General features: G+C 36.9%; 1 protein-coding gene across 1 annotated transcript; it reads right to left on the reverse strand.

Annotated features, from left to right (window-relative positions):
- Positions 1–10791: 10791 nt before the first annotated feature.
- On the reverse strand, positions 10792–38404 carry LOC114355515 (uncharacterized). The gene is made up of 6 exons (XM_028308399.1): positions 38312–38404; positions 35635–35987; positions 26653–26872; positions 25986–26160; positions 18845–18981; positions 10792–11045 (listed from the first exon to the last, which is right to left on the reverse strand). The coding sequence occupies exons 1-6, from the start codon at positions 38367–38369 to the stop codon at positions 10846–10848; spliced, it is 1143 nt and encodes a 380-aa protein (XP_028164200.1). The 5' UTR covers positions 38370–38404; the 3' UTR covers positions 10792–10845.
- Between the last annotated feature and the right edge of the window lie 16816 nt (positions 38405–55220).

Below are 55220 nucleotides of genomic sequence, written 5' to 3' on the forward strand. Positions count from 1 at the left end.
TGCCTTGCTATAACGCGCGAAGTTCTAGCAATAAATCCCCGTAATCTATGTACATTTGTAGTACATTAGGAAAGTGGTGCAAAAAATAATATTGCCACGAAATACGCAGCAGTTTCGAAAGTTTCAGACGTAATATACTAACAGGGTAATATGATATAACTCTGCTAGTAGATTGCCTACTTATTTTGCCACTTTGGATGTAACTTTAACCACAGAATAAGTACTAGTACCTACTTCTTCAATTAAATTCATATTAGGATGTGTTCTGTAGTTGAACTAAACTATTCCAGCCTCTCGTTTGTACCTACATGGTATTAGTATGTAGCCTGAGAAGGCATTTTTTGTATTATCTTGCCTTGCACTTTAAGAAGCTAACATTTTTTATTTGTTAATAAGACATCTGTTGTAATTTTGATTTGATTGCTGCAAAATTATGTTTATTCTTAAATTCTTTGGATCTCATGGAGCGCAGACGACTTTTTTTATAACATAAATAATTAAAATTGTCTCTGAAACTAGATAAAGCAACGCAGAGAAGAATGAAGCTCGTACCCTCATCTTTCAGTATGCAATAAAATTCCAACTCGCACTTGAATTGTTTTTTTTTTCTTTCAGGTAAGTCCCACCGATCCCCGTTCCGATGTCACAGAAACCCATTATCATCGCACCTGTACGTGTCAAACGAGGCGTGGGAAACAAAATTGTGTCCAAATTCAATTTGTGGGCAGATGTGGATCCATTTTATGCTTCGACGCTTTAAAGCGGTAGGTGCAAATTTTTAAGGGACGCGGCACGCTTTCTGAAAGCGATGCCCGTTTTATTGGCCAATGACTGTAAAGAAGCAAATCTTGTGGAAGCAAACTGGATTATGACTTACTTAGCAGCGAAAGCGTTGGACTTGAACTGCAAGTTCTAGGTTCTAAGTACAACTTTGTATACCTTAATAGTAACATTAAACTCAAGGTTACTTTGCAGGTCATTTTAAGAGTTGAACTATGACATCCAATGTATTTACGAGTAGTTGATAAACAGAATGAGAGTATGTACTACGTCAGCATTCGTAGAACTATTTCGATTTCTCTAGTTAGTTTTCTAGATCCTAAATCCGTATTTTGACAGATTCGGGCTAAACAATATTTTGTTAATATCACGTTGTTTTCAGCTTTGTATACAGGAAGCGATCATTTCAGTATCAAAACTTTTAAGATAGGTCAATAACGCTCAAACTTTGTTGACTTTTAAACCGTTATCTCAAACTTTTAATCCTAATCTTAACTCCGAAACACAGAAAAAGTCGGCCTTTAACTGTCAAATAAATATAAACCAAAATGAGTCTTTTCCCCAAGTATTAACTGTAAGAGGCTATTCCAAACCTTGTAAATCTAGATCTAACGGGTATGGGACCGTTTGCTGACGTCAGCATGGTCCTTTTTGTGTAATCCTGGAGAACACCTGACTGAGGACATAGGCGTTACATTGATCTCATTTTATTAGATGCCTTTAGTACACCGAGAGGGGCTGTGGGAACCAATATAAATAGTTTTTATTAGTTCTGGTGAAGGTATTTGTTTAATAAATTACTTCTAATTATTTAAATAACTTCCTATTTTTTTAAATAATTATTATAGAGATTTTTGTCTTAAAATGTAAACCTTTATGTAACCTACAGCATCATTACAATACCCATTTAGGCTGAGTTGCACCACCTAACTTTGTCCGTAACTATAACTATAATCGGTCGCGGGAAGAGCCTGGATGCGGGCAGCGCAGGACCGTTCATTGTGGAAAACCTTGGGGGAGGCCTTTGTCCAGCAGTGGACGTCATTTGGCTGAAAAGAAAGAAGAAAGAATAACTATAACCGGTGCTTTTTGTATGGAGTTTGACAGATTTTTGGCGTTTGTCAAAGTTAAAGTATGATGGTGCAACCTAGCCTTAGTCTACAATAAAGAATTTGAATCTGAAAAAGAGTGCTAATCATATAATTTATTTATTAATGAATAGAACAATTACACTATTCAAATAATTTCAGAATAACATTTAAATAACAATTCACTGTTGTTGATTGAACCTACCTATTTTAGTTTGGTTTCTATTCTTATTACCTAAGTAATCAAAAAACAAACTTAATAAAAAAATTTGCACATAAAACCAACTGTTTCGATATAAGCGTCTCTCTCACCCATATCACAGCTCCCAGTTGAGTGAGAGAGACGTAATAGTCTGTTGTTAGTCTTGTTGGTCGTGCTGAATAGGTACATCTCACTTCAATAAAGTAAGAGGTAAGAGGCACAGAGGTTCCGCTCCACGAAACATACGTAAGTCGGTTATGTATTTGAACGTGAAGTTAAATTTATTTCGTATCAAAATATCGTTTCTTGCAATCTCTTATAGAATTAAAATTCAAAATGATTAAAAAGTGAGTTCTAAATGAAAGAAATTTTAAGGACAGATTGCATGGATTTTAGCTGTTCATAATATTGTAGTGTCATTGTAGTGGAATCGTAAATTGCTTCAGTAACTAATTTGTTACTTATCGTTTAATTTTGTTAGTCAGTACTCATAGAGGTAGCACCAGATGTGTTAACTCGGAATGGTGGAAGAGAGCAAGCTATATTTGGGACGTTTTAAAGTGTCGAAAAGACCCTAACTATTGCACAGAAAAATTAAACTTTCAGTATGTTTCTAGGTTCTTTTTTACAGTTTACGATCATTGCAAACACTTGTGAACCCAACTCATTCAACTTATGCTTCAACCACACCAACGCGTGCAGATCGCCATCGCTGGCGCGATCACGACGCGATCATAGGGAAATGACAGGTCGCGTGAACTGTCATGGGTCGCGCGACCTGTCATTGTCTTTTGATCGCGCCGGCGATGGCGATCTGTACGCGTTGGTGTGGTTGCAGCTTTACAACATTAATTTATAAACCTCGCGCTTTATTAACCGCCGCCTATCGGTGCAGTATTTCATCCCGTATGTCCACAAGCGTGCAAGAGAAAGGAATCCAGCAGCGTAAACTTCAGTGGTCTTTTGTGTACCAGCTTTTGTACATGCGTGTGGCATGTCGTGAAATTTGCGAGAATATTCATTATGTTTACCGGCAAGAGCTAAACAGTTATATTTAGAGTTTGCATGATTAAGTTCGGTGCTTTTGTCTAACGAGTGTTTTTTGGAGCTGTGCCTGACAGTGTCGTTTCAAGACTTACTTGTATTCGTGCCTAAATGTGGTGAACTTTTCAGTTTGAAATGGGTTTTCGTCACATTATATTCGTACGAGTAGGTACGTCTTTCATAGTACATTGTTACTTTAAATTTCTTTCACGATACAGTATATTTTATAAGCTGGGCTCGAAAGACTCATAAATTAGATATTTGTATTAGTAATGTAGGGCTGTAGGCCCCTGTACTACGTCCTAAATATATCCTATAGTTCTCATCGTTGTGGATCTGATACTCGTAGTTTTAAAATTAATTTAATTATTTAAAGGTCTTATTATTTAGCCAGAGTTAGATACAGTATAAATAAATACAGCTTCTTCCTCTTGAATTCGGAAATCACTAGATATTTACGCATCTGTTTCAGAAAATTGTACATACACCTTTACCATTCACGAGGTTTCAATAGCAGTGGATTGTACTCATGCAATCAGAGTGAGAGGGTGTCACTAGATAACGAATCCAGTGGTCATACGAGGCGTTATGAGCCCGTACGTGCCCCCGCATCCGATGGCTGGATCCAGTGATTACTCCACTCGTACCGTTTTACTGATTGCTAATGGACAGATGAATCGATCGGGAAGCGTTTCAGTGGGTTAACTGTAAAAAAATAGTCACAGAGAGTCGAAAAAAATGTCACAAAGGCTAGAATGGAATGGGATAAAAAATGTCTCAAAGGCTAGACTGAAATGGGATTCAAAATACTATATCGTTTGTTTATGGCACACTTGTTTATGTTTTCTTCGTGTGTGCTGAGGGGGAATATTATGATGTCAGAATTTAAAGCCGTAGGGGTCAGATACAGCAGATTCACCGTGACATATTGATCGATTGCCCTAAGCGAATTTAAAAAAATCGTCTCCTCAAAAAGTTGGGGACAAATTTGTTAATTAGTAACATAGCACAATAATTTAGTCAAGACTTTCAGTATATGTATACCCAAACTGGTAATCAAACTGGTTTTTTAGCATTTTTACCACTCAGAGAATTGAATCAAGGTCATCATCATTTCAGCCATAGGACGTCCACTGCTGAACATATGCCTCCCCCAATGCTTTCCATGTTGATCGATTGGTAGCGGCCTGCGTCCAGCGCTTCCCTGCTACCTTTACGATGTCGTCGTGTCCCACGCTGCGTTTTCCGGTACGCGGCCTCCATTTTAGAACCTTTCTGCCCCATCGGCCGTCAGTTCTGCGTACTATGTGCCCTGCCCATTGCCACTTCATCCGTCGGGCTATGTCAGCGACTTTGGTTCGTTTACGGATCTCCTCATTTCTGATTCGATCTCGCAAAGAAACACCAAGCATAGCCCTCTCCATAGCACGCTGTGCAACTTTGAGCTTCTGTATAAGGCCCATAGTGAGAGGCCACGTTTCCGAGCCATAAGTTATCACTGGTAACACACATTGGTTGTGGAAGTGGTTGAATCAAGGTATCTAAATTGAAAGAGTTCTTAAAACAATTCAAAGGAAAAAAGAATTTCTGTTACACCACAGAAACTTAAGGTTTTATAGCACAGTACTTAATAATATTTCTATACCTACTAAGAGCCGCGCGACGTTCTTCCTTACGTATTATTTTCGCTAAATATTATTTCAAGAAACCATTAAAATTAGGAATTTTAGATCCACTCCCGCTGGGAGTATTGATGCCCTTAATTTGGCAAGGGACTTCTATCTGTAAGTGTAATTGAATCGACGTTAAAACCCTTAAGGATTCATGTTAATTGAGATATAATTTCACTCTGCATATTTTCTGGTGATCAGATCAAATTCTCACACTGCCGCGCTCCGCCGCGGTCCGCGTGATTTCATATAAAAATACCCGCGCGCAAACGCGTTGTCAGTGTGTTGTGCCACGCGTGTTTTCTATACAAACTGAGGTATGTACTTGCATACAATGATTAAATCTGTCGTCCCGTGTACCGCGGCGGAGCGCGGCGCAGTGTGATAATCGTCTAAGTAAGGGACAACCTCATAAAAAGGTAGCTGGAAGGCGCTGGATGCAGGCCGCTACCAACCGGCCATTGTGGAAATCATTGGGGGAGGCCTATGTTTAGCAGTGGACGTCCTATGACTTAAATAATGATGATGATGATGATGAGAACAAATTTTAAAAGTGTAGGCTACAAGTTTCTTGTTATTTTTTAAAATTGGTAATTCCATGGGCAAACTCATCAATTCATTAATTTTAATTCCAAATTAAAAGTATTCTAATGAAAAAGGACAGTTAAATAAGAAGATACTTATCTATGATTTTTTTTTATAATACAGACAATAGTTCGACTCTAATAAAACCAGTGTGAGCCGCAAGTAAACATCCGCACAGTGGGCCGGAAATTTTTTACCCCATCCAAAATTTAAATTAATTGGAAAAACGTTTCTTCCGTTGAAAACGGCCGGACTGAAATATAAAATGGGACCGTTTGAAAAGCGATTTATTAATACAAATTTTATTTAAACCCTTTGAGGGTTTACTAATTAAATGAGGCTTAATTAACCAGAGCGTATTAACTGTTTTATTGGCGTAAACAGAGTTAGGATTCGTTTAATGGGATACATTATTTACGTATGCGGTCGCCCTTTGTTACACAGGCCATTGCAGCAAAATAACGGTATCTAATTACAAAATAACATAACGTTATCGTTATGAGATTAGACTTTGTTGTTTTAACGTGTAACGGTATTTCAAAGTTATGTTTGAGGAGGTTTATGGATGAAAATATTTTGTTACTTTCAACATGTTTATACCTATGTTACGGAGCCCTAATGTATGGATATCGCACAAGCAGCATTGCCCCCATTCACGGATTGCAACAGCCAGTAACCGAAAACGCTGACATCGCGCCTCGTGCCTCCATTGACGTCAATCACTGCATTGTGTTATTTTAATTAATATATTTTACATTCATTCTTGTACCTAGCATCTGTCGAGTCTCACTATTGTAATATTGTAACTCTGTAATAATTAAATTTATTAAATAAAATCATTTTTTTTACATCCTCCGTTGTGACCATATATCTTTCCTAACTCTCGAACAGTAATAAAGTAATTTGCAACAAAAATTTACCTACGTACTCTACTTTTGCTTTTAACAGAATATTTTTTACCATTGGCAACTCAATATCACTGTGAACTATGCTATCGAATATGAAAATTCCTATGCGTTAGAATATTTGATTGTACGAGTAGATTGAAATGCACGAAAGAACATTTGAAAAATATTTTTGAATTAATTCCAAACCAAAACAATGGCCTGGGCTATGCACGGCAATCATTGAGAACTAATAATTCTAGAATGTTTTTTTTTATTAACCAGAAAAATTTTTTTTGATTGACATTATAATTTTTTACGCCAGTACACGATGAGACTTTCTTTTGTTTCATTACGCTGAGCTACACCTCCAAACTTTGACCGTAACTCTAACGATAACCGGTGATTTTTGTATGGAGTTTGACATATTTTTGACATTAATTTGTTACAGTCAAAGTGAGATGGTAACCCAGCCTTATTGTTAAGCAAATCTCAATCGGTCATCTTTAAAAATAATAATTTTCCTTACAAACCTACATTCATGCTTAAAACGTGCAATATTTTTATCTTTTTTCTATTTAAATTAACATCCTTTCAATGTTTGAAGTTGGTTCCCAATAATTCGTCAAGTAACATTAGTGTGGTGGAAGTAGTTTGTACAAGCATTCCATTTGTATTGCAAATAGCAACGTATCGCACGGTGTAGTTAGTGATTCACGACGTCGTGTATTAGTTGTGTATTAAACTTGGCTTTAAGCTACTTGTGGGCCAAGTTACGGAGGAATACGTTTTTAAACGATTAAAAATAACGGTTAAAAAAAACTTCAATTTATAAATTTATATTAGTTTATTTGGGCTGTTGTTTGCTTTTGGATGGATATTTTTAATATCTTGTTAAAATGCAAAACATCTTACGAAACTGTTTTGATAACTTTTTAAATAATTACAGCAAATTCTTTTTGTAGAGATTGGGCCTAAATCTTTTGCCAAAACGTGCCAATGTGTAATTTCAATGTGACACTAAGGCTAAGTTGCACCATCTGACCTTAACTTTAACAAACGACAAAAATCTGTCAAACTCCATAGAAAAACACCGGTTATTGTTATAGTTAGGTACGGTAAAAAGTAAGCTGGTGCAACTCAGCTTAAAAAAATTCGCTTTGTGTGACGTTACGTTTTATTATTATCAAGAAATCGCTACCATTTTGTGGTTCACAGCACAGTTCTATCAAGAAAGTAAAGCTGCTTATTTAACCCATTCACTGTCGTCAAAAGGGATACAATAGAGCGTGATTTCTAGTTTAAGGACTGTCAAACTGTGTGACGTCATAATGTAATTAATAATGTCAAAATCGCTCCTAACTCGTACTTCACACCACAGCAGCATCAAGGCAAAGCTGCATCTTAGTGCAGCTGTTTGCCTTTCAAACAACCGCATTCAATACACCGTGCATTGGTAAAAGTATCAACTACACGCTTTCTATTAAGGCGACTTACATGTTTAACATGTTTGTTAATATATCAGACGGTTTGCTTGCATAAACTCTTTTACGAATTACTTCTGTAAAAGGAGGATGTTAATACGGTTTGTACCATGTTTATGTGTTCAGGATTTTGTAACCTAAAAGGAAATAGGATTTTATAGGATCACACTCCGACGTTCGGCTGTCAGTAGTCAGTCTTTAAAATCCCTTACTGCCACATAACAAGATGGAAAAGACTCTGGAGTGTAAATAATGAAGACCTTTTGGACATGGTCTTTTTCCAACTAGTTCAGAGCAAGAATAGTCTCTTTTCTATCTCAAATCGCCTGTTCATTGGACCTGTTAGTATTTATTTTTAAATAAGTTACTAAGACTGAGTTGCCACCACCACCACCTTATTTTAAACGTTACAATAACTGGTGATTTTTGTATTGAGTTGGACTTTTTGTCGTTTGTCAAAGTTAAAGTAAGAGGGTGCAACTCAGCCTAATTGTTCCGTTAACCCCTCGTGGTAGGCTAACATGCTTGTGTGATAGTGGCGCGGTGCGGCTCAAACCCGCGTTCCTTGGATCTCTGATCTCTTTGTAGTATTTTAAAGAGCTTTGATTTTCTGAATAAAGAAAAATAAAATAAATCTCGATTTGGACAGCGCCGACACCATAGGGCTATTGTCGCATCACAGGTTAACATTTAGGTTGGGTTGCACCATCTTACTTTAACTTTGACAAACGTCAAAAATTTGTCAATCTCCATACAAAACGCACCGGTTATTGTCATAGTTACCGTTATAGTTAGGTGGTGCAACTCAGCCTTAAAGTAGTACAAACTGTACGCTTCGTTCCAACAATCCGCTTGCTTGTAACTTTTACTCATCGGATTTATTAGATTAGCGATGATATTTGTTTTATTACCTAACTCGCTTCAATTCTGCTAATGGAATGATAACATACCTTCAGTTCAGTTTTCATTTAAATCTAAATATCTCGAAAAAAGAAAAATATTACACGTGTTTGTCTGCGAATGGAGCACGTGTAATTTAGAACAAAAATAATTGTAAAGCTTTGTTGTTTTACTTTGAACTCAATATTTTAGTGGGTTTATATAGGATAGCATTGAATTCGAAATACAGTTGCTAAGTCTGTAATTATTAGACATTTTTGAGTAAATTATTTACACTTTGCTGGCAAAGGTAATAATTTAAGGAATAGTAGTTATTTTCAAGAGGTCACGAAAAAGTACCAACTGTCATTTTAAATTGTAATTAAAGTAGTAGATATTTTTTGTTGTTCTTTAATTAATAACACTAATAAGGTGTGGTTTTGTTTGATACTTCCATATTTTTATGAAGAAAATAATAATTTTCATTACTGCATGAATGAAGGTGCTGTAAATAATTAAACAAACTCTACCTTAGTCGAAATATATGGCGTGGGCTTGGCCGTTTCGTTACTAAGAGAACTATCTATCAGAAAAGTAATGAATAGTGAATAATTTTTTCACCGTACCTACGGCCTTGTACTAATGTTGACTAAAGTGTGGAGTTTTTTTTGTAAGGGCTTGTAGAGTCAGGGCGTGTAGTGGAAATATTGGCTCTACATAAGATCTGATAATTTTTTAAGAAAGCGAGTGGCAACATTTCACATGAAATGATTTTGAATTGTAGAATTCATAGATTGCAATAGAAATTAGAAATGCTTCAAAAAATCACGAGCTTTGCTCGTACCAACAGGTGCGGGCGTAATAGCAATGTAGCTTTTATTCTAGGTTACTATGAAAAGTTTTGTACACACCTAATTCTTTCACTTGTTTATTATTCCAATTATTCCGATAATTCCAGATACTGCTTAACTTATCACGGCAAAACTTTTGCCTGATAAATTATTTAGGAGTTCTTCTTAAGCGAAACTTTTGTATTGTATTTATCAGAAGAGTAAAGAAGTATTTACTCATGAAGAAACTAATTAGGTGGATAAAAGCTTGTAGTTACTTTTGGTGTTTTCTTTCAAACTTGGTTAATCAAAATTTAAATTAGCTACTACTATTAATTCAATTTAATTTATACCAATTCAATTTAATTTTATATCAATTTTATTTTATTTACATCAACTCAATTTAATTTATATTATTTCAATTTTGTTTAATATTTCAATTCAATTTAATTTATATCTGATAATACAATTTAAATTAATATAATTTTGAATATAGAATTTTGGTTAGATTATCGTTTCTCTTGTATAAATTGTTTAATCTATTAGTATTTTAAAATGTTCTCGCCTTTGCTAGCTATACTTGCTCAAATCCGTGGTGGTGGGGGCCCGGTGACCTGTAACACTACCTGTGTTCATTTACCTAGCTCAGGCTCCGGTCTCACACAATCATTAATGAGTTTTCTTTAAATATTGTATATTTTTCCTGTATTTTTGTGTGAGAAATAAATAAATCTTATTATTATTATTATTAAATCTTATTACTATTTTAGTTAGTGCTGTTTGTACAATTTCTCAATAGCAAAATATAATTTTTTTTTGACGCACTTGCTAACGAGCACATCTACGTAAATTCATGGTAAGCTCTAGGTATAGAAGATTTACATTTAAATAATGCATTAGCATTATTATTAAGGTATTGGTTGGAAGGTTATATCCGTGAAACTTCATTCTTGTATTATATCTTATAACTATTTAGGTTAATTCCAATCAAGTTCTTCTTTTTCTTTTCTCATTTTTATTTTTTATCCTTTTTGTGTGTAAAATCTTTCTGAGTGGAAAATCCTTGAAATATTAATCTTCATAATTCATCTTTACTAGGTCATTGTCCTTTTGTAAAATTGGACGACTCTCCTAAACCTACAAAAACATCGCGTCTAGGTCAGTGAACTAATAACTTTGCTTTTTTTATTGTAACAAAGTAGATGTCAGAAAAATACTTACCAAGTATTTACATTATTCTTTATCCGAAACTCGCTTGTAAACTATTGTTGTTTTCAGCCAGTAGGAACAAGAAAAAAAAAACACCAAAATATGTAATGAAATTTTATTTTACAGTAACATTAATAGTTTATTTTATCATCTTTACATCGAACTTATTTACACAATCTAAACTTTTATATCACGTGGGTAACAACACAATGAAGTGATCGCGCGGGCCTTTGGCCAGTACCGTTACTTCGAAACAAAATAGTGCTGCTAGCAACATCACAGTGGGGAATAACGGTTTTTCCGTTATAACGATTAACAATAATAACGTTACTATCGTTATTGGCGACGACGGAATCTGATTCCCGCCGGCGTGGAGTTCCGCGAGGCTCTCTGGAACAAAAAGCGCTTGTTAGTGATGAACGAATTGAAATTTTTAAATGGGATTACGTGCTCCGTTTTGTTTTTAATTTCGTAGCTTTAACGTGGAAATAAAACATCACAATATTCGACGAAACGACATTCAGTTCTCAGGAATTAAAATAGTGTGCTTTTAAAATAATATTTGTTTAAAACTAATTACCTACTTTTAAATTAATAATAATTGATACACAACGGCTGACAATGATTTGCATGAAAGAGAATAAGGGAATATTAAGGATGTTCAATTTTCAACGGGCATCCCGCTGATAACAACATTGTTTTCATCATTATTATTATGAATGTCCTGATGAAAACTGTCTGTTTGTGCTCTCTCTCTCTGTGTGTATCAGTGTGTGGGCTCTATCATATTATTGTTTAGTTCTTATGTTCATTTTTTGTATGTTTCCTACTGATCATATTGTCTTTAAAACTCTTTTAAGAATTTAAGTTCACACACTTCAATTTGAAGTTGCTCGATCTTTTTATTTACCTATTGTTTTTGGAAAATAAAAGAACTCCAGGAATACAAGACAAACCTAAATATGAATCCAAGAAGAAATGAAAACTTATACATAAATTTCAGGCACTGTTCCAAAAAGTATCTTAAGACAGCAGTTAAAAAACTTGGCAAGCATTCTTCGTGATAATGATATTTGTGACTTTAGCGTTTCCTTCTAGAAATAATTACGATGAATTCTTTTTAGATATTCAATTGGACGAAAGCAAGTTAGATAGCGAAAAGTTTATTGTCCGTTAACTCATAAAAGACCAGAATGGAGCACCATTTCTAAATGTAGGTTCAATAACGTAGTGGGTGGAAGCAATTCTGAAAATTATTTTAGGAAAAATAATTCCATTTCAATTGAATGGCGAAACGTTTGCTGATAAACAGACTTCACAAATTGATAAAAAATATAATAGCTCTATATCGATAGTGGAAATATCAATTACTGTAAGGGACAAAACACGACTTTTCAGGAGAGCCAAAAAACGATTTTTTTTTTCTTTATACCTCAATATCTTTTTATGTGATGTTACGATTTAAATAGTTTCTATGGCAAAGTTTCTTAGAATTTTCTGTTCTTTCATAATATAAACGCCAAATTTTCGAAAAATGGGTAGTTTAAAAGATAGCATGTCCCTTACATTAAAAAAACGAGCTTGACTGTACCTTACAATGTTGAAATTTCACAGTATGGAATGTCATGTATGTTGTAAGGTACATTTAAGAATAAACACGACAGTAATATTATTGTAACTTGACAATTTTAACATTGAAACCTGATGTAAGTAGAGGTTGCATTCGAGTATTCATTAACAAAACGAAGAGAAGAGATAGAAACAAGACAACTTAGTGTTCACAAATGCAGTTGGAGGCATCAAATACACATCACCAACAAAACATTTAGTCACTGATGATGCCTACATCTGCATTTGTGAACAAGTTGTCTTGTTTCTATCTTTTTCTGTTCATTTTTACGCAGATAGGTTTTTTTTTCAATCATCGTTCGTTCGTTTTAGCCGAATGACGTCCACTGCTGGACAAAGGTCTTCCCCCAAGGATTTCCACAACAACCGGTCCTGCGCCGCCCGCATCCAGGCACCTCCTACAACCTTCACCAGATCGTCGGTCGACCTAGTGGGGGTCTGCAGCACATTACGTCTTCCAGCTCGTGGTCGCCACTCAAGAATTTTTCTGCCCCAGCGGCCATCAGCTTTGCAAGCTACGAGCTCCATCCACTGCCACTTGATTTTAGCGATTCTGCGGACTATGTCAGTCACTTTGGTTCTCCTGCGGATCACGTCATTTCTGGTTCAATCACTACGAGCATAGCACGCTCCATCGCCTTTGACCTTGAGTCTTCTTATGAGGCCCACAGTAAGCGACCACGTCTCAGATCCATAAGTTATCAAAGACTTTTGTCTTGAGACAGTGCGATATTTCAGACGTGAGAATATCACGAAGCTTCCTGAACGTTGCCAGCCGAGTTGGATTCGACGATTGACCTCTTCCTCGAAGTTAGACCTACCTAAGGCTGGTTTTAGTGTCACGCAGACCGTCAGTGCGGATCGCTCCGCACAGCCAATCTGTATGAACTGATAGGGAGCGAGCGATTCCTGCGGACCGCATTACTCTAAAACGCTTCCTCGAAGTTTACAGATCGGCTGTGTGAAGCGGATCCGCACTGGACGGTCCGCGTGACACTATAACCAGCCTAACTGGACTGTTTGTACTAGGTACATATAAGTGTCAACAACTGCCGAGTGTAGAGTATCCAACCTTTAGAGGAGTGGGTGCAACACGGACATTTGACATGATTTTGTCTTGTCCATGTTTCATTTTAAGACCCCCTTGTTGAGAGGCTCGACTCAGGCCATTGTGCATTGTGCCTAGATCTTCCACGGTCTCAGCCATGGCTATGATATCGTTTGCGAATCGAAGGTGGGTTATTTACTCACCGTTGATATTTATGCCGAATCCGTTCCAGTCCAGAAACAGTTTCGGAGTTTTCAGTTCCCCCTGTCTGCTGCTGCAACTGGTTTCGAGTCTTGATCCTGGAGACGGAACGACATTGTGGCGTTTTCGTACAAGCCTTTCAACATTTCGATGTATCGATATAGGTAGTCAATTTGACACCGTTGGAGAAACTGTAGTAGGTACTGCCCAGGTCTCGATCGAAGCTTTCTCATAGTCCACAAACGCCAGGCAAAGTGACTGACTATACTCCTCGGTCTTCTGTATAATCTGCCGTGGCGTATGTATGTGGTGTACTAAAGCGATTGAGAGATTGAGAGGCTGGAAGTCATCGAGCTTACGAGCGAGACGATTCGTAATGACTCTCGAAAACAGCTTGTAGACATGGCTCGGAAGTGAGATGGGTCTATAATTCTTCAACAAGGTTTTGTCGCCTTTTTTGAAGAAGAGTGTCACCACACTTCTGTGCCATACCGTAGGCGTTTTTCCTTCGAGGATGACGGAATTGAACAGCTTCTGAAGAGCCTTCAGCCCCTCGGTCAAAAACCCAACTGCGTAAAAATGAACAGAAAAAAGATAGAAACAAGACAACTTAGTGTTCATAAGTGTATTAGGAGTGGGAGGCATTAAATGCATATCACCACCAAAAAAAGTAATTGATATCCTATATGCATAATATTAACGTAAGGGCCTAATTATGATAAATCAATAAGTTTTAAATGAAGTAAGGTTCAATGAGTTCAAAAGTTAAAACCAACAGTTTAGGGTAAGGGCTGAATTGTATTATTAAAAGGAATTTACGTCCTTTAAATCATTTGTTTCCCCAAAAGTCGTATTCAGCCAACTAAAAATGTTTAAGGTAAGGGACATTTTTTTAAAGATATCAACATTTCAAGTATACCAATCGATAGAGCCGAAAATTCTGAATGCGTTGGTATATATAACTCATTTTGGCCAAAATGTCCCTTACATTAATTGATACTTCCACTATCGATATACTCTTCATACGAAAAGGCAAATTCATGGGTAAAATACCCATGGGAGAAAATATGCTGTACAGTTTTACGTTTTTACGTGACAGTCGCACGGACCATGGCGCATAAAGTTTGCAACAAAAAAAAGTGTGCTGTATTAATTAAATTAATGGAAAGAACGGAGAAGAGAATATTAAAAATATATAGGCCTAATTTTACTCTGCACCAGGTGTTAGGGACAGGCAGGGAAAACTTTGCAAGTGAACTCTGATCACTTACTGAACTTATCATGTCTTTTTTCGGAAATGAAAAGCAAACTTTTTTTATTAATTTCTTTTTTAACGTTTCGATAAACGTAGGTATAGTCAATAGCTCATTATAGAGTATACATTTTTATTACAAAATAACTTTTAAAATAGTAAGATACGGGTTATAACGTGGCGTTTCGGCTGCTATGCTGCAGCCGTGGTCACAAGCAGATGTCAAGCCGTGAGTACATAATGTAACTCATTATAAAACGTCGCGTTAAGACCCGTGTATTACTATGTTCGTTGAAATAGAACGCGAAAGTTTAAAATCTTATAAAATAACTTTTATTACTACAAAACATTTGTTACGTAAAACGCACAGCGAAGTGATTCTAATCGAAAAAATATTATAGCATAGAATATATTTTTATATACCGGGTGTCCGTTTGCTCGTTTGCCTCCTTTCCCAAAACGTATACGGTACTTTATTCTTTATTCTTAACCGTTTAATATTTCCCAGTCACTACCTTACACCCTGTCTACTAAAGTTGTTTTGTTGTTTCGTAAAATTAACAATTTAAACTAATTATCTTGTTTTCGACGTCCAATCAAGCCACGTTGTTATTAATCACAACCATCGTTTTTCATTCCCAGATAACTAATAACTAAGAATTTAAACTAAGAATTGAACTAAGAATAATCAAGTCCAGACACAAAGTTCCAGAACTTCTGGATTTCAGATCATCTCGATTACGGACTAAGTATTAAAATAACCGAAATTGGTTCAATATTTAACAAAAGTAATCCATTACGTTAGAGTTCAAAGTTGAAACTCTGTAAATGAGTTGTTAATTGAAATCTTGTACTAAAGCTGTTTAAGTTATTATACCGATATTATGTTAATCCAAATACTGGTTAAAATACTGATTTACGTTTTAATAAAATTGCGAGTAAAAATTACTTTTATTATTTTAATGTTTTCAGAAAGTTACAAAATCACTGAATAAATGAATTCTTGGAAGCATAGAGATGAAAGGTGTTGTCGCGTACTCAAGCGAGATATTTGGATATTTTCAGTTGTGATTTTTTTATTGTGGTAACTACTTAATATCTCAGATATTTAAGTTTGTACCTTTATTTTTTGGAAATAGGTATACACATACATAAACACCCAAATAAATACATTCTCGATATGGACATGCAAATGTGTGTGTTATTGCGCGTAGATCGAATCCGCAACTTTTAGCCTTTTAGTTACTCGTTCCGTCCAGTAGGTACTCAATTTATCAAATTTTTTTATATGGTCTTCATGAATTCTATCAAAATTCCAGTAAATACTTTAAGCTTTATTGGTTTCATCAGATTTAATTTTGAAAGGGTTCCACAATTTACCGGGGCCACACAAAAATCTGACCTTCTTTCTTTTTCCAGTCAGATATAGGCGTGGGAAGTCGACCCAAGTAATTGTTTGCTGTCATTATTCCTTATTTCTGGGGGCCTATTCTTAACCCTATTTTCGTATCTTCGACTTTTTTTCTTCCTTTCACTCACTGAGTATCACTGACCGCAATGAAAGAGACAGATAAAGTGTGAAGATAGATATGGAGTTGAATCGCGTTTGCTTAGTACCATTTCGGGAAATTAATATAAATAGAATCAGGATGTGTTATTTGTAAGATTGTTGGGCAATCTCCAGCAAATCAGATTTTATTTTCCAGCTTCAAAATCACACCTATTTCAATAGATAAGTAGCAATAGTGAAACATTTGATAAAGGTACTATTATCCGTACGTACATTAAGTACGAGTATATTGGATCTATGATTTTTTTAAACTTTAACATTTTGGGCTGCGCCATCTTGTCCCAAACTAAGCAAAGCTTGTTCTATGGGTACTAGACCACAGTAAACTTATACATAGAAACTCCTAGACTAATAAAAATAAATGTTTGTACAGTGTGGGAATCAAATCCGTGACCCCTGGCATATTAGTCCGGTATTCGAACCGCCCCATCGCACGTAACGAACTGGTCAATGTCAAATTGACAACGCAAATTTTAACGTCGTCAAACGATATTTTGGTCTGCTTTATTTATCGGCAGAATCGTTTTAAAACTAGATGTTGTTATTTCTTTTGAAAAGTTGAAATCTTATATAAATTAGCTATGGAAAGTGGTAGTGATAACGAAAGTGCGTCAAATTCTATTGCGCCGCTAACGCCGATTAAAAAACGAAAAATACCAAAAAGACTCCAAATAAAATAAACCGGAGTGGAAAAGAAAGTATGACTGGATTACTGAAGATCCCCAAAATATACAGTGTGAGTCACGATAAAGTGCACATATGAAAATATGTGAAAAATTTTTGAGATTTTTTACAGAATTTTTTTATAGAATTTTTTTTCTTCTAATTACTTCTCGTAAAGAAAACGTAATAACTTTTAAACTAAGAGGTATATCCTGATAAAATAAAAACAATAATAATGCTGAATACATAACAGGCGATACTAATAAAATACATAAAATACCCAGAAAATGCCAACAAATATTAAAAAAATATAGTTTTTGAAAAAAAAATCTGCTTTTAAATTCTTGTTTTTTTTGTTATTTGATCACTTTCTCCAAAAAATGCCCCTATAACAGGTGGTTTTTATTGCTTTGTATTATTCTCTATCGTATTACTTTTGCAAAACTAAAAATTGCTTGTCTCTATCCTTATCACAACATATTATGTCAATTTTAAAATCGGCGTTAGAACAACGTAAAAAAAGATATTTTTTTTGGTTACAAAACAAAAAAAATGTTGCAATCATTAGAAGCAAAATCCCCCCCACCGAAAGTTATGGAATTCAAAAGATTTTTTTGCTTTTTTTTGATAAATGTTTAGACTATATTAATAAATGGTTTGATTTCAGTGAAAGCAATTGGTTATTTAAAATCCAAAAATTAAATTTAAAAAAGGAGGTTTCATTTAATGACTGTGAGACAATATTAGAAGTTCTAAATTTACAAGAAAAATTGAGTATCAAAATGGACGACCTATACTCTGAAATAACGATATTGAATGAAATCATTGCTAAATTAAAAGACTGTAGTGACTTTACTGACAAAACTACAGGCCAAAAATGGCAGCTTATTTTAAAAAATACTGAAAATGACTTACCAAATTTATTTGAAGTAATTTCATTCCTGCTCTCTATTCCCGCCACTTCGGCATTTACAGAAAGGATATATTCGGTTATGAATTCAAAGTGGCGAGAAGAAAGAAACAGAAGTAGTGTATCATTAATAAAAAATGAGCTTTTTGATTTATATTAATTTAAAAATAGAATGTGACAAAGCATATGAATATGACACTTTTATTTTATACAAAAAACTGTTACACAGCGCAAGAACTGCAAAAAAATATAGTTTTATAAAAATAAATAATTAAAAAATGTATATTTGTCTATTTTTTTTGTTTTTCCCATAAAATACTATATTTTTTTTAAATGTACTATATTTTTTTACACCTTATTTTGGAAAATACTATATTTCGCTAATGAAATGTTGGCAACCCTAGTAGGTACCTACCTTTGCGGCAAGTCGTGGGCGATTTTACGCTAGAACTCTCTATAAAGCCTTTCTGACCTTCGACCTACAAGCGTGACCTTAAGTATTAAAATTTTGAAACTTTCTCAGCCTGTAAATTGTTTGTCTGTCAGTTTTAAGAACGTTTTTTGGACATTTCAAGTTGCTACGTTTTTACTACTGATTGTGATGTTTTATTTCAGAGGAGATACGATTCAATTGTTAAGTATTATGCCCAATACTGAGAAAATAGGATAAGTAGCTATTTTTTTGTAATTATTGTTTTTGCGAATTGTTAGCAACGCATTTACCTAAACTTAATAGCTCTTATTGTGAAAATAATTAACTTACCTACAGAAACATACTTTTAAAGTGTCTTTCGAAGCACCAAGTTGCTTGTGATAAATGCTATTAAATAATATGGTGAGGATGGGCTCAATCTAATAACGAGCGCATCGTAGTTTGCTTTACTTTGATGATTGATTGCTTGATTGATGTGCTTACCATTGAGCACATGCACAGAAACTGTGTGGGATTTCGCGCCGCGCACAGCACATGTATAGTTGCCGGCGTCTGTGCTGTTCACTCGCGCCAGCCTCAGCAGGCTGTCCGCTCCGCCTGGCACTTGTTCTGTCTTCACGCTGGGGAAAGAGAAGGTGGAATTAGGAACTGAAATTGCTATAAGTTGTCTATGTTACACGAGGTAAAAACTACGACCACTGTGCACGTAGTTAAATAAATACTTGTTCGTTCCAGAAGAGGTTTCTAAAGCTGGTTTTAAATCCTACTGTACTCGTATGTCGACCAACGATCTGGAGGTCGCGGGGAGGCCGTTGTCCAGCAGTGAACGTCTTTCGGCTGAAACAAACGAACTGTATGTTGTCTTTCTTATAATGTCGGTACAGTACTACAGTACATACAGTTGCAAGCATAATAGCGCTTATTACAACAACTATTATGTATATTTAGATGAACACAATGTTTAGATGAATCGCCATCCCTTGTGAAATTAACGCTCAAGCACACATTTTCTGTTTTTAAAAGCCGTTACGTTAAAACATCAGCTACTGCCTTATTTTAAAACTGGTTTTCTTAAACACAGCGCATAAAGCCCCTTCCAGCTTTCTGTCTTTCTTTTAAGCCCATATTTATTACATGCGCAGTTTATTCTAGACATACCCCATACGTCAAAGTGTTTGCCTCTTAACTTTCCTGGCGGTTTTGTGTTAAATATTTTAAGCGTCTACCGAACCATAAGGATGTACAGTCGATATCATAAAGAGTATAATCATGTTCTTATTTTTTAAGACTACTACTCGTAATTTATTATAGTAGTGTTCTCAAAAACTAATGTAAGATTTGCTGCATCTGCTGAAATATTTACACTGACGCAGGTTAGCGTACCATCCCTATATTGTCGACATTCCACCAGCTCGCACTAAGCGTTTCGACGACTCGTTTATAATGCGAACAGCTAGGGACTGGAATTCGCTGCCTGCTGCTGTATTTCCTGAACACTATAATCCGGGCGTTTTCAAGGCGAGAGTGAATAGGCACTTACAGGGCAGATATGTACCATCTTATACTGCATCTCACTTAACACCAGGTGCGATTGCGGTCAAATACCTGCCTTGTCTAGCATAAAAAAAAACTTAGGCTGAGACGTGTGGGACGTAGTTGGAGCTTATGTCTAGTTTTTATTCTATTGAGTGGGTTATTACAACTGGCAGGGATCATTACCTTTATGTCAGACTTCATAGCAGCCATCAATATTAGTGCCATTCCATCTTTCGGTATAATCATCATCTATCATAGTACGCAGAACTGACGGCCAATGGGACAGCAAGGTTCTAGAATGGAGGCCGCGTATCGGAAAACGCAGCGTGGGGCGTCCACCCACAAGGTGGACCGACGACCTGATAAAGGTAGCAGGAAGGTGCTGGATGCAGGCCGCTACCAACCGTGCAATGTGAAAGTCATTGAGGGAGGCTTATTTTCAGCAGTGGACGTCCTTTGGCTGAAATGATGATGATGATCTTTCGGTAATAGCTTTCTAAATCTCCCCACAGTTTTAGATCACATTATCAACCATCGTTCTTTCATGTCAATCATAATTTACTTAGTTTTTGGTCCGCTAATGATTCGCTCTGCTCTAGCTAGATGTATGGCAAAGCTCAATTTAACGAGTACCTGCTTGCACAGAATTATATTTTTCAGGCAAAAAGTTTAATCAAAATATAGGGTGATTTTGACCTCAATCGATTTACGCAAAGAAAACAAAAAAATTTTTTTTTTCATATTTTATTATTTTTATCCGCAGCGCGCGGTTTCAAAACTGGCACACGTGGATAATTTGCTTCATTCATAGAAAAATACGTACACACTGTCTGTTAACTGCAAAGATTAATAGAGATAATGGTGCGCGAAAATAAGCGAATTAGATTTTCAATTTTTTTTTCGGGAAAAATACATGATTTAAAACAATTACGATAAAGTTGTATTATTAAACTAGCTGTGCCCGCGACTTCGTACGCGTGAAAACCTGTTTTCGTAACATTTTTCATTGTTGCTCTGCACCTATCGTATCTGCACTCGTAGCATGATGGTATATAGCCTATAGACTTCCTCGATAAATGGGCTATCTAACACTGAAATAATTTTTCAAATCGGACCGGTAGTTCCTGAGATTAGTGCGTTCAAGTAAACAAACAAACTCTTCAGCTTTATAATATTAGTATAGATTGTTCTATAGAGCTTATTAAAAAAATTTGGATACTTATTGCGAAGTCACCCTGTATATTCTAACAAAACTGACCACAAAAAGCAAATGGAAAAGTAATTTCACACTATCCCTCGTCCCGTCCCTTCGAATAAGTACCGCACAATCGCAGCTGTGGCTTGGGTCTAAGGTAAGAACTTATTTTTAGTACTTAGTACACATGACTAAAGTTTTGAAACCTTTACATGCTTGACTAATTTTGACGCTGACTGTACGTGACGTGGAGTGTCTAGTCCGAAAGAACTTTTAGGTTTTAGGCTAACTTTTGAGGCAAGTTGAAGAAGTTTCAAAGCTTATCTATGTCTAAAATAATATTATGAGGAGGCTTTTTTTGTGTAAGCATGTGGGTGTAAGCTCTTTTACTGAGAAAAAGTTAACAGATTCCAATTTCCTGAGTCACATTTGCTCTATTGTAAAAGTTACCTACTCCTAATAATTATCTATTTATATTTATTAAATATCTTAAATATCTTATCTACATTAAAAATAGACCAATTTTTAGAAGTGACAAATAATGGGGTTTCACAGTTTCTTAAACAAAATAAACGCTTAACAGTTAAATGCAGTACTCACAACACAACTTCGAAATTATGTAGTTCTAAATCTCACTTTTTACAAACCTGTCAGTCATCATGTAAATGCTAGGTATCATGTAAATATAGTTACTAAAAATACGAGTGTATTGGGATTTTTCATTCCATTTTTAGAATTTCCACTAATCTAGGCAATTTTTATTTCATTATGATGAACACGCTGGTTATACGTCAGCATTACAGGATTAGCTTAGCTATACGAGTATATGTATATTTGTGACTTATTGCTATGTAATCCTGCTGTTCTGTATGCAAATGGATCGTCCCGCTTAATTGATGGGGTTCACTACTGACATTAACCCTAGGTGTTGCTGATGTCAGACATGCATTACAGAAAAGACAGTCGTAACTAGACTGGCTGTTAAACTCTTATGCCCGTGTGCGGTTTCCTAAAATAGCTTCCAATCACGTAATAAGTCTTAATTTATTCCACTAGCATGCACTAAGCGTTTCGATAACTCTTTTATAATGCGAACAGCTAGGGACTGGAAATTGCTGCCTGCTTCTGTCTTTCCTGAACACTATAATCCGGGCCTTTTCAAGGCGAGAGTGAATGCACTTACAGGACAGATATGTACCATCCTAGACTGCATCTCACTTAACACCAGGTGCGATTGGGGTCAAATAACTGCCTTGTTTGCTTTAAAAAAATGACACAAAAAAACATAATAATGATAATATGAGGCACACAATAATGATACAAACAAAAGGTGTTTGTATCAAAGAGGATACCCGCCTAGTATATCCTAAGAGCGTGGTTGGACACTGATTCTCTGCGGGCTAAAGTTTAAGCGTGTGTAATTATGATAATAGCTTTTAATGCGTCTCATTAAATGGCATTAAAGATAGTTTGTTGACTACACCTTTGTGAACCCTGCGGCACATCTACTCGAGGTTGACAGCAATCACTAACATTGTAATCTTTAGGACAGCATGTCCAAATTAACGTTTTTATTATTATAATGCTCCAAAAAGATTCAGTGCCTCTTGGTTTCGACTATTAATATGACAGATAAACGATTTTCTTTGTCTAGAAATATCTTATTTATTATTTAAAATCTCCAAAACGATTCAACGCGTCTTTTGATTTTAACTATTAATGTAACAGATAAACGGTTTTAAGCACCACCGCTCCTGTATTTAACGAAAGCTAGCTAAATTATTAATAGATTTCAAACAATACAGGAGTATTGATTTCTTGGGACATCGTACCTTACAGTCGTGGGAAACGCCACCGGCCACTGTCTAGTCAAATAGTTATTATACAACCGACATGGGTCTTGTCGTGTCTTGCGCTAACTCAGTGACGCTAGCGTTCAAGCTCTGTTGAGTTAATTCAAATTTGCGCTGTGGCGTTACAAAGTGGTACTAGGTATATTGATTAAAAAAAAGTTTTCTTTATTATTTTTCTATTTAAAAACTAGAGCTCTCACACCATGACCTACTACTGCAAACAAGTTTTTTGTAGTAGCCGTAAGACAGCATTACTGAAGAACTTTAGATGACATTAAATGTGTATAAAAACGAATCTTTTGAAGTCTTAGTATGCACGAACATGAAATTAGGTAAAATCCGTACAATGCGACTGTAATATAAATAAATTATGGGGACAAATGACCTTTTCTTCAAATTCACTCGGCCCTACGCTGTCGCCCAACACCTTTTGAAGAAGTGGTTTGACAAATCGTAACATTACAAACGGTCGTAGTGGTAACATTACAAACGGGAACTTATAATCGCATAGTTTTTATACGAGACTAGAACCTTCCTAGGTATCCAAGACCTGTTAGGTATTTATATCAAAGTACGTTCAGTAGAAACCGTATCGGAAAACGCAGCGTGGGACGTCCTCCCACAAGTTGGACCGACGACATCATAAAGGTAGCAGGAAAGCGCTGGACGCAGGCCGCTACCAACCGGGCAGCATGGAAAGCATTGGGGGAGGCCTATGTTCAGCAGTGGACGTCCTATGGCTGAGATGATGATGATGATGACGTTCAGTAGTAAGTAAACCTATAATGATACTAGTGATAGAGCTTATAATACTCAAAGTTAACTTGCTTCAAAATTAATTAAGATTCTACTATCATCATAATTAACAACTTTTATGAGAACAACAACAATTTCCAAAAAAAAAACCTCCTCTTACATAAGTTATTCATAAAAATAACTACTCCCCGTAACCCTGTTCCTTTAAAATCACAGCCGTCCGCCCTGAATAAACAATGAGAGCACTTTGACATTACTAGTTTATGGATGACAACAGAATTGTATATCAACTGTATTGCGTAGTAAAACGTCTTCCCTCGGACTTAATAAACTTGTTCCAGGTCGTTCTACCGGGCAGGAGTGAATAAATTGACACTTGCGAGTTAATTTCTTTTTGGGTTCCGTGTCATGAAATGAAAACAAACCTGAAGGATCACTAAAGTCATAAAAGTAATTTTTTGAAAGTACGTTTTTTCTAAAGTGCTTCTATACGTCCCAATACCATGCTTCGGTACAAAATGGGCCAGTGCTACGAAAAAGCAGCGCAAGAAAGCCAAGAAACTTTGTCTCTACAACTGATACAAGAATCAAAATCTGTAGAGTAGGTACTTCCCATTGACCTAGAATAGAGTAGATAGAAAAATCCAAAAAAAGTTCATTTGTAATTAACTATTTCACACTTTTAGTTCTTTACATTTAATTTTAGGCAATTCTACTCATACACAACAGAATAAAAGAAGTGTAGGTACTTAATTCATTCGAAATTTGTTTTTTAAATCAGTTATAAAATAATTAGAACAATATCTAAATTGATGGACTCGCCAAGTGGAAAGGAACAGATTAAATAGGCTACGGAATTCTCATAGCGCTAGTCTGACTCGCACTTGCCTATTTTTTTACTTTGATGTCATTCTAAAGTACTTCGCCATTATTTATTCAGATACTTCCAATGGGAAATGCGAGTTCTTTACTAGAAATTACTTAATGTATATTTTATAGAATGAATTTTACTATTTCCTAGCAGTAAACAAACATCTCTGTTATAGAAGGTTTCACATGTTGAAAATTGGACTTAATTCCTTATGTTGTATGTTTAAAAGTTTAATCGATTGATGTGATTAATAATGTTTGTTACTATTCATACTTTTTTATGAAGGACAAGGCATTCGACCGCAATGGTGTTAAGTAAGATGCAGTTTAGGATGGTACATATTTGTCCTGTCAGTGCCTATTCACTCTCGCCTTGAAAAGGCCCGGATTATAGTGTTCAGGAAAGACAGCTGGTGGAATGTCGACAATGTAGGGATGGTACGCTAACCTGCGTCTGGTTCCCCGGTGATGGAAAGGGGCTGGTGGAATTAGGTCATGCAAAATTCCTTCGCACATCCTCCGAAGTGTAGCCTGACATTAGGGATAACTAGACCTCATGGTGACCCCATAACCCACACAATAGAAGTATAATTTAGTTATTTAAAAGAAAGATGGGAAAAGTTGAAAAGCTATTAACTTTTTGGACGTAATTCAAGTTATAACAACAGCCGGTCAGAAACAATCGTCACTTATTCAGTATTTATTTAAGTACGAATTATTGTTAAAGCTATCCAAGATCAAAATTACAAGTAATTTACATGTTTTTGCCTATTAAAAGCCTGTGTTACTTTAGAAATATCTAAACTTTCATGAAGTTTAGACCTGTTGTATTTTGAAGTTTCAAATTATTTGTGAAGCCTTAATAGGTTATTGTTTATTTACTTAGCTGTTATACTTAGGAATTTACTAGATAATATTATTATAATAATTACTAATTGTAGACTACTTGCAACACATAGTTCTGAGATTGGTGGCTAAAGGACCTGATAAAAATGACTTATTTGAAAATTCGAATTACCTGCTTACCAAAGAAAAAGACATACGAACTAAAAAAGTGCTAGGAATTACCTACAAGCCATATTTACTCACTGTCTTACTGTTGAACATCGTCCTCCCCCAGTTATTTGTTAGCGGCCTGCATCCAGCGCCTTCCTGCTACCTCTGTGAGGTCGTCTATCCACCAAGTGGTTTTGTTTCATACCTGATCCCTGATGCAGCCAGGTCAGCACAGCTGGTGTGTCCACGTGACGTGCTCGGCAGACCAGCGCAAGAGTGGATTCTGCTTCGTAGTACTTCTCTAGGATAGGAGTACAGGCTTCACCCACCACTCAGATGGGAGAGTCATGTTTTGACAGCTCATAAAAAGTACGCAGCTACTTTATTAATACGTCATCTGACGTCATTTGTTTCATACCTGATCCCTCCTCTAGTAGTGTCAGCGTTTAGTGCCCTTCCCTCATGTAGCCAGGTCAGTACAGCTGGTGTATCCACGTGACGCGCTCGGCAGACCAACGCAAGAGTGGATTCTGCTTCGTAGTACTTCTCTAAGAGAGGAGCACCAGCCTCGTCTACCACCCACACTTGGGGGGCTGGAACAAAATTGTGTGGTTAGGTTTTAGTTGTTTTAAATTATTTGGAAAAGATAATAGTTTATGCGTTAGTTCTTTTTATTATATTAATTTCTAAAATTATTTGGTGTGATTTGAAATACGCGTAGGTGAACCCCAGAAGAGTATTTAATTCAATTTATTTCAATACTTGCATTTATGTCTGATCATAAATAAACTGCACGCAAGCTATAGAATGTAAAAATAAGTGATTTTAATACATTTTGTGTTCATTTTGAGAGCCCAAAATAATTGATTATGAAAATAGCTCCACTAAATTATTTTCATTAATCTCCTAATTAAAATAATTTAGTGGAACTATATGAATGGTATTTATGGGAATTATCCACTAGTGAATTTGTCGGTTAAATGAAGAAGAATAATTAATATTTGTAAAAAAATAAATCGTACTTGAATCTCATAAAAAATATCTACTCAGAGTAATATTTCTTTTAAATCCCAACTTATACTCACTGTTAATATGTAAATACGTCCTACTGACTCTCGGGGGGTGAGTGGATATCTGGCACTCGTAGACGCCTTCGTCATCTGGCTTCACTTCCCTGATGAGCAGCCTCCAGTTGCCAGGGTACCTCTTAGCCACCGACACCCTGTTGTCAGCCGCGTACGTGACAGCACCCACTGTGAGGAGTTCGGGCATCTCGTCTCTACCTCTTCGGCGGACCCATGACACCTAGAACAAAAGTCAAAGTTAAAATAATATAATTCATCATCAACATTAGCGGGTCAGACTGAAACTGAAGTCTCCACTGCAGAAAGAGCTCGCAGAATTGCTAAAATCAAGCGGCAGTGGGCGGGGCATATAGCTCATAGAGACAATGGCCGTTGGAGCAGAAAAGTTCTCGAGTGGCGACCACGGGCTGTAAGACGTAGCGTGGGCAGGCCTCCTACTAGGTGGACCGATGATCTGATATAGGTCGCGGGAAGAGCCTTGATGCGGGCAGCGTAGGAAAACCTTGGGGGAGGCCTTTCTCAATCCAATCTCAGGTCTGATTTTAGAATATTTTTCTCTTAGTCGCCTCTTATGATAGACTTAAGTGGACCGAGGATCTGGTCAAGGGTGAGGGAGGTGCTAGGATCCGAGAAGAGCAGGACTGGTCGTTGTGGAAATCCTTGGGCGTGGGCTTTGTCCAGCAGTGGACGTCATTTGGCTGAGACGAAGGAACGCCTCTTACGACCTCAACGGTAAGAGTGGGAGTAGTCCTATTTTACAGACTATCTATCTATCTATATAAATAAAAATGAATTGATGTTCGTTAGTCTGATTAAAACTCGAGAACGGCTGGACCGATTGAGCTGATTTTGGTTTTAAAATGTTTGTCGTAGTCCAGGGTAGGTCTAAACGGTGAGCAAATACGCGCGCGATATTGTTTTTCTGTGACAGACAAAATTCCACGCGGGCGAAGCCGCGGGCGGAAAGCTAGTAAGTAATATAAGTATACGTAATGACTGCTCGTATGAATTCGTGGCTTACAAAATTTATCATACAGTCTATTATCTCTTTTCATCTCTCCACAAAACTATCGATGTACCAAAGTGTACTTATCATACACAATTTAACACGTCGCAGTTATTCCAAATTTCGTTGTGCTCTGCAGATGGTAATACAAAGTGTATTTTGTTATTTCCCTCGGGGCTAATTGGTGCTGCTGTTACCAAGTAAAAGTAACCATTATCGTTTATTGTTTACCATAAACAATAAAGGTTATTTTAGATTAATTAACTTTATAATAAAAGAATCTATATACATATATAAAAGAAAGTCGTGTTAGTTACTCCACTTATAACTCAAGAACGGCTGAACCGATTTAGCTGAAAATTGTCAGGGAGGTAGTTTAGAGCCAGGAGAAGGACATAGGATACTTTTTATCCCGTTCGAAAGTAAAAAAAAGTCTGCTTATTTATTGCCATTAAGGCGGAACAAAGTTCGCCGGGTCAGCTAGTAATAAATAAATAAATCTTTGGACAATTTTAATGCTTGTGTTATGGGTGCTAGCTTAACGGATATACTACTTATATACTTTTTTTTTAAATACATAAATTTAATTTAAATAATTTAAATAATTTTTTGGTGTTTTCCTTAATGCTCATCTCTATTTTACGTCGAGGAATTATCTTCTCAAGTGACATCATGCGGAATAAAAAGCTTTGGCTACCGTATCTTGTTTGTAATAATAAGACCTTAATTACTTATGATAATATCAGGTACAACATAATTACCGTGTGTAATTTACCTCCGGATAAATTACAAGATTTAGCTTCATTTTAGTTTGTTTCGGTTTTCAGAAAAGTGCCTACCACACGTGGCGAAGAAACCCAATACTAATTTTCACGTCTCTTGTTCCTTTTTATCAACAAAATTTACGAAGAAAAATCGCGTTTTTCCAGCTCATGCCTATATCAATTAAGTATTGATTGTGTTATTTATTATCTAATAGTGCCTACTTACTACAAAAATAAATAAATATCTTGCTTATGGAAAAAAAAAAAACTAAGAATTGCTAAAACCTAAAATGTAGCTCATGTTACCCCTGCCATAACAAATCGGTTGATACCATAATCATCAAAACCGGATGAATAGTTTAGACGTTACTGAGAAACATACGTAAATACAATCATACAGCATAGACAGCTAAAATCATAACCCTTCTTTTGTCGTAATCTGGTAAAAAGGAGTAGTATAAGAGTACTCTAAAGTGCTACAGAATGTGTGGGCGTTCAACCCAGTTAAGATCATCCTACACGGCGCGTTGGAACACTTGCGACCGCAATGCGTCACGATTTTATCACTACAAGAGACAAATTCTCCTTTATTTGATTTCCCAAAATTGTGCGAATAAGTATTTGAATTTAAATTTGCTCCATAATGTAGATTCTACTCGCTATTACGATTCTTCTTGCGAATAATTGAATAAACTTTTTACGTTTTACTTTTTTACGCTGTCGGGTTCGAACTGGTCGTATCCGAGGAGCGCGAGTTTAAGCCCTGTCGTTCGCTGAACTATTGTTGTGATCCACTCGTTACAGAAGAATATTTAGCTTTCCGCAAAATAATAGGTACATTTTATTAGGCGACAATAGCCCAACGATGCCAGTATCGAACTGTCCGAATCGAAATTCGAGGAACGCGGGTTCGAACGTCTCATTCGCTGGACTTTTGTGGAGAACTCACTCAGTCTTAACACAAGTATAATTATTTAGCTTACCACGAGGTGTAAAAGGGACTATTCTTAAATTTGTAGTCTTAAAAAAAGAATAGCATATTGTAAAGAATAACTTAAATTCTTATTGTAGTCAAAATTATCAAAGGAAATAAAATCAAATCCAAAGCCTGAGATATTCGTGGTAATGCCACAGATTACGCAAATTTCCCATTTGCTACATTCAGAAGCGGCCAAGTTCTAACTCTCAAAGGGCCGATTTCGAATACTCGTTATGATTTCAGTAATTACACGGAGAATGCCATAATTGGGGTGGGTTCTTTGTTATAAGTACACTGGAGTAAGATCCAGAAACTCCACTTGTGTAGTTCTCGGTTGTACAAAGAAATCACTAGGTGGCTACAACTTACTAAGTAGACAACTTACACCTGCGTATATTTCGGACATAATAGCGTACCCTGAGTGGTTCATCATCATCATCATCTTCATTATTTCAGCCATAGGACGTCCACTGCTGAACATAGGCCTCCCCCAATGATTTCCACAATGGCCGGTTGGTGGCGGCCTGCATCCAGCGCCTTCCCGCTACCTTTATAAGGTTGTCGATTCACCTTGTGGGTGGACGTCTTACGCTGCGCTTTCCGGTACGTGGTTCAGTGGAAACATATTTTACAAGTCTCAGTCTTTATAGTTTCAGGATGTACTCACGAACGCAGAGTAATGCAAATGTTATCTAGCCATCAAACTATTATACATTTCTGTCACACTAATGCATCTAATGTTACTAATTACTTGAGACACCAAAGTGCTCAGATCTACGTGCAGTTCATCTGTGCAAGTTCTGTTTAGTTTGGAGCTAAGACATTTGAAAATATTTGTACTCAAATCAAAATTTATGTCGATCATGATAGAGACCCTACTGTTCACATCTTTAGTATTATAATTGCTCGAAGGATGCTTTAATTGGGGGTTCTTTGTAACAATGCCTCGCCATTATCGCTAGCTACTCTTATCCTGATAGCTGTAGTAATTATTGAGGTGAACAGTTAAATGGCATTTCACTGCACGCACCGATTTCAATGGGAACTTCGATTTGTCATTTGCTTTTATTGATTTTGGCCTTTATTGTCATGATAAAAAGAGCTCTGATCATTACAATATTTTAAAAATATCAGCCACTGTTGAGAGTACTAGTACTCCCACAAGGAGCACTATTAAGGTCCGATTCGACCAAACTTTTATCAGAGAATAACTCATGGTATACTTAACCGGCACATTGACAGTTTAAGTATGGGAAATAATAATATGACAAAATGTTTAATAACTGACGATTTATTCTGAGATCAATATTCACTCTTGTTTGGTCAAATCCACCCTAAGCAAGTTTTATTTCACCCAGTTACTACGGTGTCTCTTCTTAAGGTGCGGTACTACTACGTTTATTTTGCGACAGATATGGCCGTCTACCTGTCACTTTAGCTTGCTACATATTAGACAGACCGTCTGTGCTCGTCTAACTAAAGAGACGGATATACCAGTGGCAGTACAATTTATATGACATTGTTCATATTTATACGGACAGATGGACGGTCAAGTATAAAAAATACGTGAAAGGTTAAGTTTCTCGAGATAAATGCTAACAATTCCAGGGATGACATTAAAACATTTTTTGCTCCTCCAACGCTAAAAGGGAAATAAAATCTTCTCCCAACGCTGGCAATTTTTCATGTTTTGTATCTGTTATCGGTATCCTGGTTTCATTTGACAAATGGCGTGGAAGGCGGCGGCGGCTAACGACGGGGCAAATTGTCTTTGGCGGGATGAATCGGCGGCTTTGGTAAAAACTGTTGTAGAAATGTATAGTTTCTGTTTGATCTGTCTTTACTTTTATTTAGGAGTTCAGATTTGCTATTAAGAAGGCAGTTAGACTTAGGCCCAGAACAGACGGTGAAACGCAACTGCAACGAAACTGCAACTGCTAGTTACTTTTGAGTTGCATCTTAGTTTCTGCCATGACACATGACGTGACCAGTTTGAAACTTTCAGTTTCAGTTTCATTCATCAGAATCATCAGAAAGTTGCAGTTTCATTGCAGTTGCGTTTCACAGTCTGTTCTGGGCCTTACTCGTAGGGAAGATCGAGAAGAGTTGTGACAGGGGAGAGTTATGATTCATTTTCGATTTTTGGAAACCTATTAGCTATCTGCGAGCTTGCAACAGAACAGCTCTTATTTGTTAGCTCGAGACAGTATAAAAAATCGCGTAGTGTTATGAGCTCGCTAGTAGCAGGCCTGTTCATCTCCGCGAGTTTACATCGAAAACGAAACTCGCACGATGGCCCACCTACAGGATACTATTCGACAAGGCCTCACATACGAGCGAACATTGACTCACGGACGCGTATTCTTGTGTATGATGGAAGAAAATAAATAAAATGGTGTACTAAATACTGTGCAGTATTTAACTGACTAAATAATAATAAAAACACAGAATGTACATTCTTTTTTAAGTTGCCTCAAGACACTGTGAGGTAAATAAGTAGTTAATATTATTCATGATAATTCATGCTAAATCATGTATTTCCTCCGCCATTTTCCGCAGTTTGGCACCTCACATCACATCATTTTACCGAAGTCAGCCCTATAGCTTCGGCGCAGTGCCGATCCCGGATTTTTGTCAACAAAATGGTGCTTGACTCTTAGAGACAGGCTAAATTACACCATATAGTTAATGACATTGAGCATACATTTTTTTAAATACCTTCGCGAAGTAAAACTTCTGTACGTAGTACTTATTATTATTCTGTGCTAGTAGTTAATAAGTTCCAAAAAATCGTCATAATTATGTCATAACTTTCCTCAGTCACGACTCTCCTGTCTCCTCGGTCTCCTCTACATTTGCGAGTTTCAGTAAGATAAAATTATATTTGTTTTATTTTCAGTCATAATTTTTGCCAAACTGAGCATTTTATTAACCTTTCTTTTTGCAAAAACATCTTAAACTCGTTATGCAAACGTGATTTTTCATCCGTCTTGCGACTTTAAATACGCTGCATACTTTATTCCTCTCGAATGCGGGACGGTCGGTGTCGGTGTACTAACGATCGCAGACAAATTGTCGGCGAATCTGGCACATGTCGAGCGAGCGTGTGACGCAGCGCCACATTATCAAGATTTCAGTCCTGTGTCGGCGAAAAATTTAAAAAATGGAATTTTAGCTTGGAGACACGAGTAATTTTACACCGACGTAATGGTACACAAGCTGCATGGTTTAATTCTTTGAGCTTCTTTATACAAGTGTATTGTAGCATAATTCGATGGCTTTTCTAGTTATTGTTTAGTTTAGTTTTTGTCTGCAGTTTCTAAAGTTTTTAACAACTCCAAAAGAACAATTTTGATAAATTTCGATTATAGATAAATTGAAATGTGTTAAACTAATATCCCAACTAATATTATAAATGCGAAAGTAACTCTGTCTGTCTGTATGTCTGTCTGTCTGTCTGTCTGTCTGTCTGTTACGCTTTCCCGCTTAAACCTCGCAACCGATTTTGATGAAATTTGGTATAGAGATAGTTTGAGTCCCGGGAAAGAACATAGGATAGTTTTTATCCCGGTTTTTGAAACAGGGACGCGCGCGATAAAGTTTTTCTGTGACAGACAAAATTCCACGCGGGCGAAGCCGCGGGCGGAAAGCTAGTGTACAATAAGGCTGAGTTGCACCAACTTACTTTCACCGTAACTTTAACAATGACCGGTGCTTTTAGTAAGGCTGGGTTGCACCATCCTAATTTAACTTTGACAAACGTCAAAAATCTGTCAAACTCCATACAAAAAGCACCGGTTATCGTCAAAGATACAGTTAAAGTTAGGTGGTGCGACTCAGCCTAAGAAGTTTAATAGATTTTTGACATTTTTCAAAGTCAAAGTAAAATGGTGCACTCGGCCTAAGCTGTTAAGATATTAGTGAAAGATCGATGTAACGAAAACTTTCAGTATTTTCTTCAAGCACATCATTCTTTCTTACACAAGTTTACACGCGCTAGTAAGTGCCAAAATTTTAGTTTCACACAAGTTCCACTTAGTGCTTTACGATCTAAGAGTGGCTTGAAAATTTAACTTTAGTTTAACGAAAGTAGGCGACGAAAATACGCAGTTTATTTGAATACTTTCATCCTTTCAAAGTGACTTTGATAAATTCCCGAAACTTTCGTTTGATGGCTAGGCACTAACAAAAGATTTTAGTCGCTTTTAGAACATTAGGGGAGGTATTTTGTGTTCTTTGTTCTGTTTGTTAAACTTATTAGGCATCTATTATTTTGTATTTTCAAATTGTGTTGTGGTTATAATGAAACATTTTATAATTTGGTAGGGCGTTGATACGAAGCATGCGTAAATAAATGTCTTCTTTAGAAGTCAAATAAAGATTAAGGTATTTTACTATATTATTTCAAGTGAACCACAATAGGAAAGGTTTAGGTCTATAAATACAATTCTCTCGATATCTTCTTCTTCTTTTCAGCCAAATGACGTCCACTGCTGGACAAAGGCCTCCCCCAAGGCTTTCCACAATGAACGGTCCTGCGCTGCCCGCATCCAGGCTCTTCCCGCGACCTTTACCAGATCGTCGGTCCACCTAGTAGGAGGCCTGCCCACGCTACGTCTTCCAGCCCTCTCGATATAGGAATATAGAAAACACAATAGCATCATACTAGTCTACATATTTTTGTTGTAAAATAGCATTTATGTTAACATCGCATTCTGTAAAATCTGTTGAACATACATCAACATTGAGTGACAGCGCACACTGGGCGACAAATCGCGGTGACAGACGCGGCCACAAAATTTTGTCGCCTAGTGTGCGCTAAACCATAATTGCTGACGTTGTCTGAATCCAGCACATGTGGACTCTCTCAACTTTTCCACTTCGCACGTGAATAGTTTATAATGCTTTTGGCTTAAGCGTCATACGTATGGTGCTTCATACAACACTTGTGTAGCACAGAAAAGTTCCCAAATTGACAGACATAGTGTTTATTTACAGGAATTGCAGCATCGTATAGTGACAACGACTTCCCGCAATTGCGTCGAAACGTAATGTGGCTTTTAGATTCTGCAATTTCCCTAAAAGTTAATGCTGCATTTAGATACGGCTACTTATTTAGGTAGCCTAATTAAATATGAATGCACTATTTGTAAGTTTTCTAACTAAAAGGATACTCGGTTGAACACTGAAAATTATATAAACAACGTAAAGTTACATAAGAGTGAGAGAGTTAGCAAATTAAGTAGATTAAGCATTGTGGGAAGCCGCCTGTAACGCAAAAAGGAAATGTGTGTCTTAAAAAGTATTTCCTTAGAAGGCAAAGAGGTTTGTAAACACTATCTTGCATAAAAAAACGCTAGCAGCCCACTGCTGCTATTTATTCATAAAGGGACTGTATTGGGATACAGTCCCTTTATAAATATATTGCCTAAGATATGTTTCAGACCTAAATGAATTTGTATACAAATCCCAAAATTGACGTGCGTCTCTTAAATAGGCAGCATTAGTTTTAAGTTTGCCTTTTCCTCTGCCTAAGTTAGGACACGAAACGTAGTCTACATCAATTTAGGTGTTTTTAAGTCCGCCCTAATGGCATTTTGATGGAGCCCTACGATTGTAATCTTGACCTTTTTTGGCGCCAAAACGATTTTATAAATCGACCCCGCAGTAATTTGTAGTAATGGTTATGTTTGGACGTTCGGATACTTTATTTGCTTTTAATTGGCATTGCTAAAAACTTTTGGTATTATTACTTGCTTGCTGTTTCCTAACAAGAGACCAGACTCAGGTTTCTTCTCTCTTCTCTCTTGAATACTTTTTAAAGATTTATCTTAAAAATACGATTTAGTTGGTGTGTGTTAAATAAAATATTCCAATCCTAGTTTTATTTATTCAGGATTGCCTATAGTAATTGGTGGATTTGGTAAAGGTCACAGAAAGCACCTGGATGCAGGTAGCGCAGGACCAGTGTGCTTACCATGAGTTTACGTTAGTTTAAAAAATCTATGAAGATTTTAGTTTTTGAAAGTAGCCGCTAGGGGCGCCGTACAATCTGTCATACATTTAATGTCATTTTTTTACGTAGTCGCTAGCGAGCACACGTAACAAAAACTGTGTTTACCATAAACACACAGTCGTTGTGGAAACCTTAGGGGAACCTAACCTTTGGCCAGGGTGGACTGCAGTAGGCTGAAATGAATGAACTAACTGACATGTTATACAAAAACACTTACCGTTTTATCCAATAGCAGACTAATCCTACAGTTCAAATGTGCGTCCTCGCCCAACTGTACAGTGATTTTCGTTATGTTCCCTTCAGGCATATCTTCAAAGGTCGGGCCATACTTCCTATCATGGTCGAAGTATGTGTTCTTTAACACCACATGTGGCACCATCTCGACCTGCGGCTGTGACGTCACCGGCGCTGACGTAGGTTCCTGCGATGGTTGTGGCACTTTGAAAGATTTAGTGCTGTCTATGGTCGAGTTTCCTAAACGGAGTAGAACGGGTGCGGGGGCGATGCCTGTACTGAGCGCGTAGAATGACGTCACGGTTGTGTCTTCTTCAGTCGTTGATGAGGGGTTTTCTGGAAAAGAAAGATGTCATTATCATTTCTGGTACAGCTTCGAGCTGCTAAAAACGTAATTATGTCTAATCTATTTGAGTTTGAATCACGAAACCATTGGAATTTGGGTTTCGCAAAACTCAGTGTAATTTTTTCATAATTTTCGCTCTTGTCACTTAGGAAAGTTTTATCAATAAAAAACCCTTATCTTGTGGATTTTCATGTTTTTAACTCAAAAAACGTTACTCAATTTATCAAAGTCAAACTATATGACCCAAACGAAGCGGACCACGAAGATTGGACAATATGAAAATATTTTCTACGGGATAATTTTATAAAAATAATCCTTAATCATAACAAAATACTGTACACGATAAAAAACTGTGCTGTTTCGTTTAATTTAAAGTCAGCAGAGGTACGGTGAACCCTAGCGCCCCAGCTAAAATTAAACTTGTATTATGGCTGCCAGTTTATGAAGTCCAGGCTCCAGACTAGCATAATAGCGACTATAAACTACACAGCAAAGCTACACAGTGAATATAGAGTACCGAATCAGCAACGCCTTACGCAAATATTGTCATCTGCTAATGCAATGCAGTATACAGTTTGCATTAGAGCCAAAGCACACGATGCGTTGCGGCGCCAAGATTTCACCGTATCCCGCGACTGCGACGCACCGCTCGTGTGCCCGCCACAGATATTTCTATTATCATCATCATCATCTCAGCCATAGAACGTCCACTGCTGAACACAGACCTCCTCCAATGCTCTCCATGTTGCCTGGTTGGTAGCGGCCTGCGTCCAGCGCCTTCCTGCTACGTTTACGATGTCGTCGGCACGATATTTTGTAAGGACTGTTTTCTACGACAATCCAGTTTTGAGGATCCAGTGATGCTTTCGTAAAACTGGACTATCGTGTGAACGTACATTGTGTGTTTGAAATTCGAATTACAGATTCGAACGGATCGGTCTCTTGCGGCAACAAACGGTACCTCTAGTACGAAAAACTTTCGAGTTCGTTTCGTTGCGTATTCAAAGTGTCATCGAAAAATTTTGTATGAAAAATTAAACAGCGCCCCCTAGGGCGGCTATAATATAGGGGGCGCTGTTTAATTTTTCATACAAAATTTTTCGATGACACTTTGAATACGCAACGAAACGAACTCGAAAGTTTTTCGTACTAGAGGTACGGGATGTTCGTGGAACGTTAGTACTAAAACAAGTAACTTCTAAACGGGATCCTCCAAAAAACAGTTCCAGCAAATAATAAGGCTTGTTCCCGCCTTATGACGCAGTGACACCGCTCCGGCGTCGCACCGCCGCAACGCATCGTGTGCTTTGGCTCTAAGGCAACGCATTAGCTTGGCTAGAAGTCATTACGGTTCATTCGTTGCAGATTTTTATGGCTAGTGCAGCTGGAAGCGACTGGAATAGGGCATTTACGAAGCGGTTTAGGAGCCACATAAATAGGTTACCTACTTTGTTGAGACATGAGTGGCCCAGAAATTGTCAACAATTTGTACCGCAATACAAGTTTATCCATGACGTAAGAATTCTATATTAAAGGACTTTTTATCATCTTATGCCTGTTTTCACCATAAATCCCTAATTTTTATGTGACCTCTATGGTAACACATAACAGGAATTTTGTTTTCATAGGGGTCACTTAGAAATTAGGGATTGATGGTGAAAACAGGCATGGCTCGTAGGTAATTCAAAATTACTTGAACTTAGCATTTCATTTACGATAGTTCATCATCATCATTATTTCTGCCACAGGACGTCCAACTGTGCCTTTGCCTATTCTGCCTTAAAGTGTCCCCTAATGTTTTTCAGATTGGTTTATGGCACAATTCCACAATGGTTGAATACCAGTATTTAGTTAACCGCCTCTGTGGTCTAGTGGTTAGACCACCTGCTTCAGACGCAGAGGTCCCGGGTTCGATTCCCAGTGGGGGCAGATTTTTCTGTTCGGTTTGGTTGGTGGTAGGGCTTGTTCTAAGTCCGCCTGGCTAGCTACCACCATCTTACCTAAGTCTGTCGCCATAACAACAATGTTAACAGCATTGTTGTGTTCCGGCAGTTAGAGGTAAGATAGCCAGTTCCTCCGTGGTTGAGGATTCCGGGTGAAGCTCGCTTCCACCTTCGGCCTGATCGTCACTTACCATCAGGTGAGATACAGGCCAAGAGCTTCCTCGTTGTGGATAAAAAAAAAAAAAAAAGTTAGATCAATCACAAGCTCGTCTCTTATCAATCTATGCTTGACTTCTTAGAAAGTTTTAAGTGTATTTTAATTCTTCGAGTGTGAGATTTGTCTATGGGTTGGGTAGAGCTTATCAACTTACCAGTAGCGAATTGACACACCACTATCTGTGTGAAAAAGAACACGCTCGCACTCCACATAGCGCCTGGACGAGGCCCTGCCCCGCTCGGGGCTTCATAATCTGGAACAAAAAGAACGATTTATTAATCATCTGGCATAGCATATACAATATATTAGTACATTTTAAGGCTGAAGAGAGCTAGAAAGCCGAGAGTTTCCACCGACATTCTTCGGATTACTTTTGTGCGGGTCATATGACAGTTGAACTTTCCCTGATGACAATATAGGTCCTTAGTGGCTGGTTTTTATTGGTGGTCAAGCTGTAAATCTTTGCTACACAGAAGATGCAGCAGTAGGCACGATAGATACAGATACAAGTAATCTTGTAAGTTTTACCACAGAATAATAATAAGTACGTTTTACTTAATAAGTTTGATTTTTACTCCCTACTTTAACTAACCATGTGCAATTATTTAGAACCTTTTAACATAATTGCATCGTAAATAGGTTGGCTGTAATTCATAATTTCATTCAAAAGTTGCATAATATTCTCTAAGAAGGTAAATATCTATTTACTCGTGCTCCAAAGGTCTTGGTGCTGTATAAATTCCAAAACACTGACGTCAGGACATTCCATTCCCTCGCTATAAGCATTAAAGGAGGAGCGCTTGTCGCGGATAGTTATTATGTAGAAAATATAATCTGAGCTCAGTGAAGTCACAGTTGCGTTGCCTCCAGCTAAAAGTATAATGTTAGCACCATTGGGGGTGCGGGAGAGTCATTGTACGAGAGTCACATGTTTTGTACATACAAGTAATTTACTATTTATTATACATAATAATATGACTAATTTCATCTAAGATAATGATAAACAGAGCAAGATCTAAATTGTGGTGCCTGGAAGTGTTTCTATTAAGAAATAAAGAAAATATTTTTATTTAGTCCAAATATCCTTAGACTACTTAAAACATAGTTACTAACATAGTTTAATTTGAACCAAAATGGCAGCCACTCAGCATGACATGACACTGGTATTCTGTGGCAGCCATATTATGTTGATAGACACTAATATTTAAGTTTTACACAAATTAACACAATGCTCTTCAAGTGTGTGTTACGGGACTAAAAAGATTTAAAAACTGTTGTGATTTTTTTTAGATTCAAAATACAGAGACAACTTTTTACTTGCCTGAAAAGTATCAGAGTGCCGTTTACCTTGTGAAATTGTTGTTGTATTTTTAAAGCAAATGATAAACTTATCGCAAAAGTTGTAATGTAAATAGAAATAATAACAGAAGTTTTGCAAAGATCGGCGCCGCAGGCCCATTTTTCTCACAAGTATTTTGTATTCTTAATAAACATAATTATTTATAGGCCTTTGAGTCAGCAGAACGAAATTGCTAATACTAACATAGTAACGTAAGAAATTAGGGATTTTGCTTTAATGTTTAATTTTCTTATTTTGCCCAAAGATTTGTCAAAGAATATTTACGGGCGTATAAGCACGTCCTAAACAAACTTGTTCCTTACGGAATAAGTGGGAAGTATTTTACCGTCGTTAATTTAAAATATTTTGATTTGTTTATCGTTATACTTTTTACTTTGAATAATGCTGTTCTTTTCAAGTTTCATATAATGGATGTTTAGTTAAACCATTTACCCAAATCTGTAGAAGATAGATGTGCATCTAGAGAAGATTTGTTGGAATGTAAACAATTTGGCATAAAACTTTGTATGATAATTCTGACACTTCAAGACTTCAAAGGTTGATACTTCAATGTTGATTAACTACTTGTTTAAATTTAATAAAAAAGATCTTAAAATGATACTGATATTGTAACTATAAAGGGCTTAACAGTGGGCTGAGTGTGAGTTTAAAAAATGTATGAAAATTTTAGTTTTGAACTTTTCCCGCTAGGGGCGCTGTACAATCCGTCATACATTTAATGTCATTTTTTGACGCGCTCACTAGTGAGCGCGTTTGATGTAAACTCCCATAAGGCCCTCAGATGTCAACTTATTAAAAGTACAATATCTTAACAACTCTAGAGACAGAATAATAACTCCTATGTTACATTCATAACACCAGTAATACTTTCTGTGACAACTAGATAAACTGAGAGCCTGTATAATTGTGTCACGGTGGTACATTAATGTAAATTTATTCCGCGCCAAACTTCCGAGGTAGGCTCGCTTTTAGTTTATCTACTCATATTATAAGGCTGGTTGCCTGAGCAGGTTAAATATACCTAATTTCATACAGTTGATTACACATAATACGTTTTTCTATAATTTAACGTATTTTGAATCGTATTATTACAAACCTAAATATATCAATAAGGTTTTTTTTGGTGGTTAGGCGTTGGATAATAAAATATAAAAATACTAGTTTCCATTTTAAGTGAAGATACATACGTTGATAAGCTTTCGTTGTGTTTATTGTTTTATTAACAACTAGCTTTCCGCCCGCGGCTTCGCCCGCGTGAAATTTTGTCTGTCACAGAAAAACTTTATCGCGCGCGTCCTTGTTTCAAAGACCGGGATAAAAACTGTAAAATTTCAGTGGTTTAGGCGTGAAAGCAAGACACACAGACGGACAGAGTTACTTTCGCATTTTTAATATTAGTATAGATATAGATCGTCCACAATAAATGCCCTTACCACAAAAGACATGAAATAAAATAAAAGTCTACAAGCATTACCATTTTCATGTCGCCAAAAGGACGGCTAAAGTGAAAAAACTTATAACGCTCGATTTTAGGTTCTCACGCGCTATAGGTAGCTCAACAATAATTGAGGCCTTCAACTCAAGCAGAGTATATTGCGCTTTCTGTCTCGCTTACAGACATTAATTAACAAGAGTGAGGTAGCTAGTGATTCGATAAATGAACTTGAATGTGTAGTGTGTTGTTTGTGTTCTTCAAATATTACATCAATGTAAGGACTTGTTCGCCTCAACTTTCGTTGAGCGACCTATACCTACCCTCCGGCGATCTCAAAGCTGTTCCCGTTCTTCTTAAAAACTCTAAACAGCTTTCATGTTTGTCGTAGCCGTGATGTTCTTATCTTGTTTGGGAGTTGGCGAGTTATTATCACAGTAGCCTGTGTAAAGGCGAACTTTTATAAACGAGGTTTGGAAAACATTTGTGGGAGGATAGAGTTACACCTGTGTGGTTTAGAATCTGTCTTTTTTATGGCGCGTATAAAATGTTACTGTCTCAAAAATAAAGTTAAATTGTGTATTGACAACAGATTATTAGTTCATTTATTTGTTTCAATCAAAAGAAGTCCGCAGCTGGACAAAAACCTCTCTACCAAAGATTTCTACAACGATCAATCCTGCCCTACCCGCATAGAGGCGCTTCCTGCGACCTTCACCCTATCGTCAGTTCACTGAAGCGAAAGGCTTGTTCATACTACGACCGGTCAGAGATCGAAAGCAATAAATTATGTAACTGATACCACAGCTGATAGCAACATAATAGTATTTTACGTCAATCATAAAAATAACTTTTGTTACATTCGACAACAACATTCCTCCAATCATTAAAATTAGAAGATCAAACTTTATTGCAATCAATACTTAATTATGAAACCTTATATTTGTTACGAGTTACCTGGTTTCATTGATCAGCGTTATAATTCTTCAAGGGCAGAGATACAGGAAAATGCTCTAGAAAAATATCACGAATCAATTCAAGTCAGTATTGAAAATCTTAAAATACTTGGGCATGCGGAACGGTCGTTGTTACAATCTAAAAAAGTGCACAAGTACGAGTCGGACTCGTACCCAGGGTTCTGTACAAACTTGTAAGTACTACATAGTTTTTTCCTGAAATTAAGATTTTTCGAGCAAGAAAGGCAAAAAATTACAATAGGTGAATGGTGGCTCCACTTAAAAAGTTATTTTATTCTGTTTGGTTTTTAGTAGCTATGTTATGGTTTAGCGGCAACAGAAATAAGCACACTATTTGTGAAAATTTCAACTTTCTAGCTATTATGGATCAGGAGATATTTACAGCGTGGTGAAAGTTAACGTCATATAGTAGAGTCTTAGGCTGAGTTCCACCATCTAACTTTAACCGTTACTATAATTTTAACCGGTATTTTTTGTACGGAGTTTGATTTTTAAAGTTAAATAAAATGGTGCAACCCAGCCTTAGAATGGGGTCCCGTTTTTACCCTTTGGGTACGGAACCCTAAAAACAGTTTTTCGGAAGGTCGGATGAGCTGAGGGACTTGTACCAACGTGTGCCGTCCTAAAGATTTTATGGGCAATATTTACTTTTTCGTTTTGTCGTAAATGTTGGAGTTTTTGCTTTTAGTAATTGAAATCCTTGAACGTTTGTCGAGGAAAGTGTGATACATTTTGAGAAACGTGTGTATCGTTTCAGATTTTAGGCTGTTTGTATAGTACATAATTAATTTTGAGGTAGTAATTTCTAAGGGAGTAGATATCAAATGAATAAATTGATTAGTGTTGTTACTTGATAAACAAATCTCGATACTTATTTAAATTATCAAAATAATATCTCAATAAACTCAGCGGTAGAAAATCAAAACATCTTGATATTTTCAGGTAAATATCCTTATTTATTTATGAGACTTTGTGAAGTAGGTATATAAATATCAAACGTGTAACGTACTTGAGATGAAATTTCCATTTTGATAACAACTTTGGCTTCAAACCACATATTATTCGATATCGATAGATGAAAGTTTCTGTCACACAACGCTAGTGACGACTTATTTATAAAGTAATACCATGTAATACTAAGTATATTTCATTAAATCAATAATACGAGTACGTAAGGCACAACTCGGAATATTAATGTAGATGCTTTGATTTCGGTTCGCATATTGAAAACTTGTATTAAAGTTTATTATTAGAACGTACGGAATATTAATCAAGTATTTTGACTTAGTGTTGTATTTCTTAGAATATGTAAGTACGAGTATTTTGGTAGGTCTTAGATGAGACACGTCATCTTCAAATTTTATTCAAGACTTCATGCTTAAATTATCCTTACACCTTATTACTTCTCATCTGTGTTTGCATTTCCAATCGTTATTAATTAGTGAATAGTAGTTTTTATCTATAATAGGAGAAAATCCCTTTTTAATTTAGCAGAGACTTTTAAGGAGGATTTGGTCCACACTTCCCATGCTTTGAGGAGGCGGTTACCACGGTCTTCTTTTTAACACGATTTTATTAGGTCGTCGTGTATGTAACTAACTATGTAATAGAATCTAAGAATCTGAATTATACGCACTTCTAATTCTTGTATCATCATGAAACTTTGTAATTATTATGTAGATTAGATGACAATACAATATTATGGTACTATCGAGCTGGTCTGATGATGGGACTGGAAGGTGGTCATAGTAACTCCTAAACGAAACGGCGGAATCGCATCGAGCTTGGGTTTATTGGATTTGTCTTTTCGAGCACTTTAGTGCTAGATGATGTCCTGATAATGGAGTCGGGAGGTGTCCATAGGAACTCCTAAACGAAACGGCGGAAACTCATCGAGTTTGGAATATTTTTGAACATTTGGTGCAGTAATTAAAAGCGTGTTATTAGTTTTTAGATGATTAATTTTTATTTTTTCGTATAAGCTCGTATGCTAATCCTTGCCCAAATCCGAATGGCCCTTATGACAGAAGGCTGTAGAAGACCGTATATCAGATGGACAGGACATAAATACATTCTTGATCCTGTCCCAGCTAACGGAGATTGATACATAAACTACTTATCCAGGGTTCCCTAAAATTATTCAGCGACAGACCACGTTTAAATGTAAAGCACAATAATATTATACGGTACCGAATACATGAATACATCGGGGACAGCTTCGGGCAATTTATCATAAGAATCAATATAACATCTGGACGAGAAATGGCGTTAAAGATTCTTGGAATATGGCTAGATATATTCGGAATATCTGAAAGACATATGAAATGAATGTTCAAAGAAGTATGTATCCTACATTGTGATATTTTGTCAATGCGATGATTAAAAACTTACCTGGAATGAGGGAACAGTATTCACAAAGTATTTCGTGCACAGAAGGGTGAAAATCGTAAGGTAATTAAAAATACATAATATCATTTAATTTCTAGGATTTAGCATAATTAATCTTTGTACAAACGGCGACATATCAAGCTTAACACTGTGGCATCTTGTGTAGTTGCGGTAAATACTATGTTGATGTGCTCTTGTGTCGACTATGCATGATCTCAGTTATTGCCTACTCAGGAAAAAAGTAATTTATCTTTGTACGTACTTCGATTCTCTCAACGAAGGTGTTTGCCATTCAAAAACGGCTCAAAGCTGCCCGTAATAGACGCACATGTCCCTTATTCACATCCATTCTCCCCAAAAACTGCCTGTATTTCACCTGTGACATCTACATACGGTAATTTATCACGCAATAGTCGGGTGTCAGGTGCAAACGAATGCCTTGAAAGGGCTGATGTAGACTAGACATGCTTCTTTTAGCATCGGTAATATAAGATCTTGGCATCGATCTATACTCTTGTAGCAGAGTTTTGGGCTGACACCAGTGTAGGTGTATTGTTGACACGATAAGAAGAAGATCAATGTATGATGACAAGAAGAGTTGGGAATGGGTACTATGGGCAGACCAAAATGCTGGTAGATCTGACAAAGATTGGGTAAGAACAGGGATTAATCAACTGAGGCTCAGTGATAATCTAGTAATCATCGCAGAAAGCTGGATCCAAACGGTCCAGTGTTGCTCATTTTGGAATTTTACTTTTACATTTTGACATTTTAAAATGTGAATAGATTATTTTCATGTTTTAGCGAATCTCTCAGTTTGCATATTTATAGTTTTGACATCGTTGCTGCAATATTATGCAGTCATATTAAAGCTGAAATTCTGGTTGTGTTTTGCTTCATCATCATCATCATCATCATTTATTTATTTATTTTATTTATAATATTTATTGCACACATAAAAACCAGTGGTACAACAGGCGAGCTTAATGCCATGTGGCATTCTCTTCCAGCTAACCAAAAAATTAGACAAAACAGAAAATTTAAGTAGGCGGTGCAAAATAGTACGGTCGACAGCACGTCAACGTAAACACTGCGGTATCTTACGTAGTTGCGATAGGGGCGAGTTTGCAACGAAAATGTATAGCTTGATGTGCTGTCGACTGTACAAATACAAAAAAACTTATACTAATACAATCATCATCGTCATCATCATCTCATCCATACGACGTCCACTGCTAAACATAGGCCTCCCCCAATGCTTTCCATGTTGCCCGGTTGGTAGCGGTGTGTTTTGCTTATTATGTTTGTACTTTTCTAAAAGTGACTCTATCCACGCAATACTGGACCACATATGACCGTGAAGTCGTTGCATCTATACATTTTATGGCAAAAGTAGCATGTCTACATCATTTCCTGATATATCACGCAGTAGTCGAGTGTCGGGCGCAGACGAGCGCCATAACAGGCCGCGAAACGCCGATACGTTGTGAAATTTTACAATAAAGGTTATGCCTGAACATCATCTAGGGTTGGTGCTATATCTTTTTATATTTTTCTTCGCTGATTTTTAGATAATGAGAAAATAATAGGAATGTATCATGAAAAAGAGATCCAACTAAAAATAAACCTGCAATGAGCAATTTCCTTTTGAAAATGCTTTGTTCATTGTGTTTATTTATAGAAAAACAACAAAATTGAAGATAAAAGGGATAACAGCGCTTGTATCTTTCCATTGCGTAACGCCCACACAAAATGGTGACGTGAATTGACAACGTGTACCTGGCTTTGACGGGCTAATATCAGTTTTATGATAGCTTCCCATTAGTCATTGTCGTTGAAAGTCGATATTCTTTGTTCCCGATAATTATCAGCCATCAATACCGAAAGTATTTTTCCAAATCAGCTTTACGGAATTGTGTCTATTCTACCTCAATACGTCATTCGTCGAAACACATCAAAAGAACCGCCAGTCACCCAAATCCGCCATTAAAAAGGATCTGTTCCCCTTATCAGCATTTGTAAAGGTTTTTTTTATCAGCAAACCGTTTTTGGGAGCCCTGCGTGAGCGTAATAACGGAATGCGAGACAGTTATTATTTGCTACGTCATGATGACGGATAAAAGAATGACAACGTCACATTAGGCACGTTTTTGGTGGACGTACGCTTTTGTTGAAACTGTATTCGGTAAGTGATGGTTGGTAGATTGCGAAGTAATTCAAACAAATCTCCATAATAATGTAATTTGTGACTGTATAGTTAGAACTATTTTAACATAGGCACAGGGCTTCGCTTACGTGGCTTTTGGTCTATCAAGAAATCCTATGATAGAACAAAAGATACTAAACAAAAAAAATGGTATTCCTGGTTTGCTATATTTAGTGAGCTATTTGGCATCTCTAGCTTGGCAAATCATACAATTAATGCTATTAAAATTAAGGTCCATAATGTCAAGTAAAACGAACAAAAAATTTATCCAACTAAAATCCCGCGTTAATTCCGCAATTAAAACTATTTGCAATGTCACCGCGCCGTTTTCACCAACTCCACAATAGTGACGATACAAAAACAGTTAAGTGCTATTTGCGCCATTTTGCACTCGACTTTACACAGGTAATGGCGGGACTCTGACGCATGGAGGCGCCATTCAGCGTTTGCGACGTCATGACAGATAAGCGAATGGGGACGCTGGAGGTGGTACAAGACATGAGCGCGAGCGGTTTTGGGACAACGTGCACCTATTTCAAGGCATTCTTATTGCTATGTGATGTGCGATGTCACTCTCTCCACATCAAATATTAGATTTTTTCATCATCATCATCATTTCAGTCATAGGACGTCCGTCCACTGCTGAACATAGGCCTCCCCCAATGTTTTCCATGTTGATCGATTGGTAGCGGCTTGCGTCCAGCGCTTCCCTGCTACCTTTATGATGTCGTTAGATTTTTTATTTAGGGACATTATCATTTTATCATCGCATACTATTTTGAAATGTCAAAAGTCATAGAATGTACAAGTCGTCGACATGATTTTTACGAAAGTAAGCCGTCGACACCAAGCCGCCGGGCTGTTGGTGGGCTTGATGTGTAGAGTCTAAAGCCTGCAACAACTGGCGGTGAATTTTGGCTCTAAAAAAGATATGTGTCAGCCAGTTTGAAAGGTATCTACAACGTTACCCCCTGTCCCCTGTACCACAAAACAAGAAACATTATAAAGTAAAAGCTAGCGGTGAATGCAAATGTGTATATAGCTGTGTAATTGCCGATGCCATTGTGCGGGGGAAACTTTTTCCGACGATGGAAATGATACTTTATTACTACGTTTATCATTTGACATGCACGTTCGACTCAAATACATAAGGCATATCATTTGGGGGGTTAACGGACAATTGAACGATTCTACTTTTAGATGTGCTTCCCCTTATAAGGTTTTGAAAAAGAGTATACATTTGCAAAAGTTCGGTTTGGTTGGGACTGCATTATGTATGAACATAAATGAAGATTATAGAGAAAAGCGATTTTAACATAATGACGACGAACGAAATCGCTTTTCTTGTAAATGGATTGACGATAAAATAATTTTAAGTAGCTAATGGTTATTGACTAGAATGACTGATTTTATTTAATGCAATGAAAGGTCATAAACGGGACTATTCCCACCTCTCTTCGCCACCACTGCAACTCCTGTGTAGCCAGGATCTACAGCTTGACCGCCAATTAAAACCCAACGAACAGTCAGTTAATTAATCAAGTGACTACGAGTATAATCTGTATTATTTACGACTAGCTTTTGCCCGCGGCTTCACCCGCGTGGAATTTAGTTTGTCACAGATCGTCATTAAGCCTTTATGTTATTCTAGGTTATAAACAATAATACTGTGAAGTTTCATCAAAATCCGTCCAATAGTTTTCGAGTGAAAGAGTTAAAACGTGTTGACATCCAGACATCCATACAAACTTTCGCATTTATAATATTAGTATTTATTCGATGCTAGTACAAAATAAAATAACAAATAGATATAACAAAACCAAACAGTAAGGTTAGTAAGATAGGTATCTATAGGTTCCGCCCAACCGACAACGAAGATAATTCAACAGCTAAAAAGGTTCTGTAGTTATTCTTAGGCGCCGAATCTCCCCCGTCACTCACTCTACGCATTAATCTAGTAGAAAGTCTCAAACTTTAGTCACAAAACTTGGATTTTTGCAACCAAAACTTGGCCTATAAAAACTCCGTATTAATGGATTTTTGTAACAAAGCCATCATTACCGCCTCGCAAAAGTAACGATTAGCTAAAGTAAATTGTGATACGCCCGTATTCATTAACATTACTATGAGGTCTCACAGTGCGCGTGGACGCACAGGGTGATAAAAGAACCAATCACAGAGCTCTATTCAATGCTGTGCTGCTTCACTTAAGCAAGTATCGTTTGTGAATACAGGCGATAGTCCCATAAATATGTAGGGTTGATTCTTTAAATATTAGTATGTTGTAGATAAGATACCTATTATGTAGAAGAAAACATAACATCTCACCTTATGAATAAAGCGTCTGTAGTCGCTCTACGGGTCCAATTGGTTTGAATAATATACGGGTGAAACGTGAATAAATTATTAATTATAATATTTACGAAAAAATTTCGAGTCGAGAAAACGCTTAGAACGCGTAGAAATGGAAATTTGAGAGCGCGAGAAAAAACAAAAGAAAAACGATATTTATCGATGAAAAAAGAATGCAGGTTTCTTGGTGGCCAGTCACGCGGTCAAGGGGCGCAGCGTTTATTTTAATAAAACCTCTGTTTATCTGCTTGGTTTAAGTTTGTATTTTATACTCTCTCGCCTTTTGTACTCTGTCGTGCACTACATAAAGCTATAGAATAGAATAGTTTTTATTTAAAAGAAAGGTATACAAGCAGGCAAGACAGACATACAGAAAGAGAGACACCAGTGAACAGATAGCTGTTTGTGCCCTTCTGACAAAAAGATATCCGCTCATACATCAAGTCCGCGCCAGGGCTTGTCTCGAAACTGATTTTCAGCGTAAAATTTTAAATCAATTAAATACTTAAGTACCTAAATATGAAAGCGTTCAATCGTTTTTATCATCCTCTTTCAAAAGTAGTAAAGTGAAATACTTATCTGAAGTATGTCACGACAGAAAGCATCAAATTCCAAGAGGTCTTCGGATTTTTCAAGTACCCTCGATAGAATATAGGCCCAAGGAATGTTGAGCTAGGAATGCATACTTTGATAGCTGAGGTAGAAAGAATATAATATTTTAGTTCATATTTTTGTATAAAAACGTTATGTTCACGCAGAACTACTTAATAAAATGCATTCTTGAGTTTGAGAATTTATTGTACTTTGGACAATATTACATTGAAATAAATTGCGAGTTAACGTGCCGGCCGGCACGTCAAGCCGGTTCGGTGGCTGATAGGCGAGAGAGGGATACAGTGAATGGGAGAGTGAACGCGCGCGCGGACCGAATGAGATTGAACGATAGTGATGTGAAGCTGTCTGTCATAGACACGTTAGAATATTTTGTTTTTTTGGTATTTTGATATTGGATCAGTTTTTGATGATACATAAATCAATTTAATCAAAATAACGTTATTGATTAAGCAGGAATCTTAATTTATGTAACTTAATAGGTCTACATCAGTGAAATTCAAAACTACGTCGTCAATTAAATTCAAAATATCAATTTTCAGATATGAGACCTCCTTGATTGAAAATCAAAAATTTCTTTATTTCCTTATTGGACTAATTCAAATCGTCAATAAAGTTAAGCTCTTAAGTTGTATCATTAAGTGCGATGGGCTAACGGGACTATTAGTAATTTGTGCTATACAAATTACAAATTTTCCCTTATTAAAAAAAAATCTTTTTTGCTTTACCAGCGCTTCGAGACAAACTTTAAGCAAGTGTTTTTTGAGAATCACTGGCTGACCATAGGAAGGCTTTTCTGCTGATTACACACGTTCGACCCGTTTCTTGTGCCAGGTACACACTAATGGTGACCAGGTCTAGTTAATTGTTCGCTGAAAGGTATTTTGGATGGCCTTTATTGTAGGCCCGACCCTCCGTAATGAGAGATTGAATAATGGGCCGTGATGGACGGATGAAATAACTTCAAAAGGTTCCGAAAGGTTTAGTTTGGGTTAAGACTTGTTTATATTTAGAGATTCCCTTTTTTGGAACAGTTTTCGTAGTGGTCTTTGTTTGTAATTAAAATTGAGTGTTTGGAGGTTATAGTAGGACGGCTTTATCAACCTTATTCGAACAGTTTTTAAAATACAGTTTTGAGTGTAACAGTGTTCTGGTCTCTTTTTTGTGGAATCAACATAGGCAGAAAGTGTCAAATGGTAAAGTTTGAATTGTACCCACATAAATTTTAGTAGGTAGGTTTTAGATTTAGATATTTATTTGCATCACCATAATGTAACATAGGGTACCTAGATAAGGATTAAAGCTAAATAGATCATTATGGACCCTGTTTCTTTTGTACCTATCTTTAATTTATCAGCAAAAACATAATATGCCCTGAAACAAAACATAAAATCTCCAATATTTTAAAAGTAAATCTAGAAACGGGACTATTCCCACTCTCGTTCCCACCGCTGCAACTCCTGTGTAGCCAGGATCTACAGCTTGACCGCCAATAAAAACCCTAAATAAATCTAGAAAGTCGACAATTTAAATTGAATATTCAATCCAAAAGTAAGTACCTATCACATTAAAAAACTAACGCCCGTATTCACAAACGATGCTTGCTTAGTGAAGTAGCAAATTGCTTCGTGTGTCACCCTGTGCATCCACGCGCACTGTGAGACCTAATGAGTGAATAGGGGAGTAAATGTTCATATTTATTTCTTTCAAGAAGTTTCTATTTCGATCCTAAGATTGATGAGCATCCGGCCCTGTCTGATTTTCAACTTAAAGTTAAAGTTGGTGATTAAAATTAGTAACCTAATGTCAAAGGTGATTTATACCCTAACTAGATCATTAGATAGACTCAAACGTCTTATTGTAGAACCTGTTCGTTTAAGGTAATTAATTGCAAATCTGCGAGGAGCACAGCGATGAATGATTAATGGGCTCAGAGGGACCCAGTGCCTTTGGCCAGAGCCCGGGGAGGACCGCCAGGTAGCTAATGGAGTTATTGAGTAATAATTCGACTTCAATGGTAGAGTTGGAACAGCTAGAACTTTACTATAGGAGGTTAACTGTGCATGAGTCCGTGATAGGATAGCATATAGTGGAACTAGCGGCCGCCCGCGACTTCGTACGCGTAGATCCCCTTTTACCCCCCTAGGGGTGGAGTTTCGTAAAATCCTTTCTGAGCGGATGCCTACGTCATAACATCTAGCCAAATTTCAGCCCGATCCGTCCAGTGGTTTGCGCTGTGCGTTGATAGATCACTATGTCAGTCAGTCAGTCACCTTTGAGTTATATTTAATTAGATTTTCGGCTTCAATGCTAGTTGGTAGAGTTGGAACAGCTAGAAGTTGACTATAGGAGGTTAACTATGCAAGAGTCTGTGATGGTATAGGTACAGTGGAATAATCAATTTTTAATCCCAAACAAAGTGTAATTAGGTAAGATAATAATACGGATTGCATGATAATAAGTTAACATGGTTGATAGGTGACGTCAAAGCCACGTCAGCGCCACACAGTTGAGATGAAAGGGTTATTATGTTTTACCTTCGGATATTCTAGACAATGTATTAATTTTGCTAAGTCCAAATCCACATTACACTTTTGTTTTGCACGTCTAAGGCTGAGTTGCACCACCTAACTTTGACGGTAACTTTGACGATAACCGGTGCTTTTTGTATGGAGTTTGACAGATTTTTGACGTTGGTCAAAGTTAAAGTAAGATGGTGCAACCCAGCCATAGTCAATCACGATTTAGTATCTATAGCCCTCTATGGTCATTGGTCAACTTGTAAATTCCAGTTTCTAAACGAGTGCCTAAATTATTGAGATTTTAAGCTCTTCTATTTTGGCTACAATTTGGATCTACATCAGACTGCAAATTAGGCGAGCAGTCTAGAAAACTGCACAATCAGGGTTGCCAATTGGGCTGTGAAATTTCGTGCCTACAACCCGTTTAGCTTACAGCGCGTTTAAGTGTACGCGGAGCTTAGCGCGGAGCGGAGATTAGCGGAGCGGGCAAAAGACAAATGCTGCTGGCTATGTGCTCTTCGTTTTTTCGTTTTAGTCAAATGACGCCCACTGCTGGACAAAGGTCTCCCACAACGACGGGTTCTGCGCTCCTCATATCCAGGTGCTTCCCGCGACCTGCTACATAATGCTTTTACTAGTTTGACATTTACTACTTTGCTACTTGATTCTCAGACACTTTCACATAAATAAGTTTGAGAATGGATGGATGTTTGTTACTCTTTCACGCAAAAAATACTGAATGGATGTTTATGAAACTACTATAATTCATAATGCTATTGAGTTAATTGGCCATTACAACGATATGTGTCAAGTAAGTCGGGTTTTCTGTGACAAACTGAATTTCACGCAACGGAAGTCGCGGGTAAAAGTTAGCACAATTTAATACTATTAATAGCGAATATAATGTTTCTACGCCATGCATAGTATTTTCATAGAAGTGACGTCATAAAGTCGATGGTATATAGGTTTCCGCCTAAGCCATAACATGGACGAAAAATGAGCACGAAAATCTATTTCACGGCCCACATCTCGTCCGCTCCAGCGGCGTGTGAACTCGGCCTTATTCTGCTGTTGACTTATTATTTATTGCCTTTTGTTTTTTAACTTGGCTGCCGATCAAATTATAAAAAGGCTTTCCCTTTAATAATGCGTATTTTGAGCACGTTTCTTTTCGAGATCGAATCAGAAATGAGGAAATCCTTAAACGAACTAGAGTCGCTGACATAGCCCGACGGATTAGCAAGCTGAAGTGGCAGTGGGCAGGGCACATAGTACGCAGAACTGACGGCCGATGGCTGAAATGATGATGAATGATGTGCACTATTTTATAAAAACTTTCGATTTATTCACACAAACATCCGCAAATATCTCTATGATTTGTCTATGTAGAATGAGTTGAATCTTATGTTTTCTTCTAGACTTCTGATTTGTAATATGTATTGGTGAAAATAGTTTTAATTACAGACACTAGGAAGTCTCTACCCCTCGTAATTATTAAAAGTCATTAAGGAAATGTCATTTTAATCCAGAGTTCATCCTGGGTGTAACTTTTTATTAATAAGGTGGTACGAGTATAACGCCCGAATTCACAAACGATGCTTGCTTAAGTGAAGCAGCAAATCGAAAGCACAGTGTTGAATAGAGCTCTGTGATTAGTTCGTGTGTGACCCTGTGCGTCCACACGCACTGTGAGACCTCATAGTAATGTTTGTGAATACAGGCGTGAGTATAGTGGACGAAATGTCCAACAACAATATGACATCTTCAGTAGTCGTAATAAATGCTACTTTTCTACAAAAATGTTAAAACATGATAGAATCACAGAGGCAAATGTCATTTAATCTTCTTAAATGCTCGCTTAAAATGTAAATGGGCCGGTCACGTTATTCGCATACCTTTAAGACCCCTGCAGGCTCCTGGAGCGAAAAAGGTGAAGAAAATTACGCCTTTCGTCAGAGAAAGTACCGCCATTATTTGACGTTATGACACGCGGTATAATTGATATGACTGTGACAACATTACGCGGAGCATGTCAGAGAAAGAGTGTACCGAAAAATATTTTAGTTTTGTCTTTCGCCCGTATTCACACACTTTACTATGAGGTCTCACAGCACAGGGTTGTCACCCCGAACCAATCATAGAGCTCTATTCAACGCTGTGCGTTCGATTTGCTGCTTCACTTAAGCAAGCATCGTTTGTGAATACAGGCGTATATTTCTTTCCTAACAATTAATTAATTCGATTTGATCATTATACTTACTTATGTGTTTGGATTAAAAAATAACATAAGGAATCCATAAGAAGTATGATTAAATTATTTCATTACTTTTAAAATGAAACGACGCGTACATCTATCTACGATTAAAACTCTAGAACGGCTGGGCCGATTGAGCTGATTTTGGTTTTAAAATGTTAGTCGTAGTCCAGGGTAGGTCTAAACGGTGAGCAAATACGCGCGCGATATTGTTTTTCTGTGACAGACAAAATTCCACGCGGGCGAAGCCGCGGGCGGAAAGCTAGTCTTTTATAATTATGAACTTTAATTTGACTTCAGTCTGAATATGATAAATGAGAATGCAATAAATGATTTGAATGATTTGATTTGAATATTGTCCTTGCCAAGTTGAATAATAGCAAACGTGGAGTTAGTTTATTTTACCGGAGTAACTTTAAGGGTAGATTGCATCATCTTACTTTAACTTTGACAAACGTCAAAAACCTGTCTAACTCCATACAAAAAACATCGGCTATCGTCATAGTTACCGTCAAAAATAGGTGGTGCAACTCAGCCTAAGTGCTTTTTTATTGTCTGAAGTAATTACTTTGGTCAACGTTGGAACGAAATACTCGTAAGTAAGGTTTTCTGTAATTGCGTAAGCGCTTTAATATTTTTTACAGAGTGGTTAATTTAATGTATAGTTGTTTGTGTCTATGTTATCTTTGTGGAATACACTACTCATGATTTAACTTATTTAGGTATATTCAAATTAAATAATAACTCTCCTTCTGGCGCGCTCAGTTGGGTAAAAAGTGCTCTCTACTAAGCTGCAGTAGTATTTCGTAGCAGCGATCGCTGCCTACGCGCTACGAAATTAGATTCTATGCGAACTTGCTACGGAATTCTTGACTACGTGCTACAAACACAAGATGCTACGAAAATGCTACAGAACTGATCAATCAGAGGTGTAATTGAATGATCAAACGAACTTACCAA

This window comes from Ostrinia furnacalis, unplaced genomic scaffold (genome assembly GCF_004193835.3).
Source record: "Ostrinia furnacalis isolate ACB-3 unplaced genomic scaffold, ASM419383v2 OfSCF2415, whole genome shotgun sequence".
Taxonomy (NCBI): Eukaryota; Metazoa; Arthropoda; class Insecta; order Lepidoptera; family Crambidae; genus Ostrinia; species Ostrinia furnacalis.

Bases quoted from the DNA above. Each gene is read 5' to 3' on its own strand.
- LOC114355515 (XM_028308399.1), bottom strand. From the start codon at position 38,369: ATGTGGAGTGCGAGCGTGTTCTTTTTCACACAGATAGTGGTGTGTCAA. The intron at 35,988-38,311 runs GTAAGTTGATAA...TTTCTTTTCCAG, and splicing joins GGTGTGTCAATTCGCTACTG to AAAACCCCTCATCAACGACT. The intron at 18,982-25,985 runs GTATGAAACAAA...CTCTTTCCCCAG, and splicing joins ACTACTAGAGGAGGGATCAG to CGTGAAGACAGAACAAGTGC.